The following is a 72,089-nucleotide window of genomic DNA, read 5'->3' on the forward strand; positions in this document are numbered from 1 at the left end:
CACTTTAAGAATAGACATGAGCATAACTAAACTCTCACTTCTCATGCAAATTCACATCTTAATCATGTACAAATTTTGGTTGCTCGAGGACAAGCAACAATTCAAGTTTGGTGTTATGATGCGTGAGCATCTTCTCTATCTTTTCCAAGTGAATTTGCACTTGAATTGATAAATTTAATCAAGATTTAAGTATTTTTGAGCCACTATGAATGCTACTTTGAATTTTGTGAAATTTGGTTTATTTCAAGTAGCATTTGGATAGATTTCACGGAGTTTTATAGAAGAAAAGGAAGGAAGCGAATGATGCCGTCAACCCCGACCTCCTTGCACTCAAACAAAAATAACTTGAGTTACAAAGATCCAATTGATGTGATTTTAGCGGCATTGGAAAGCTAACTTCTAGAGCTTTCCAACGATATATAATAGTATACCCTTTTTTTCTATTTCGTATGGCCTTCTCCACGCTGAACTTGAGCTTTCTCAAGTTCAGCGTCAACTCAACGCACCAAAGGAACATCACGCGCATCACTCCACGCTGAACTTGAGAATTCCCAAGTTCAACGTGGTCTCAAGAAAAGCACAAACAAAAAACATTGCCTCAGCCCTCATCCACGCTAAACTTGAGAATTTCCAAGTTCAGCGTGGACATTAATACACAAGTGGTCCCTAATACGTCCAGAGGCTGCACGAGAAGCATTTAATAAATTTTGATTAAACTTTATTTCTTTTATAAATAGGAAAAGATATTATTTAATTTTGAGAAAATATATTTTACATTAATTAGAATTAGATATAAAAGGAAAAAGAATCAGTCCTTAGGGTTCCTCTCTTCTTCTCTTCTACCTCATTCCGCACTTTACAGTTTTACAGAATCCTAGTTTTCTCTCTGAACTTTGAGCAACTAAACTTCCACTGTTAAGGTTAGGAGCTCTGTCTATTGTATGGATTGATATTATTATTTTTCTATGTTAATTTATGTACTGATTTATAATTCAAGAATTGTTTTCTTTCTTTATCTTATGAATTTTGGGTGGAATGAAAGTATGACCCTTGTTCTAATTGTGTTCTTATATAACTTAAAAAAGCTCTTTACTTGAACAACAGTTTGAAAACATATTCTTCTAAACTTCTAATTATCTGAACTTAACAGGATACGTGACATATAATCCTCTTATATTTGGGTAATTAGAGTTTTTGTGGCATATAAACTAGAATTGAACTTCACCCTCAAATTGGAATTAATTGACCAACGAATTGGCGGTTGATGAGAGTTAGAGGAGACTAAAAAGGTCTAAGGAATTAGGGTTTGGTTACATATATTTTTCTATGAATTTAATCTTGCATGATTAAAATAGTTAGTAAGAAAAGTCAATCCAGAAAATAGATAACTCTGAAGCCTTAACTGTTTTCTCCATATATTATTCACAACTTGTTTACTACTTGCTTTCTGATATTCTGAATTTACTGTTTAATACAATTGAACTCTCAAACACTATTTTCTGTTTGTCTAACTAAGCAAATCACTTGACCATTGTTGCTTAATCCATCAATCCTCATGGGCTCGACCCTCTCTCACTTGAGGTATTACTTGGTACGACCCGGTGCACTTGCCGGTTAGTTTGTGGGATATAAATTCCCCACCAAGTTTTTAGCGCCATTACCGGGGATTGACTGTGATTGACAACTATTCGTTGTTTGATTGCTTAGATTAGATAATTTTTCTTTTAATTAAATTTTTTTATTATTATTAATTTTTATTTTTTATTTCTTTTGTTTCCTTTATTTTTTTCCTTGCCTTTCGTTTCCATCCCCCTGTCCCCTGTTTTCTTTTTTTACTTCCTTTTATTTTTTTTATTTAACTCTCGTCCATTCTTTTTTTAATTTTTCTTTTTATTTTTATTTTTTTGTATTTTCGTTTTGTTTTTTATTTCATTTTTTTAACTTTTTATATTTTATTAGTTTTATTTTATTTTTGTTTTTAATTTTTTAAAAAAAATTTTCTTCTTATTTATTTTTATTCTCTTAATTTCTGAAAATAAGTTTCGTGTCCCCTTAGTTGTTTTATTCTTCCTAGCTATTTTACTTATTTTAGTTAAAATTTTATACTCCTTTTTGCTTATTAGTTATTTTATTTTCTTAATTATTTAGTTTATTTTCTTTATTTTATATTTCTTTTGTTTTCATTTTCTTTTATATTTTATTTTATTTTCCTTTATGTTCTTTCTTCTTTGTTTGTCTGTTTACCACATGGTGACTTTAATTCTGTTTAGTATTTTGTACTAAGAAAATATAATGGAGAGATATCACATGGGTTACTACTCACACCCAAGAAGTGATTCATATTATTGTGGATAGAGGAAGTACCCGAATTTTGGTAGGCAAAGTCAAAACCAAAGAAACTTCAGTACTCCATGTTCCAACTATCAAGAACTACCATATCCATATTCATACCAAGAACCACCACCTCTCTATCCATATCAAGAACCATCATCTTTCTACCCATATCAAGAGCTACCATCTCCCTATTCATACCAAGAACCATCATCTTTTTACTCTTACCAAGAATCATCATCTCTTTCTTATTCATATCAAGAGCCACCATCTCCTTATTCATATCAAGAACCATCAGCTCTTGTGCTTTTCATGAAAGAATTCATACATGATATAAGGACGAGTGTCAAAAATATAGAGAAATATGTGCAGTTGATTATCAAGTCCCAGGAAGAGGAACAAGCAAATTCCTTCCCAAGAGATATAATGAAAGATCCTATAGAAGAAAGTGAGGAAATCAATCAAAGGAGTTTATACTCCAGTGGATTAGAGAACTTCCCACGCTCACACATGGAAGAAGAGGAAGATGCAAAAACAAAGGAGGAAGATGCACTAACAAAGAAGGAAGATGCACAAACAAAGGAGGTTGTAAGGGATGAAAATAATTATGGAAATCTACACTCCAATGAAGCAGAGAGTGGCATAGAGGGTGAGTTTATTGAACCATCAATTCAAGAAGTTTTTGATGAAGGATACACTCTAACCATCACATAACACCCAAATTTTGAAATCAAAGAAGTGAAGGCAACCAAGGAAAGAACTGAAAAAGGGATTGTGACCAAGAAACAGAAGAAAATATCCATGAAAAAGAAAAGTCAGCAAAAAAATCCAACCTCTACCCCAACAAGCAAGGTGAATCAAGCTAATCACAATAAAAGAAAGCTTGTTAGGAGGAATTTATATCAGGGGGCACTAATTTTCACCTCTCCCCCCTTGGAAACATTTCTTTTAACCAATTGAAAGAAGAGGAAGAAACTTCAATAATCAAGTGTCAAGCTAGTGACATTAAAGAAGCGCTTGTTGGGAGACAACCCAACTACTAGTATCCTTGGTTTTGCAGTTACTTTAGTTTTAATTTTATAGTTATTTTGATTTTAGCATTATAGTTATTTTAGTTTTGGTTTTAAATTACTTTATCTCAATTTTTTTTAGAAATTTTCATGTTTTACATGTGTTTTGGTCATGCAGAGTGGTTAGAATAAGAACATGAGCAATTAAAAAGGAATTTTTGACACCCTGGAGTTTTTCTTTGCTTGAGGACAAGCAAACTTTTAAGTTTGGTGTTGTAGAGTGCGCTCTCTGTTTAGCTTATCATCAGTGGCACCATGGGAAGATGAATGTCCTTCATGGAGGAGCACAACCGGAGGAATGAGATGGCCACCAGCATAACTGAGGTGGTTGAGTTCCTTTCATTCTATTTTCTCTTCCGTTCTTATTTTGTTGTCTTCTATTTTCTGTTGCTTTGATTGCATGATCTTTAGTGCTTTCAGTTCTTAGATTTAGTTGCACATTCTATTATTTGCTTTTAGTAAAAAAAAAATTATCTCATGTACCACTCACTGAGTTTGAATCTAAAAAGAAAAAAAAAAGAAGTGATGTATTGCATGAGAAATTGAGGTTATATTTAAGAGTAGTCTTATTTACTTAAATGTGGTAGTATTATCCGTGATTTTGAATGCATGACATGAACAGTACATATTTGAATTTGAATAAAGGGATGTTGATGTATAAGGAACAAGATGAAAGAGAACTATTATGACTTCTCTGAAATTAGTGAAAGCTTAATCCTTGAAACAAAAGAAACAACAAAAGAAAAATAAAAGCAAGGTCCAAGGCTCTGAGCATCAATGACTAAGGAGATCAGACATGATTAAAAACTCAAAGAGTTGTTTCCTTAGTCATATGCTTGTGGTATTCTTGTGTCAAGTAATCTTTAAGACAGAATATTTAGAGTTGAGATCAGATACATTTAGTAGAGTATGCCAAAGGCTTTGAGCACTACTGTCTGGGAGTAGATGAAGGAAAAAAAATATTCAGAACTTAAAGAGAGTTCCCCAGTTAAGTGCTTGTGGTGTTCTCGTGTCAACTAACCATTGAGACAGAATATTTAAAGTCTCGCTAGGCTCAAGGTGCAAAGTACCATTTGCTTGAGAATTAAAGGATATCTGCTGTGTTTAAGGATTAAAATGAAGTATAAGGATCAGAGAATTCATAATATAATCCGGATTCTAATTCCGAATGACAGTGACACTCATCTAATTCAAAGGAGAGTGAGATGCCAAAACTGTTCAGAATTACAGGAGATAAGCCCCACTTTAAGAATAGACATGAGTATAACTGAACTCTCACTTCTCATGCAAATTCACATCCTAATCATGTACAAATTTTGGTTGCTTGAGGACAAGCAACAATTCAAGTTTGGTGTTGTGATGCGTGAGCATCTTCTCTATCTTTTCCTAGTGAATTTGTACTTGAATTGCTAAGTTTAATCAAGATTTAAGTATTTTTGAGTAACTATGAATGCTACTTTGAGTTGTGTGCAATTTGGTTTATTTCAGCTAGCATTCGGATGGATTTAATGGAGTTTTGTAGCAGAAAAGGAAGGAAGCGAATGATGCTGTCAACCCCGACCTCCTTGCACTCAAACAGAAATACCTTGAGCTACATAGATCCAATTGACATAATTTTAGCGGCATTGAAAAGCTAACGTTTAGAGCTTTCCAATGATATATAATAGTATACCATTTTTTTCTATTTCGTATGGTTTTCTCCACACTGAACTTGAGCTTTCTCAAGTTCAGCGTCAACTCAACGCACCAAAGGAACATCACGCGCATCACTCCACGCTGAACTTGAGAATTCTCAAGTTCAGCGTGGACTCAAGAAAAGCACAAAGGAAACACACTGCCTCATCCACACTGAACTTGAGAATTTCCAAGTTCAGCGTAGACATTAATACACAAGTGGTCGTCCCCAATACGTCCAGAGGCTGCACGAGAAGTATTTAATAAATTTTGATTAAACTTTATTTCTTTTATAAATAGGAAAAGATATTATTTAATTTTGAGAAAATATATTTTACATTAATTAGGATTAGATATAAAAGGGAAAAGAATCAGCCCTTAGGGTTCTTCTCTTCTTCTCTTCTATCTCATTCCGCACTTTACAGTTTTACAGAATCCTAGTTTTCTCTCTGAACCATGAGCAACTAAACCTCCACTGTTAAGGTTAGGAGCTCTGCTATTGTATGGATTGATACTATTATTTTTCTATTTTAATTCATGTACTAATTTATAATTCAAGAATTATTTTCATACTTTATCTTATGAATTTTGGGTGGAACGGAAGTTTGACCCTTGTTCTAATTGCGTTCTTATATAACTTAGAAAAGCTCGTTACTTGAACAATAGCTTGAAAACATATTTTCCTAAACTTCTAATTATCTGAACTTAATGGGATACGTGACATATAATCCTCTTATATTTGGGTAATTAGAGTTTTTGTGGCATATAAACTAGAATTGAACTTCACCCTTTAATTAGAATTAATTGACAAAGGAATTGGCGGTTGATGAGAGTTAGAGGAGACTAAAAAGCTCTAAGGAATTAGAGTTTAGTCACATATAGTTTGCCATCAATTGAATCTTGCATGATTAAAATAGTTAGTAAGAAAAGTCAATCCGAAAAATAGATAACTCTGAAGCCTTAACTGTTTTCTCCATATATTATTCACAACTTGTTTACTGCTTGCTTTCTGATATTCTGAATTTACTATTTAATACAATTGAACTTTCAAACACCATTTTCTGTTTGTCTAACTAAGCAAATCACTTGACCATTGTTGCTTAATCCATCAATCCTCGTGGGATCGACCCTCACCACCTGAGGTATTACTTGGTATGACCTGGTGCACTTGCCGGTTAGTTTGTGGGTTATAAATTCTGCACCAGTGACCACCACTGATCCTCGCCGCCGCCGCTGCTGCTCCTCTCCCCCTCTTTCATCCTCGTCCTTCTTTCTTTCTTCTTCTCTCTCTTTTCCCTCTCCCCTTTTTATGTGCCCTCGCCCAACCAGCCCGTCGTCGCCGTGCCGCCGGCGAACCCATCACATTCCTCTTCTCTCTCCTTTTCGCACTTCATCTCTGCCCTACTTCTGTTTGGCCACTCCCAGTTCTTCGTGGCTTTGACAAGTGAAACAGGGCCCAGCCTCTGTTTTTAATTCTCTAGCCACTCACAACCGCCTCTGGACCGGCCACCTCTTCTGCTTCGGCTAACACATTCTTTGGCCACCTCCAGCCCCTTCCCGTCATGCCCGGACCGCCGACGCTCCACCACTGCCTCCCCTGTCCCCTCTTTTTTGTTTTCTATTTTCATAATCCAGGTTACCATTTTGCTTTCAATTTCTATTTTTGGTTAGTGTTATTTCCTTTATTTGATTCTAGATTTGTTTAGCTGAATTTTGATTTTCTGTTAGTTGATTTTAGGTGGGTATTGAATTGCTGAAAGTTACTGCTGAATTGTTGTTGTTGACTTAGTTTAGATTTGATAGAATTAGCTGAGGTTATTGAATTTCTGTAGTTAAACTGTATACATAATCTATTGTTGTTGTTGTTCTTCTACGTCTGGTTGTTGTTGCTTCTGCTATTCTTCCGCTTCTGGTTTAGCTTCAGCTTCATCTTCTGTTTTTGGTGGATTTTCAAGAAGAAGGGGAAGGGTATTTTCGTCCGAAGGACGATTTTAAAACAAACTGGAACCTTTGTGACCATTTTGTAGCGAAAAAAAGGTTGGGGACGAAATAAATTTTCGACCTCTACATTAGGAACCAAAATCGTACTTAACCCTAAATAGTAAATAGGAACTCAAAGCACCTCTCTATTCTCTATTAGGAGGAACTAACTTTAGTCCTTATTGTAGTCCCACTTAATTAATTTATTAAAATACTTAAAATTAATGTAATTATTTTTTTCAATAATGTTATTTAAATTTATAAATTCAAAAATAATTCACTATTATAAGATATTAATATTAAAAAAAATTCATATATAACAATAATACACAATATATAATTCAAAATTACACTAATTTATAAAATTACTTAATACAAAGAAAAACATAATTAAACTCTATAATTGATAAAAATAAGCAACCCAACCAAAAATTATTTTATAAGGTGTAAAAATTAAATTATTTTTTATGTAAATAAATTTAATTAATTATAATTTAATATAATAATATAAATAATATTCAATATTTATTATGATATAAATAATTAATATAAATTATTAATTAAATAAAAATATAATTATTTAATATAACTAATTATTATAATTATTATTAAATTAATTATGATTTAATTATTTAATATAATTATTTAATTAATTAAGATTTTATACAATTATTTATTTTTATAATAACTTACCACTTCACAAGTTATTATTGGTTATCACAAATTCTCATTCATAGGAATTCTCTTGTCTCGAAAACCGAGACCCTTCTTCTCTTCCTTCCAATGGTTGATTTCTCTGTTTGCCAGAAAAAGTGTTATTAGAACTGGAGCGTTAGAGTTGCTCTTATGACTCATCCAAATGATCGTTCATATTATGCAGCAGTTTCAAATTTCATACTCAAGTGTCCAGAAAAGGCACAAGCACTATGGCCCCTTATCCCCAATTTCATAACACAGCTGACCATACATTGAGCCGCTAAGCCGTCGTCGTAAGGGTTGTACACTCAGGGCATCCACCCAGAATTTCCAATCTACATGCTTTGGTTACGGGAACATCCAGTAAGCCACTCACAATGCTCTGCATAATCACATCATCACGTCAAAAATACTCGACAAAATCTGACCCTTTAACATGTTTTATTGAAAAAATTCCACTCTATCCTGAGTCTCAGATACTAAAATGATAATCTCATCTCTATTTATAAAATATACACTTTCTTCGTTTATAACGTTTAAAAAACCTCAATAAATTTTTTGTGTTAATTAACATTAATTTTATCAATTTTAAAAAAAATAAATTATTTTTTACAAAAATATCTTTTAACAAAAATTTTATTTTTTTGTGATTGAATTTTGTTTTTCAAAATATCTTTTAATAAATTATTTTTCTATTGATTAAATTGTATTTAAACTAAAATATTTTTTAAAAAAATTAAGGAAATCTGAGAAGAAAGCAATATGGAGAAGTATGGATTTTTCAATGACAATCTTCAGAAATAAGGGTGACTGTTATTTGTGTTTTTGAAAAAAATAATTTGATCATTAAAAAAATAATTTTTTTCTTATAAAAATATAATTTAATCAATAAAAATAATTATGTTATATTAATTATAAATTTATTATTTTATTTTTAATCATACTTGCTAAATTAGAAAAAAAATCAAAGAAACATCAAATTAGAATTTATGAACAAATTCAAATTGAAATATGAATATCAACTTCTCAATAACAAGTTACTTCTTTATAAATAAATACATTATAAATAAATTTTTTATAAATAAATTTTTTTTATAAATTATTGTTAAAGCTTTAAAGATCCGATTTTCATCAAATTTAAAATCGGATTAGGATTTAAAAAATATATCCAGTATATATTTAGAGTCAAGTCTAAGTTAAGACAAACCCAATTTCACCCGGCTCTTGTACATCCTTAGTTTGGTTGACTCGATTCTTTGCAACATCCATGGTGATACTCATAAATTGACTTTAACTTAATATGGTCTTTTAAATTTTGATATTTGACCCATAATAAGTTAGAATCATATTGGATTGAATTTATACAGACAAGCAGCAATACTGAAGAAACGAGACTAGGAATACTTGGATGCAAATTAAACAAATGATACAACATTCTATACTAATAATTATTATAAATATTCAAAAAAGAATACAATTAAATACGACTTCCAAAAACTACAAATCGAATTTAACAGTTCTCACGACAGGTTTCTTTGAATTACAATGATTCTGAAGGGAATCGGTATCAACTGTGCCCATGGCAGATAGTTTGATGCCAAAGGAAGCGAGTCTATTGATGTCCCTTGGAAGAGGAGATTGCCAAAGGCCATCCCACCAGGCAGGAGGGAGAAGTGGCGTGAAGGCGCATTGATTGGGCTGACGGCGACAACTCAATGGCCCGGCATATCTGTTCCAAACATGGCCCCAACCAATCTGGTTTTTCAAACCATCATTCAACAAATTACTTTGGAAGCTGCTAAAGAATGCAAAATTTGAACCGGTTGAGTTGTTTCCTAAAGAAAAAAAAAAAAAAAACTATTGTCAGATCATGAAGTTGTGGCATGATATTTAGACATTATTCTGCATAGTTAATAATGAAAGAAAAATCAATAGAAGGGACGGAGGTTGTGTTGTGCAAGCACCTAGATTTTGTGCTGCAGCGAGGGCAGCAATTAACTGAGCATAGGTAGTACCAACTCGCCGGTGCGCTCCAGAAATAGAAGCATATCTAGCGCGAGATGCAAGGAAAAAATCAACAAAAGCAACCCATCTGGGAGCTGGGCCCCAATCCTTCACTCTAAAATCAGCCTTCTGCAATCCTTGAAACATACTTCCCTTGAAGTTTTCATAATCAAAATGAATAACCTGGTCAAGCATATAATCAAAGGCACATGAATTTTGCTGCGTCTATTGATGGCTACCTCATACATCATATTCAGAAAAGTATTAAACTAGATGGAGGAAACAATTACTTAACACATTACATTGACAATAAATTTCACACACTTAAGAACTGAAACTTACCTCAGCAAATTCACTTATATTGGCTATGATACTTTTAACGAGGGTAGGTGTATCTGACACAACAACCACCTTTGGTCTTGATGTTAGGTGTTGTCTCTCTATGGCTTTTTTTATACAACGCAATGCTGCCTGTACAGCTCTTATAGACCTGAAAAAATGGAAGAAATTGTATCTATCAATTAAGGCCATATTTCATTGTAGAGGTTGAAATTGCCTAGAAGTCAGGAAAACAGCTGAAAGCTCGATGGAAGATGCCAAATTTCAACAGATGGTACAAATGAAATAATAAGCTAACAAGAAAGCTAAGTTATTTTACATTGTTAAGGGGCACAGTAGGCGTTTCTCTTGACTTGTTTGCCTTGATTTATATAGAAGTTGAATGGGTACAGATCAGAATGGTGGCAAGACGGGATGAAAACCAGGATCATTCAAAATATAACCATTGCCCCAAAAATATTATTCACATTTTGATGTGTTCCGAGGTGTTAATTGCCAGTTTGAACAGTGGTTGAAAAACCAGTTTAAGATTTTATGAACATAAATCTCTTCAAATTGCCTTGCAATATTTAAGACTCGCATTGCCATAGTTGGATAGGAGGAGAGGGAAACAATCAAAACAGGATGAGGAGGCAGGAATACTGTCCATGGAGGTATGGAGCAGAAACAAGAATCATGATACTCCCAAACCAAGGCACGTTTGCTGCTATTCCTAATTACAGTATGAATTCACTGAGTTGATAAGGAATATCTAAGGCTGGCCTTAATTTCTAATCTGTCAAGGGAGGACTTACAAGCACCTGCTGATATATGCGGTGTATTTGCTTCATTATGCAATGAAATTATCACAGATAAATTAAGTTATTTAGTTCTTTTTGCAAACCTTCCCCACCTATTGGGATAACACTTTGTTGTTATCCCATTCATTCATTCTAATAGAGAGGCGCCTACTACTTGGGTCACATTGCACAAAGGGTCTCGGCTGATCCTAACAAAACCACAGCGATGCTAGAATGGTCGGTGCCTACGGACTAGCGGGCTTTACGGGGATTCTTGGGCCTTACCGGTTATTATTATAGGCGTTTTGTGCAAGGATACGGGGTGATCGCCAAGCCATTGACGGAGTTGACAAAGCGAAATGCATTTGAATGGAATGACAAGGCCCAGGAGGCTTTTTGAGAGATTGAAGAGGCTGATGCAGACCTACCGACTCTAGCAGTCCCGGATTTCAATCGAGACTCTCTGTTGGAAACTGATGCATCGAGTGAGGGGTTGGGTGCGGTGCTGTCCCAGCAAGGCAGACCAATAGCATTTCTAAGCCAAGCACTATCTCCAAGGGCCCGGCAAAAATCTGCATATGAGACGGAGTTGATGGCCATTGTCTTCGCTGTCCAAAAGTGGCGGCATTACTTGTTGGGCCGCCATTTTATTGTTCTCACAGATCAGCCAAGTCTGAAATTCCTCACGGACCAGCGACTCGTGGACCCAGCTTACTTGAAGTGGACCACTAAATTGTTAGGCTTGGATTTTGAGATCCAATACCGGCCAGGCCTTGAGAATAAGGCAGCAGATGCGTTGTCACGACAAATGATGTCAAGGGCAATCTCGGTAGTGCATATGAACCTCTAGGAAACGGTGGAAGAGGAGGTGGCTCACAACCAAGAGCTGCTAAAGATCCTGGTCGCCCTGCAGCAGGGGCTGGATGACTATCCGGGGTATTCCCTACACAAGGGTCGGCTGTTTTATCAAGGGAGAGCAGTGTGCCCGCAAATTCTTCTCAGATCCCACTTTTGCTGGCTGAGTCCCATGATAGTGGGGTGGGAGGACATTCAGGCTTCTTTCGAACCTATAAGCGGCTGGCAGCAGCGGTTCATTGGCGCGGCATGAGGCAACGGATCAGGGATTATGTTGCAGGCTGCCATACTTGCCAGCAAAACAAGCATGCCATGTTGAAACCGGCGGGGCTGTTGCAGCCCCTACCAGTTCCAGAGAGAGTTTGGGAGCACGTTACGATGGATTTTGTGGCGGCATTGCCAAAATCCAAAGGCATGGACACTATCCTGGTAGTGGTCGATCGGTTAACTAAATACGCTCACTTCATCCCCCTAGCTCATCCATTTTCAGCCAAGGAGGTGGCACTAGCCCTTATTAAGGAGGTGGTTAAACTACACGGGTTTCCTAAGCCAATCATATCGGATAAGGATAGGGTGTTCATTAGTAAGTTTTGGTCCGAACTATTCCAAGTCGCAGGGACAAAATTGAAATACAGCACGACATTTCATTCTCAAACTGATGGCTAAACCGAAGTGGTGAATCACTGTTTGGATACTTATTTGCGGTGCTTTGTGGGGAGGGCTACCCGAAGAAATGGTTGGAGTACCATGGGCGGAGTTTTGGTTAAATACCTTCTACAATGCCTCAGCCCAAACAACTCCATTTCAAGCACTTTATGGTGTGCCAGCACCTGTTCTTTTCCGTGGAGAGACGTTTCCATCGCATGTTGAGGAGGTGGCAGCATTGACCGCAGGGATGCGGTGTTAGCAGAGCTGAAGATGCACTTGGTGCAGGCTCAGCAGCGGATGAAACAAGGAGCAGATGGCATCGAAGGGATGTGGAGTTCAAGCCTAGTGAGTGGGTTTATTTGAAAGTGCAACCTTATCGGATGCGGACACTAGCGCAGAGGGTCAATGAAAAGCTAAGCCCTCGTTACTATGGACCGTTTGAAGTGGTTGAGAAGATAGGGGCAGGGGCATACAGGTTACCCATGCCTCAAGGGTGCAGACTCCACTCGGTCTTCCACATTAGCAAGTTGAAAAAGGCCGTTCCGCCGCAGCAGCAGGTACAGACACTTCCACTGGGAGTGGCTGAGGATGGTGAGCTGGTTATGCATCCGTCTCAGATCATGGCATCGCGAACCGCAGAGGACGAGGCTTTGGAGTATTTGGTGCGCTGGCTGGGCCTCTCCCCTTGTGAGGACAGCTGGGAGAGAGTGGCAGGCCACCTTTCCGGAGTTCCACCTTGAGGACAAGGTGGTTGTCCAAGGGGGGAGTATTGATGGAGAGGCGCCTACTACTAACAGGTTTGGGCTGTGTTACAAAAGGAGAGGTAAGTGGCGGTTAAGTAACGGTTTGTTTTAGGAGTTGTGGGCATGTCCAGCTGGATGATAGGTTGTTAGACTCTATTACTCACTGAATATAAATAGCTAGGTTATAGTTAGTTTAGGGGAGTGTATTTTCTGTTGTGAATTCTGTTAGAAGTTGGAGGGAATCTCTCTCCCTGAGTTGGTAGTTCCAACTGTGTAGAACCTTCTAGGGAGTGCTAATTGGCCATCCCTGTGTATCAATAAAGCTTAACCATTCTGCTATTGCTGGTCCTATCACATTCTATTGTTGAAAAAGAGTATAACTTCAAAAAGGAAAAGAAAAGAAAGGCTTCACCAATCACCAGCCTCATTCATCAAACAAACATGATAATTCCTCTTGAATGAAATTAGCATGTACTCACATTACCTATTCATAAGCATCCGCATATGCAATGAGATGTCAGGGTTTTCCCCACCACCAATAACCCAATCGACAGCCGCTTCAACATCTTTTGAAGGGGATATGAGGACTCTCATGAGCTCCCCAAATACATTCGGCCTAGATCCTAGAACTTGTGGATCACCAAATAAATCAGAAGCAGCAACCCTCATCTGAGTGTGTATATTTTTTAGGAAGAATTGTGCTGCCACAGCATCTGTTGTTCCTTGAAACCTAAAATGTAAGGTTAATACTTAATAGTCATTACATGATGCCTGGGAGAGTAATAAGTAGAAGAGGACCTCATTTTACCATATGATAGGTTGCTTCCATTGCTTCCAATTGCTACAGAGAACATTTGATTCAGTTGGCTTTTCAAAATCATCAGTCCTCATAACCAGTGCCCTTCCATATTTGCTTTCACAATTGTTTTGTCTCCATAAATGCTTTATTTCTTTCATCGTAAAGGTAAAGTTGGAATAAGAAATGTAGTCTCCAAAAGGATATTTACCTCTGAAATGCAAAAAGCAAGTGATAATTAGATAGTGTAAAGATAGAGATATGTCCACTAAGCAAAATCTGAAGAGGATCCTAGGAAGCTAGGCTGCAAAACCAGAGCAGTTTTGCAAATTCAACAATGGCAGGCAACTATTTGAACAATGAAAAATAAAAACAAACTTGATACCCGTCAAGGATTGGGTTTGTTTAACAAAACTACCCACATGGGAGATTCATTAGGTAGTTTTATCGAACTAATCCAATCATTGATGAGTATTGAATTAGTTTATATCTTTCATGGCTAGAATTGTCGGTATTTGAATCTTTCATGGTCAAAAAAGGTAATTTATTCCATCTCAAAGGTTTAATGAATGTAAACTATGGAAAGTGAACATAAGTTGCTATTTGACTGTTCAACAATGCTTTTAGTACAAGGCATATTTAAGCTAACACAGATAGTTAATATTGGAGCCAATGACATAGTGGATGCTCAAAGGGGAAGTTTGGTTATCACCTAAAGTTTAACAGAGAAGAATTATGGTGTTAGTTCCTGTATATAATTTTTCATGCAGAATGGGTCCTTGATTTTCACACCCACATTATTATAGGATACAAGATTAACCAAAAAGGACCTACTAGATGGAACTTGTGTTTTCCCAAAAAGCAAAGCAAAGTTAGTTCTTTAAAATGAAAAAGAAAGGCTTGGGAAAGAACCAATATGCCTGGTTTGGCCAATGATCAAGGACCGATTCAACATTATACTCAGTGCTGCAGCAGTTAAAACCTTGTACATTTCGTTCCCAAAACCTGCCTCAGCTGTCTTTCCAAGTACGAAGCCATGCCTACAGAACTGCTCCGGGGGCCAATCCCTGACTCTTGCAGCACCTGAAACATCAAACAATGTCAAGTCCTGATTTCATAACTGTTACCTGCAGAAGCACATATTTCCTATATGTAGGTTCCTATTACTATTTCCACCTTCCAAAAAAAGAAATAAAGGAGGATCATTGAAAAATGGCTATTATCCATTACCAAGTGCTCCCTTTACAACAGAATTAAAGTCTTGAGTGTGAAATCTAGAATACTTAAGTAAGGGAAGTCTGAAACGTAATCACAAGCGCAGAAACTACATAGCACCAAAGTTCCTGAAACAAAGTTAAACAATGACAGGATCTTATTTCATAATTGTTATCTGCAGATGCACATAGTTCCTGTCTGTAGGTTCCTATCACTATTTCTCTTCCCTTTTTTTTTTCAATAAAAGGAATAAAAGAGCATCATTAAAAAATAGCATAGATAATAGCTGGCCATTATCCATTAGCAAGTGCTCCCTTTAGGAACATAGTCTTGAGTGCAAAATCTAGTAACATTAAGTAAGAAAAGTCTGAAATACTAATCAGAAGTTCAGAAACTACACAACATCAAAGTTCTTGTCTTGTAGAGAGCGTCCTCCAAATTTCATTACACCAAACAACAGAAGAAGAAGTATTTAGCAAAGTCCTGAGCTGATGAAACATACAAGCCAAGTAAGAGCTACACAAGTTACGTTCCACTAAAGCCAATTTTATGGAAAACTCAGATATTTAACTCCTTCAGCCAAAACATCATTTTTCTTTCAAGAAAAAATAAAAGAAAGAAAGAAAAAAAAAAAAGAAAGAAATGCGAGAAACTTAGAGAGAGAGAGAGAGAGAGAGAAAGGGGAACGAGGCTAACCATTCACATAAAAATGATGTTCAACAATTCTCCTCGCTCTGAGGGTTTCAATCCCAACGCTTCTGCTGAAATCCTTCCCCATCTTCTCTACCGTCGCGCACGTTTTCTCTCCCACGCCCTCCTCAGCCGCGTTCCCCACTCCGATGGTCGCATCGGCATCGTCGCCACCATCCTCGTCGCCACCGATGCCGTCTAAACTGGAGCTATTGGACTCTTCGAACTCGAAATCCTGCGGGAAATCGACGGTAATCGGAGGATCCATCGGCCTCAACGCCAGCATCAACAGCCCCAAACCCGTCACCACCGCACACAACACCACAAACGGTTGCAACAACATTCGCCTCCTTCTTCCTCCTCCATATCTCATCTTCTCTCTCTCTCAATGTTTTTCTGTTGTTCTTGCAGCTTCTCAACAAGCTCAGCTTAGCATAGCTAGCTTCGTGTGCCTGCTAAGACGGATCTGAACTCTGAAGTGTGTTGTGTTTTCTTTTTCTTTTCCTTTTCCTTTTCCTTTTTCTCTTCGGTGTGTAAGTGTGTTGGCAATTACGCGTGCCTCTATCGGGTTTATATCCGACCCTAACCCGCACCATCATTATCTGAATCCGAACCCGCTCGTGTGAATGAGTGGCGCGCATTACGCACCGCATCCGTCAGAAAAAGGAAACATCTCTTTCAATGAATCTTAGTGGGGGAGCACAAACAAAACGACGTAGCAGAAGAAAAGAAACGTCAACGGTCAAACTTTCTCCATCGAAAAGGGGAAATTAATTAAATTTTTAAAAAAGAAAAAATAAATAAATAAAAATAAGAGAGATCCTCCTCAGTTCTCGCATTTGTCATTTGGAAACGCTTATTCATTTTTTCTTTTTGTGAGGAGGGGACACATAACGGTCGTAACTACCATAATGGAGAACAACAAAGACGCCGGCGACGAACCGCCACGTTCTCCCATGGCGGACCCCACAGAATCCGATCCCAAACTAGAAACCAAATCAGAAACCGACTCACAGCCACCGCCGAACGAGGGAGGGGAGGATGCAGAGAGCGCAGAGAAGAAGGAAGAGACCGCAGAGGATGTTATTGATGATCCTCCGCTTTCAACCCCGCTAAGCCTCGAGAAGGCGCACGAAGACATGGATCAATTCCTCGAAACACTGAAACAGAAGGAGGAAGCGTCGGTTGAGATGCCTGTTTTCCTTGACAAGTTCTTGGATCTGGTGGAGGACAAGATAGCAAGGTACGACGCTGGAGACGATAGAGCGGATGATTCGTCGTTGTTGGAAGCGGTGAGCCGGATTTCGAGCCTAATGAAAACCGTACAGACTCAGCACCAACCAGAACCGCTCATGAACCGCATCGGCTCGATCCAGCAGCGTGCAATGACGTACTTGGAGGAAGATTTCCGGTTGTTGATGGAACAATATAGAAACGCTACGGAATCAGATCCCGGCGGCCATGACCACAAGGGGAAGCACGTGGAGGAACAGCCGCAGGAGGATTCCGAGAACGCGCCGGAGGAATCCGAGTTGGATTTCCCGGGATATTCCGAGGAAACTATTTCCAGCCTGAAAGAGATTGCCGGCGAAATGGTCGCCGGCGGTTATACCGCTGAGTGCTGCCAGGTTTATATGACCTCAAGGAGGAACGCGTTCGACGATGCTCTGCAAAAATTAGGGTTCGAGAAGTTTAGCATCGACGAGGTCCAGAAGGCGCATTGGGAGACTCTTTCGAGGGAGATGATCCCGTCTTGGATCAACACGTTCAAGCAGTGCGCCGCCGTGTACTTCCCCGGCGAGAGGAGGTTGGTGGATGAGGTGTTCGCCGATCGGCCTGAATTGGCAGCGGGGATCTTTAGCAACCTCTGTCGCGGCGTGGTGATCCAGCTGCTGAACTTCTTGGAGGGAACAGCGATGACAAAGCGCGCGGCGGAGAAGCTCTTCAAGCTCCTCGACATGTACGAGACCGTTCGGGATGTGATCCCGAAAATGGACGAGCTCTTCTCCGAGGAGCACGTGGCGGAAGAGCTGAAGACGGAGCTGAATCTGGCCAAGTCGAGGCTTGGCGAGGCTACTATCTCCATCTTCGGCGACTTCGAGAACAATATAAAGTCTGATACCGGAAAGACGCCGGTGCCAGGTGGCGCCGTACACCCTGTGACGCGCTATGTGATGAACTACCTTACTACAAGTGGTGATTACAAGGAGACGTTGGAGCAGGTTTTCAAGGAGCATTCGAAGATCGAGCGCGCAGATTCCACCAGTAGGCCCCACGGCGAGAGTCAGGGGCAGAATGGGAAAGAGGATGAGAAGGCAGCTGCGTCGCCGTTTGCAGCGCAGGTGATGAGGGTGATGGACTTGCTGGACTCCTACCTCGACTCCAAGGCCAAGCTCTACAAGGATAATTGTCTAACTTCCTTTTTCATGATGAACAATGGAAGGTATCTTCTCTCTCTCCATTCCTATCTTTTCTGGTGGGAAACATCAAATAAATCTCAATCTCAATTTTTATTTTAGTTATATAACGTACATGATTCAATCAATAAATCTAAATTTTTATTTTTGCCTCATGAATTTTTTAAAAGATAATTGCAATTAATTTTTTATGTGTAGTTTCATGAAAATATAAAGTATTGTTCTATGTAGTCTGATACTCATTTAGGATGAAAAATATGTTTTTTTTTTCTTCTTCTTCTTAGCTTTATTGCTCTTTGCAGCAATTTTTTCCAAGGAATATTATGACATCATTATAACATCTTCTAAATTTTTAAATATTTAATTAAATATATTCAATTATCTAATAATTTATAATATTATTTTTATAAAAAGATGTCGGTACGAGAATATCCACCATTATAATTTGGTGGATACTACAATGAAGATTTTATTATTGTCTTCATGTGAAAATATTTTCTTTTGATCTTTGGATGATGGATTGGATAGTTAGATTTTGATATTTATAAAAGTGTTGTTTTTGTTTAAAATATGGCTAAATAAATAAATCACACTTTTAAACAAAGCATCTTTATAAAAAGATGTTTTTGCCATCTTCATTTGAGTAGTTACCTTACAATTTAACGCAAAAATAAATCAACATATGATGTTGCCCTCTACAGTTGACATAAATCTTTGTTGATTTCTTTTTTTCTGCTTATTTGATAGTTTATTCAGGTGTCATATCACAAAATAAATAAATTTATCGTGCTTCTCATCTCTAGCCAATAAAAAAATATTAAAAGTAAAGATAAGAAGATAATAATTTATAATTAATTTATTTAATTAATATTTATAATATTTTATATATAATATTTATAATTATATATTTATTTTAGTTATATTTAATGAATAAAAAAACAAATTATGATTATTTTTGGCCAGCAAACTTTTTCCCAAATAATTTTGATAAATAAATATGTCGATGTTTAATCATTCAAAAGAGGTGACTGGCACTACACCAAATTTAAGAGTTGAAAACAATTTATTTTTTAGTTATGTTAAAAAAAAATTATTAAGTAAACAATAATTTTTGTAAATAATATGAATAATAGATTTTAGAATTGACTCAATAAAGCAAAAAAATATTTCACTCTAAATTACCTCTTAAATCTTAATATTAGGATTATTTGCACATCTAGTAAATTGAACATCTAACTATTATTAATTGTATATAAATAAATCGAATAAAAAAATAATTATCCAATTAAAAATAATAGATATAATTATCTGTATACCTATTGAACTATCAATATATTTATTGTTTACATCGTTGCTATAATTTTTCTTTTTCATGTTAAAATTGTAATTGCATGTTCGTCGAGATCCAATTTTTGTGGTTTGTGCAAGTTACTGTCCATAGAGCGAGTGGCGCATGACAAGCATATTGAGGTAACTAACTAGATTGGTATGATGAGATCAGGTACATTCTGCAAAAGATAAAGGGGTCAATTGAGATGGCGCAAGTGATGGGAGACAACTGGTGTCGGAAGAGATCCTCAGAGCTTCGAGCATACCACAAAAAATATATGAGAGACACATGGCACAAAGTGTTAGAATCCCTGAAACATGAGGAGCTGACGGTGAACGGCAAGGTTGATAAACCTAAACTAAAGGAAAGGTTCAAGACCTTCAACGCCTTGTTTGACGAGATCCACAGGACACAGAGCTCGTGGGTTGTGAAGGACGGGCAGCTCCAATCAGAGCTTAGGGTCTCCATCTCCGCTGTAATCATCCCCGCTTACAGGGCTTTTCTTGGAAAATACGCTCAGGTATTGGATCCTGGCCGCCAAACAGAGAAGTATATCAAGTACCAACCTGAAGATATAGAGAACTATATTGATGAGTTATTTGATGGAAAGCCTCATCAGTCTATTGCCAAAAGGAAAACATGACCTTCAATTTATTTATATTATTCATCTTATCCTTCTCCACCATTACCACCACCACCACCCAAAACTTCCTATATGATCGTGAGGATGATGAGTAGTTATATATGACAATATTTATATACGCAAGTATATATATATACATATTTATATATTTTTTTTAACTTTTAAACAGAATAAAAAATTGAAAATACAAAAGGGAAAAAAAAAGAATATTGTAAGAAGCAGAAAAGAAAAGGTGCTTTGGCATGAAGATGGAGCAGAAAGAAGGGGTTCGGCATACTGCTTGCATGCATGTATACGTGCATGTGGATGGTTTTTTTTTTTTTTTTTTTTTTTGGAAAAAGGTGGGGGTACCACAAATGTTTTACTTTTATTTTGTACTGTATTGTATTGTATTATTGTATGGGGATGCATGTTTGATTAGAGTCTGAGACACAAGGCCTACATGTATTCCAAACTTCAAATCATGCCCTTTTTTTCATTCAATTTTCAGTTGAGCTCGTGTAATTTTTCTTTTCCTTTTTGAATCAAAACATTTGGTACATAATTAAGTATTGACAACATATTTAGTTGAAGTATTGTTTTTCTTTTAGTTAATCTCGCTTATATTTTATAATGCAATTTCATAATTTCACCAAGTTTTATTTTCATCATTTTCATTTGCCATGCCATGATAAAAGAATTATGGGAGCATGGAGTAACGCATTCCAACACCTAATTCCAAAGAAATTAAATAACAATAAAAATAAAAATAAGACACTATATTTGTTAAATCAATTTTGATTCTAAGCTTTTTGAAATAATATAATTATCTGTTTACATGTCAATTAACTATATTTACAAATAAACCTATTCTACTGTTTTTCCTTGTAAACTATCAGGGCCTAATTTTTTTAATTGGAATTTACAATAAAACCCTCATCACATGTTAGAATTCTTTTTTCTTATCTGAATTAAAATTCATGTATGTTCTTGATTTTTCCGTTGAACACTTGAACCTTAGTGTTGTGTGTATGTCATAGCATGTTAAGGATAATAATAATTTATATATCCTAATACTTATCTCTACAATGTATAATGAAATTATTATTATTATATAAAATGTCAAGTTGACCCCAAACAAAATTTTCGACATTTTTATTTAAGTTTCCAACATTTAAAATCAAAGTTCTCACCAATTCCAATAATCTTTAAAATAATAAAAACAAAAAATAAAACTATGAGAAAAAAATTAAAAAAATAAAAAAATATCTAATTGTTCTAGACAAAAATATATACTGACAATTTGGTTAACACTACAAGAAAAACGCTGAGTAACATTGAGATTTAGCGTCACATATTAGCGTCAGTTTTACCGACGAATTTAGAGACGGTTTTTATGTGGAATTCATCAGGTCAAATCATTATCGGCGAATTTTCGTTTCTGACGATAAATTCTCCGGTAATAATTTGAGGAAAAACGAGAAAAATATACGCGAAATTTAGTTTGGGATTTACTCGTAGAAAAATTCGTCGGTGAATCCATTTTAGTAGAACACTGCATTTTGGTGACCGCAATGCGTTACCGTCGGATTTATCCGCCGGTAAAGAACCTTAAAATTCAAAGCGCGAACCCTCTCCCCCTTCATTTCAAAATCTCCTCTCTCTCTCTCTCTACACTTTCTTTTCCCACTCTCTCTACCCGTCTCCTTTTCTCGCTACCTCGTCAGCACCGCTGCCGTCTCCCTCCTCTCGTTGCACTATCCCTTCTCCACGACTAGAGAATTGCTCAAACTGCGCCTCTGCCCTGTAAAAAATCTGCACCGCCTCGCTACTGCGACGAGGAGTCTGCTACGCCACCGACCACCGACTCCATTTCAAGTAAGTTGGTCGTTTCTACCATTAATATTTGGATTTTGCTGTGAAATAGATTTTAATATATGTTCTATGAACAAATTGAACAAATTTATGTAAATTTAGTGTTTAGAGTTTAAATTATGTTACCATGAAATTGGGTTTAGGGTTTGGAATTGATTACCGTGAAATTGGGTTTAGAGTTTAAATTTTGTTACTTTAGAATTTTGTAACAACTCAATTAATCATTCAATATTATTGATAATAATATGATAATAAGGTATGTTATTTCATTGTATTTATATTAATTATAAACTTAATATAAGAACAAAAAAAAGTTTGTTCTAGGAATACGACTTTAGTTATTTGAGAAAATTGATGGGTTTTTATGTAAGGGTATCAAATAAAAATAGTTATATTAAAAAAAATTAGTATAAGACTCGAGATATAAACATGCGAATTTGGTTATAATACTAGTATATTCATTATTTGTTGTGTGTATGTTTTTGATAAATTATTTTTGTTATTTGATCTATAAATTATGAAATTAAAATGAAACCTTTTTTAACTATAATTTCTAGTTAGCCATTAAAAATAAATAGTTGAACTTTCATTTTGCACAAATCTAATCTTATAACAATCCAATTGTGTTTTATAATAATGTGTTTCCATGTGATATAGGTCATTACAAGTTTAAATAATAACTTGTTAGGCACATCTCTGTAGATTGAATTGCTAAGTTGTAGTAGTCCTTGGCACAATCCCATTCACTCAACCAAATTCATATTTACAGTTTTGCATATTACTTTTGCATTGGATTTATATATGCACATTTTATTATACTTGATTATGTTAATATATTGACTAATTGTGAAAGTAAGCAAACTTAATTATCCTTGATTTAAAGGTTCTAGAATGTTTGAAATAGAACTTGTGTTTATAATTTCATTTGTGTATGATTTTAAACTTGCAAGACATATGTATATACTAGTACCATATTTGTTATGTTGTTAATCATGCATCAACATGGATGTTCTAGATTCTAAATTAGTCATGTTCAAGGCTTATTTATCATTCTAAGGTATAAAATTTTGGTCTTCTAGCTTACATGTTATATCTCCAACCTTCATGAGATTAAGGATTATTGCTTTGAATTTGAATCATGAAGGCTTCTTGTTTAATTGAGTTTAATTGTTATGAATTTAATTGATTGACTGATGCTGTGAATTGAGGTTGGTTAGATTTGTGAAATCCGTAAAGATGGATATATGTCCAAATTTAAGGGAGGTTATGTCAATTTTTTTTTGAAATAATATAAATATTGAAGGATTTGTGTAGTATATATGTTTATTAGTGTTAATAATACAGTCTCTTTACAGATATGACGATAGGTAACAGAGGTAGATCGAGTGGATCTAGTGATCGTGGTAGAGGAAAGATTTTCACCGAATCCTAAGAGACTGCTCAATCATCGCCTTCTACCCCGACTATCCTGTCAATCCATGTGACGTCATAGATGGGTCCAGCGGACCAGCAGTTCATCATAGTCCCGAATCCGAACTACGTGTCTCCTTCTACTACGCTCCCCTACAGATTCAGCGACAGAGCCCGTGGTGGGTGATTCGTCTAATGCGTCCTAACAGGATGCCCCTCTACCACCGCCCGTCATACGGATGAGGATTTGGCCTAATGGCATGCAAACGTGAGTTATTACTATTTTAATATCTTTTATACGGATAAGATTTGTGTGTGTGTGTGTGTGTGTGTGTGTGTGTGTGTGTGTGTGTGATTAAGTCAATGTATGACTACCCATGGCGGAGCTACACGAAGATCCCTGTTGAGACTAGAGAGTGATGGTTTTAGAAGTGGGCGATAAGAACTAGATGTTGTTGAATTAACTATATTTAAACTGTATTTTATTTTAACTAACTAATGTTGTTGAATTACTTTGTTCAGTTGAAATTTATATGGGATACGGAACATGATTTAATGATCAGGAATATCTACGACCACTGGGTAGCTAAACGACTTTAGCAGATGATGAGCGACGTTCGATGAGGGCGCAACCACGTAACAATCTAGATCCATCCATCTATCAAGAAGGAACTGGAGGCCCATTTTAGAACTGATGAGGGGGGTTCAAGCGTCGCCATCTAACAAACGTCGCTAACAGGGTTTCGTCGAGATCGTCAAAGTATACGGGTGGGTCGACTATCTTCATGAAGACAAAGAGCAGGCTGGTAAGTAGTTTGCTATTGTTTGTTAATTATTACTTGAATTAGATGTTTCTTGATTTATTTTATTGGTTGATTTCAATATGTGTAATTTAAGTTATTGGATCGTGAGGCGACACTGGTGGAGACCTTCAAGTATACCCATATGTTGAAGGCCAACAAGGAGAGATTTGCTGATGAGTGGTATGCGGCTCATTATGTGAGTTTCAATTAATTCTAAGTTTGAAATTTATTCGGTTTACAGTTGATTAACTGTTATCCTAATCACAACGTGTGTTACACAGGAGGACTACACACAGAGATTGGGGGCCATGACCCAGCAATCTCAGCCGCTAGTGAAAACGATGACCCCAGCTCTGATACCTCAATGGTAGATCCTGATAGGTTTTGGCGCGACAACACCTTTGAACCCCACAAGAATCGCATCTTCGGGTTGGGGTCATTCTTAGCCAGCGACCTCCGCACCTCCACATTGGCAGCTTCATCTGTCTCTGCCTCTACTACCAGCCATGTCGATCCCGAGAAAGTTGTCGACTTGAGGAAGGTGGTGCAGAAGCTCACACAAGAGCTTTACCAACAAGCTCAACAGTCTGAGCAGAGGTACAACGAGCTTCTTGCACACATGGGAGACACCACAGTCATCAACTCGTAGATGACAGAGAAGCTGGAGCGGCTATAGCGTTTGCGAGAGCATATGGAGGTGTACAACGTGCAGATGCACGCTGGAGGCAACAGCGCTACTGGTAGGGCATCGATATTAGCACTTACTCTGCCGCCTCAGCAGGGAGAAGACAACAGCGATAAAGATTATCGAGATCTATAAGTTTAGGGATATACTTTATTTTATGTCTATTTCATTGTATTCTACTTCTGTGACATTTTATTATATTGAGACAATTGATATTTAATAAAATTATTAGTTAATTTCTGGTAATTTGGAATTTTTGCCCTAATTATGTTAACAAGAATTTTAATTTGACTACTAATTGTGGCTTAATTGTGAAAAAAACTACCGTAGAATTTACTGGCAGAAAAATCCGACAGTAATTAGGCGACAAAACGCATAATATGGTGCCAAAGTTACCGTCGGAATAATTCGACGATAATCAGCAACTTAGTCTTGGCAAATTCATTAAAAAACTGACGAAATATCCGTTGGTAATTAGCATTGGACAAAATAATCTGCTAGTAAATAATTTTTGGCGCCGTTCATATTGTCAAATTCAATCCGACGGTACTCAACGCTTTTCTTGTAGTGTAAATAAAATTGATACATTATCAGCTTAACACAAGGATAATGAAACGTATACTCAAGGTTGTAAATGCCTAACGATTACTTCATGACAGTATAATATCGGGAGAAGGGAACCACGGGGTAAGCTACATTCTTCTCACTACAATCATCATAAAAGCACTACTAACTTAAGCATCGGAGTGCCTTTGTAGGTTGTCCTCCCGGCCTGGTGTTAACACGGCTCACGTCAGGGTCCCAGAATCTCTTAAGCTCGTGAACAATCAAAGATACTGATGCATGAGCATCTTTAGTTGTTTTCTTTAGTATTTCTTTTAGTAAAGTTAGTGAATTTCTTATTCTTAATTGAGATTTTAGTGATTTAATCAATATTTTTTGAAGTTGCTTTAAGCTATGGTATGTGTAGGAAAGTGTTGAAAATGAGTAAAAACAAGGATGAAAAGGAGTAAGCAACCACACTAAGTAAGCAACCATAGCCCTAAAGAGCAAGACATGGAATGAGCAAACAGAAGAGCAAACAGAGAACCTTCTAGACAACATAACAAGCAAACAGAGAAGCACCTTCAGGAGCCAAATTCCAATCATGCGTATATATGCCGAAGTCTGGGTGTATATATGCCAAATTGCCATGTGTTGTACTTGCCTCACCAGGCGTATATATGCACAACCAAAAGCCCCTCTAGTAGCCAACCAACCCATGCATATATACGCCAAAGCTTATGCGTATATACGCCAAATTGCCATGCGTTCTACGTGCTTCACCAGGCGTATATACGCACAAGTAAAATGCACCTCCAGTGGTCAACTCTTTTCATGCGTATATGCTTGGAAACCATGGGTATATACTTAAGGAACCATCCGTATAATGCACGGGCCAAAAACACCTCCAGGGACATCTCATTCTTTCACTAATCTTTCCAACTTCAAATGATTGCTTTGTTGGCCCAAGATTAAGTTTCAAGCCCATGATTTCAACTAAGAAAGGCACCAAGTTTTGAATTTCAATTGCAAGAAAGATCATTAGCTAATTAAGATTTATTAATAAAAGATTTTATTTGAATTAGATTTGATTCCGTTTTGATTTAGTTTGAATTCTAGGTTATTGTTTAGGTTTTAAATAAGTCATTGTCTACAAACATAGGGATTTATCATCATATACCACACACTACACTTTACAGTTTTGTATTCATTCCACCATGAGCAACTAATCTCTTTAGTTAAGGTTAGGAGCTCTGTTTATCTCTTTTATAGATTATTAATCTGAGTGTTTTACTTTATTTGAGGTTTATGCTTTGATCTATTTCATGATTGAGTTTTTGTTATTTATCCCTAAAGATTTGGAATTGTTGGGAAACATTCTAACCCCGTTTTAGATTCTAAATATTGTTTTAGAAAAAGTAATATTGGAATTGGCTTAATTAAAAACTCTTTCTCACAACTTTTTTATTTAACTAGGAATAGTGTTTCGAAGAGTGTGCGATACTTTATCATTTACAATTGCTCTAGTTTGAATAAGTAACATAAAATTTGGATTAGAAAACTTTTGGAAATCATTCTTTCTTGTAAGTTTTAATTGTTTAGGATTAGTTTGGATAAGTGACATATAGTTCAACCTAAGGACTATTCTTGAATCTTATTTGAAACTAAATCAGATTTGTGCTTCACCTCTTTTCTTAAATAATTGACTAAGGAATTAGCGATTAATTAGGTTAAAGAGAAATTGATTTGTCAAAGAATTGGAATTTGATTATTTATGATTTATCGTGATTGATCTCTGCATGCCTCAAATAAATTAATACAATGATTGTTTTCCTAGAGAGTGAACATCTCTGAAACCTTAACATTCTCATCATCATTGTTTTTATTTACTGTTTGCCTCTGTTTACACGTTTGAATGATTCACTCCTCTGTTTTTTATTTGTCTATTTAGAATAATCAATTAATCATTGTTGCTTAATTCATTAATTCTTGTGGGAACAATAATCCACTCACCGTGGTATTACTTGATACGATTTGGTGTACTTGTCAAGTTGTAGTTTTGAAAATTTTTGCATCAGGTATAGACATTTGACACCGTCTGTAGGGACCTTCATACGCTTAGTACCATGGCTTATCATAAAATACAATTAACTGTTAACCCAAACACTCCCCACAAAGAAAGGCTTCACAAAGATGGGCACGAATCTGACCTCAACACCACGGATAAGTATCAAGTTCCTCCGGGTTTTGAGCACCATCAGAACCATAATACCGAAGCTCAGCACTTCGTAGGCTTGGGCCTGGCAGATTATGTTCATGCGATACAGGAGATGCGTTATAAGATGCAGGAGTTAGAGTGTAAACTTGCTAAATATTTACAATCTCGACAATCCTGATATCGGAGTCATATGACAAGAGGTTGATGAAACAAGCGAGAAAGGAGAATGTCGGAGAGATTTCAATGTCGTAGACATAAGGACGAATGCCAATGATTCCATTTGCCACGAAGGAATAAGAGAGAGTCTCTTCGACATGAGAAAGTACATCGGGATATGAGAGACAAGGAAAGTTTAATTCCATGTCTGCCAGTCTAAAAGGAAGCGAACTTCGCAAAGGAGTCTGATTCCTAGAAGGCATAGGGATTCTTGGGAACACATAATCATGGGAAAAACTCCATTCACTTCGCATGTTCTTCAACTCAGGCTGCCCAAATACTTTGACAAGCCAATAGACTGGAGTATGAAGGCAAGTCAGGTCCTCAAGAGCAAATTGACGCCTTTGAGGCACGAATGAACTTAGAGGGAGTAGGAGATGCTATAAAGTGTAAGACATATATGGTTACACTATTTGGGCTTACGATGGCATGGTTTAATACTTTACCTTCTGGTTCTATTTTATCGTTTCACGATATCAAGATAAAGTTTCTTGCTTATTTCACTACAAGACAAACTCAAGCTAAGCATCCCATTTCACTACTTGGGGTAGAGCAAAGAGTTGGGAAAAGCATTTGAGATTATCTAGATCACTTCAATAAGACATTTTTGGAAGTTAACACACCAATTCCTGAAGTCATGTGTCTTTGTCTCATAGCTGGATTACTCGAAGAAGATTTCAAAAAACATCTCACTTCTAAAGATGTCAAATCTATAAAAGAAATCCATAAAATTGCTCTAGAATACATGAGGGACAAAGACATTTTGAGAGTAGTTTTAACGATACAAAAGAATCCAGCCCCCTCGCCTAATAAGGCCAAGAGTTCGGGGCAAAATACTCTGAAGTCATCAGTTCCACATGTGGAAAAGTTCTCAATATATACACCTTTGGTTGCATAATTGGCAGAAGTCTATCAACAAGTTTTTCATAAAGGTATGTTACCAAAAGTAAGGCAAATTTTAGGGTATATTGCCATGTTTTCCATAAAGGTATATTTCCATGTTTCCCAGGGGAGCGATAAAGTCCACAAGGTCGTTTCCCGTCATTCTAGGATTCGCATTACCTATTCTACCTCTGCCTCACCCGCAACTGCGTCTACGAGTCAACATCGGGTCCCTGTTCACACCAAACAAGTGATATCAAGTTGATCAATCTCAATATCGCAAGTTTAGTGTTTTCAAGCTCCAAATGCATGCTCATGAATATTCATGCCACATATATCAGTTAGATAACCTAATTTAGCATGTAAAGACTCCCAGAAGATGCCCAGAAGCACAGTCAGTTAGTCCCTCAAGCTCTACAAAAATGAACTGCTCTGATACCATAATGTAACACCCTACCACACAGGACTTTACGCTTAAGCTGTAAAACAGAGGTGGTGTGGTATTACGATCTATAAAATAAAACATACATACATAATATAATTGAAGAAATATAATATTCGAGGAGCCTTGAAGGTTGGTTAAAGCAAAGTCGTGAAAATAAAAGCGCAACGCTCAAGATAACGTTTACTTGCGTACGAAGAAAGCATATATATATAGATAATAAGAGTGGAGAATCAAGGATACAAAATATTCAAGCTCCAAGCTCAACCTGCGAAGCTAAGGCTGGCTAGAGAATATTTACATACATACATATAATCCCAAGTCTAAATAACTTAAATAAACCCTAGTTTTTCATCAAAAGCCTCTATGAAGTATAGCAGCAAAACATAACATGGGAGAAGTCTATACATATACATATATATACATATAAATAAACACCCCAAAAAGTAATATCCCACTCTGCTGCGACAGAAACTTCAGATGCCTAACGAGGTGTCTCTCGACTTGCATCTGAAATATAAAATAAACATATGCATATGATGTATATCTGTGCTATGGCTAATGAGCTTATTTGTCGGTTATACAGCCAACCTGACATGTCTGGTAGCTAATCTGGGCATTATTTCTCTATTGTGCATAAATATCTCAGCACATCGACTAACCGTTAGAGGGAGAATGCCCTATCACCATTAGAGAGAATATGTGCCCTGTCACCATTAGAGAGAATCGGTGCCCTATCACCCTTACAACCAAAGAGAAAACATAGCATACTCATCATCAAACATCCTCAATCATGACTTATTTACCATATTCATTCATATTCATTTTTATTATGGTCATATATATATGGAAAGTTCTATGGTAGCATAAAAAATGGTGGCTAAGAATGGCCAAGAGTTGACTAGTTACCATATTCATTCATAATTCATTTTCATTATGGCCATATATATATGGGAAGTTCTATGGTGGCATAGAAAGTGGTGGCTAAGAATGGCCAAGAGTTGACTAGCCTATAGGAAGAGGAAAGGTGGTGATACAATGGGTTGAAAGCGAATCTATGACGCTCCAGCTCTCTGCAAGTCTACCGTGCTCCATATGCTCCAGTGTTGCCAAGTGTCAAGCTTTTGACAACTATAACTCAGCACCAATACATACCAAACCACACCTCAACACTTCATTTTCATATCATGATATCCCATTCCTCAAAATCATCAAGTCCAACTCCAATAATTACATTCAATACACATTATTCATCAATATACCAACAATAATATTTCATGTTCATTAATCTCGCTACAACATCAATCATCAATGTATCGTTATAGTTCATTAAAGCCATCACCTCATCAACCATACACCACATTCATACCTTTCACCAACGTACCAAATATCCACATCAATCTAACCCATAATGCATTAACTAAAATCACTAAATAGGCATCAAACACACAATTCATTTTATCCTAGGTCGTCTAATCTAAGTTTTCACGACACATTACATATTATATACGAGAAACCAAAATAATACCTTGACCGATTTCTCTCCTAAACTAAAGAGACCACAAGTTGGCACAAAACTCAGCCCAAGATGCTCAACCTTCAAGATTCTAGCACCTAAAGCTCCACCAAGTTTCTAATATCTTCAAATGAGTTCCAAGTTCATATATACTCTACCTAACACATATTATCACATTCATATACCAAATTTCAATACTCAAACTCACATAATCCAAGAATTTACAAGGTCTTGAGAGTCCTTACCTTATATGTGCCTTAATCGAATGAAAACCCACAACTCTCTCAAGCTAATTGAACTCTAAAACATCAAAGAATTAAAAATCTCAACACCCACAACCTTGAAATTTTGAAATTGGGAGAAGAGAGCTTGAGGATGAAAACGTGATTTTTCTTACCCTGCGATGCACGGAACTGACACGGACACGGGACACGACATGGCACGGGATACGCTGACACGCGAATTTTAAAATCTTATAAGACATGGGGACACGCATACATATGAAATATAAAGTATTTTTTAGATAAATTCTAATGATATTTTAATATTTTATTGATATTAAAATATAAATTGATTTTTTAATTATTTTTAATGTCTTATTTTAATTATATCAAGTATTTAAAATATTTTTTGTTTTAAAAAATAATAATAGTTACTATATCTAAATATAGTTTAAGAATATATGTTAAGAATAAGATTGGACACGCTGACACGTGATGGTATTTAGGTATGTCCAAGCGTGTTCGGAGAAGAATTTTTTATTTTTATTGAGATACGGTTGGACACAGCAGATACGCGTGTCGGACAAGTGTCGGTAAGTGTCCTGTCCAAAATGTGTCCGACATGCAGACAGGGCAACTCAGCGAAGTATCTATGCTTCATAGTTCTTACTAAATTGAGTATTGGAATTTGTAGAGCTCAACGCAGTGGACGCGTAGTCGCAAATGGCACCGTGATCGGAGCTCGGAGTTATGAGATATGTGAAATTTAGTGAAGGTTGGAGTTAAAGTTCTTCCTTCTCCTTCCATGGATGCTCATCGTGTTTCATTATGTTGGAGGGAGAGAAGACTTTATGCTCATGTGTTTAAGTAAGTTGGGTTGGGCCTTGGGCCCAGTTTGGCCCAATTTCGGGACAAAACTTTTAAAATTAGTGTCAAAATTAATGTTTTAATTAATTATAGAGTAAAGTATCGATTTTGTCCCTAACATTTGGGGTAACTCATAAAATTGTCTCTAACGTTTTAATCGTCCTATTTAAGTTTCTAACGTTTCAAAATTGACTCAATGTTGTCCTATCGTTAGGGATCCGTTAACAGAATTGACGGCGGGACAAAATTGAGACGATTTTGAAACGTTTGGGACTTAAATAGGACGAAAACATTAGGGACAAAAACGATACATAAAAATAAATTTTAATTTAATTTTATCTTTCAATAATAGTAATTTTTTACTGTACATAGTATTCAATTATTTTTTAATTACATCTAAATAAATTACACTTAATCACATTACTTTCATTTTAAATAAATTTATTTTTTATAATTTTAAAGAATTTTGATACATTAGAGACAAAAGGTATAATTTATATTTTATTTTATATATATTATTTTTTTTCTTTTCTACAAGTTTATATACTAGTCATTTTACAAACATTTCATGATAACTAAAAATTTTTAAGAGTAAAATTATAAAAAAAATTAATTTATTTAAAATGAAAGTAATATGATTAAGTGTAATTTACTTAGATGTGATTAAAAAATAATTGAATACTATGTATAGTAAAAAAATGATATTATTGAAGGATAAAATTAAAATTTATTTCTATGTATCATTTTTGTCCCCAACATTTTCATCCTATTTAAGTCCCTAACATTTCAAAATCGTCTCAATTTTGTCCTGCCGTCAATTCTATTAACGGATCCCTAACAGCAGGACAACATTGAGTCAGTTTTGAAACGTTAGGGACTTAAATAGGACGGTTGAAACGTTAGGGACAACTTTGGGACTTACTCCAAACGTTGGGGACAAAGACGATACTTTACTCTTAATTCTAACTCATTAAACTATAAAATTCTATTTTTTAATTTTTTATTAATAATTTATTTATTCGCTAATTATTCACTAATTACGCGGGGTTTACAACCTCCTCCTCCTCCTCCTCCTCCTCCTCCTCCTCCGCCTCTTTTTTTCATTGGAATTTTTTCTCCTCCTTCTCCTCCATCATCATGATCATCATCGTTATAGTTATCGTTGTCATCATTAATGTTATCGTTATCGTAAAATTTTACCATATTGATGACGTTATTTGATCCAAAATTAATTTGGATGTGTTTTTGTTGATAATTCAGTTATTTTTTTGTATTGTTTTCGAACTGAATTTGTGTATCACAATCATTAAGTACCTTTGATGCATTTCTGAGTTAATTTAGGTGTGTTTGGTCTCGTTCACTTGGATTTTGTGCAATTATGTGCAACTGTAAACGCAAAATTTCGATGTAAAAACTAGGACATTTATGTATTATTATTAAGAAATTTTGGTGTATTTATATTCTGATAAATTTTGCATAATTCAAAACTCTTTCTCTTTCTCCTCCTCCTCATCTTTTGCTGCTTCTTCTTCTTTTTCATCATCATCATCATCATCATCATCATCATCATCTTCTTCTTCTTCTTCTTCTTCTTCTTTTTTTCTTATTCATCTTTTTCTTTTTATTTTACCTTCTCAAGTTTCTTCTTGATTTACTCTTTTAATAAGAATAAGAACAAAAAAAATCAAATAAAGAAGAAAAAATACATAATGCTACAAAATTACTTAGAAGGTGATGAACCTACATTCGTTCAACTAAAAAAAGAAAGAAATAAGGAAAAAAAAAGACGAAAAAATGCAGCATTAAAAAAAATATATTTTTGTGCATTTATAACAAAATTTTGATGTAAAAAGTAAAAAATGTTTATGTTATTGTTAAAAAATTTTGGTGTATTTTTATTCTAATTTTAGAATTAATTGAGGTGCATTACAAAAATAAATTCAGACCAAAAGTGCACCTTATTTAGGTCCATATTGCACCAAAATTAAATATAGAATGCACCAAAATTACTTAATGATAACCCTCAATGCACTAAAATTACTTAATGATAACCCTCTTAAAACCTTGTGTCACAATTAAAAAATTTCAATGTCAAAATTGAAAAGTTTATGTGCAATGGTTACAAAACTCCTCTTCCTCCTCTTTTTTCATCATTATCATCTTCTTCTTTTTTTGTTCATCTTCTTCTTATTATTTTACTTCTTAATAAGAATAAAAAATAAAAAATCAAACAAAAAAAAAAAAATACATAATACTGCAAAATTTTTAGAAAGATGATAAACCTACATTTATTCAACTAAAAGAAAGAAAAAATAAGAAAAAAAAAAGAAGAAGAAAAAAATGCAGCAATAAAGAAAATATTTTTGTGTATTTGTAGCAAAATTTTTGTATAAAAACTAAGAAACTTATGTGTTATTGTTAAAAAATTTTGGTGTATTTTTATTCTGATAAGTTCTACATAATTCAAAACTCTTCCTTTTCCTCCTCCTCATCTTCTGCTGCTTTTTCTTCGTCATCTTCTTGTTTCATTTTCTCATAATTATTCTTCAGAGGAAAAATCAAACAAAGAAGAAAAAATACATAATGTTGCAAAATCAATAGAAAGAAGAAGAAAAAAATGAAGCAACAACAACAGTAATAAAAAGAGCGATGATAAGGATGAAACATGCAAAGAAGAAGAAGAAACGCGAAAAAAAGAGGAGAAATGCAATGAAAAAGGAGAAGAAGAAGGAGGAAGATGAGGAACGCGGGGTACAAACATTGGAGGAGGAATGCAAAGAAGAAGAAGAAAAAACACGAAAAAGAACGACGTGATTTCACGCGCACTTTATGTAAGTGGGTTTTGTTGGGTTAGGGTTAATTTGGTTGGACTTGTTTGACAAAAAGGCTTGTATGTATAGGGGGACTGAAAAACATATTATAGTTTGTATCTATATTTTACCAAAATTTACAAATATGAATCAATACAATTTGTACTCACATTTTTCAGAGTCTACACACATGAATTAATAAAATTTTTTTGTTAAAAATAATTTAGTGTTTGTGCTAGTCAAATAATAACTAAAAATATTAAAAATGACTGCCCCAAAAAGTTTCTCATATATATAATTTTTTTATTTTTTATTTATTATATTTGAATCTACAAATTGAATCTGCAGATACTTATCAAAGATATTAATCATAAAACTAAATTAAAAATCAAAAATCAATAAATAGTTTTTAAAACTTATCTAATCATGAACCATTAAAAGAAACAATAACTTCATATCTATAAATTAGTAAAACTCATAACATTATGTTCACCAATATTTTTCATATCTAAACCTACAAATTAAAAAAAAATTAAAATTTGATGAATTCATAACTACAATTAAATTTACTACTTGAATAAAGGATTTTTTATTTTAATAAATAAAATAAATATTTTTTGAAAAATTACCGATTTAAATTCCCTTTTCATATCTCGTTTACAGTGTAAATGAGATGACAATACGCATATTTCGTTTACAGGGTAAACGAGATATGGCCCGTATCCGCCTATATATAGAAGTCGTTTACAGCCGATTTCCAGGCCTCAGTTTCACTTTGTCAACATCTTTCTCTCCTCTTTTAACCCTTTCTGACTATACCTTTGACTCAAGCGGTGATGGCACGCCAAGTGGGGAATGACGGGGACATAAACAAGCTGAATGAGATGACACATTACACCAGGGCGGCCGACTTTGAGGTTAGTTTCGTTATCGTTGTTAAATTTAATGATGTTGGCATTATTAGGGTAGTCATGAAGATCTGAAACTTTGGTATATGAGTTATTAGTTAGGTCTGTAGGCTTAATTTAGAACTCTATCTGCTTGTGCTAGGTTCGTATGAACTGAGGTATGATTAGTTTGGAACCCCGTTATTCCTGTGCTATTTTGTTAGTATTTATAAATTTAATGCTGTTATAGTTAACACTGGTTACATTAATAAATTTTGATATTTTTATTTTATTAGAAATTTAAGACTTTATTTTTTTGCATTATATTATTTAATTTGTAATAAAAATAACAAAAAAATAATTAATCTTGAGACTTTTGAGAGATAAATATTATGAGAAGTAAAATTAATTTTATAAAATGTTAACAAATAATTTATAAGTTATAATTAATTTTATATAATTTAACTATATTTTCGTTTGTCGTTACTTAGAGGCCTTGCCTCCTACTGTTCTGGCGAGTGACCATACTTTACCTCCACCGGATGCCATCGTCCCAAATTTGGTTGAGGCTGGATTCGGCGACACCGTACCCCTCAGGGATTTTATCTTTGACAATTCTCTGATTTCGGCACTGGTGGAGCGATGGCGTCTAGAGACACACACGTATCATCTCCCATGAGGTGAGGTCACTATCACCCTACAGTATGTGGCATACCACCTAGGCCTACGCACACACGGTAACCCCGTTGGGGGTGGCTCCGTGACTTTGGTAGGTGGTACCATACGGAGTCGTGGGCATTGGTGGAGCAGCTCCTCGGTGCTCGACCTCCTGTGGCAGCACAGCAGGAGGCACAGAGGAAGGAGTCGTTCACGCTGAAACTTGTGTGGCTACAGGATCGTGTCCGCCAGATGCCACAGACAGACGATCCCGAGACCCTCCGACAGTACGCCAGGTGTTATATCATGTTACTGATCAGAGGGTATCTGATGACCGACAAGTCCAACAATCTGGTGCACCTTCGTTGGCTACCGTTGCTCAGGGACTTTACGGAGTGTAGAGTGTTTTCCTGGAGCTCCGCTGTGCTGGCCTGGACGTATCAATCCCTTTCTTTGGTGGCTCAGCAGGGCATCACGGATATCGCTGACTACACTCCATTGTTGATGTCCTGGATTTATCAGAGATTCTCCCAGTGGTGTCCACCAGATAGAGGCGTCTACCAGTATCCACTGACTGCGAGGTCAGAAATATCATTTTATGTATTTGAGTTAAATAATTTTGTCAAATCTTTTGGTATGTTACTTAACGAATCCTTTTTTGCTCTCGTTCGATGTGTTAGGTTGGTTGGATTTCCGCAGCAGATTAGGGATCAGCATGAGGCCAGGGTCCTGCGTTGGAGGGTTTCCCTTGACCGGCTACGGTTCGACGAGGTCAGTAGTTATTATGCGTATGTTTTTATTTTCTATAATTAGTTAGATATCGTATCCTTTAATATGCTTGTTATAAGGATAATTCGAGAGATTTCGTATAAGAATTGTGTTTGTGTTATGGTGAAAACTTTCTTTCTTCAGTTTGCATGGAGAGTCTACGATGACCCCGCCTTGCAGGCATTGTGTCCGCCCTGATTTCGTGAGGAGGAGGAGTGGGGGACATGGTTGTTAGCCGTCCCCCTATTGTGCTTCAATATCGTCCGATTTCACCATGTTGATTGGGTGAAACGGCAGTTCAATGGAGAGCAGTAGGTACCAAGCACTCCGATAAATCTTGATAGGTGAGATTGATGTTGTATTTCTACTTACTTATCCGTTAAAATATTTCATTTATTATGACTTAATGAAGTATTTAACACAACATGTTTATTGACAGGTACCTGAATACTACTGGTCGAGGTGAGGATGTATGGTGGCCGCTCAAGCTGAAGGAGTGGTATGATAGATGGCATCAAAAGTTTGAGCCCGATCGCCGGATTACTGTGCACCACACATTCGATACGAGGCCGATCTTGGAGTACTATGACTGATGGCGTGGGTTTCTCGTGTTAGGCATCTATCGGGGAAGGAGGTATTGGAGGACCCGAGGCCGGCGAAGTTGCCCCCTAACGTACAGCCCACTGCCAGCCAGCCCAGGGACGATCTCGCCCTTCCTCGGGGCGTGCCGGATTGACGTCGATGTGCAAGGGAGGGTAGGGATGATACTCGAAGACCTTCTCGGAGGGACAGGGGCCACAGAGAGCGTTAGCCTGGCGAGCCGGTGAGGAGGGAGAGGGACCGCCCACGATGGGTGGGGGTCGGAGTTGATTCTGATGAGGTAGAGTACGCCCACCAGGAGGAGCATGGAGACATACCACAGGACAGAGAGGCCTCACCTCTACCACCACCTCCTCCCCCGTCACATGGAGCTTGGCATGCATCTGGGAGCGGCGGTGCGCAGCCTATGGGAGACTGGGATATATCACCTTCTGGTTGGCATGAGGGTGGTCCTTCCGGTGCCATCAGGAGGAGGAGGATATGCTTGATGAGATCCTCCTTGATGATGCCTTCCAGCTTCACACGGCCGCGCTGGTGACTATGGATCATTTAGCCGAGCATTTCCGCACATATAGGAAGGTTGGGATAGGGGATAACCAGCATGCATCAGGTCCCGCACAGACGTCCTCCTAGATTCCTCAGATATCACCGGCTTCTGCGTCGTCGTTCGGGGCGGGTATCCAGCCGGGTAGCCAGTATGTGACGCCGCCCTCCCATGACTACGGTAAGTATCTGACCTCCTCCCAGCCGCGAATCACCCCTCCATCAAGGCCACCGTCTCATCCACACCTACAACTACATCAGTACGCCACCGGTCTACCATCAGCGAGGGCCCACCCATACCATGCCCCACAGCCCCAGCAGCCAGTTGGCCCGGCGTCGCCCCGCGGAGACCCTAGGCCATCTTGACCTCATCGCCAGGCTCAGCCTCCACCATGTGGCACCGGTCACAGACTCCACTATCAGGATCCCCACCACAGATGATGTTTACTAGTTGCCATTTTATGTATTTTTTCTGTACTTTAGTTGGATTGTATATGTATATGTTATTATGAGTTATGTTTATGTATTCGTTGGATTTATGTTATGTTTATTTTGGTTGGGTTGATGTCATGTTATCTTTATTTTCATAGTAACGGATAATTCAGAGATATGACAAAGAAATTATTTAACATTAAAGAACTAAACTTTAAACAATGACAATAAGAACTAAAACATGGAGTTCAACACTTTCAAAATGAAACTCAAAAGGCAGTAAAGTACATCCAAACTAAAATGGCCTAGGCATCTCCGGTGGGTTGGTTAGGGCAACCTCGTCTAGTGTGGCCGACTTGCCTACACAAGGCACACCGCTTCTCTTGACGCTCGACATCATCCATGTCGTTCCGGAATCTGGTGGACACTGGTCTTCTGGTCACCTTTCGCCGCATGGTTGGGTTAGGACGTATCATCGTCCCATGCCACTCCGACCATAGCGACTCGTCTGGAATGGGTGGGAACTCCATCTCGTACACCTCTAACACAGCTTCCTACCGGTAGACTGGATTCACATACGGGGCCCACTCAATGCTAGCGGCGGCGCACCCGGCAAGTGCGTGCCGGCACGGATAGTGGAGAGACTGGAATAACCCGCAATCACATGTGTCTTTCGATAGCCGAACCCAAAAGGAACCATGACCCCAGCTTTCGAACGGCTCTAGCTCCTCCACAACAAACACGGAGGCCCGCCTATCGCAATGTGTCACACAGATCTTCGGAATGCATTCCCTATTCTTCTCAATGGCCACTAAGAGTCTCTGTGAGAAGCAGTTCCCAGCCACTGATGAGCGGATAATTTATACACTTTTTGGCATTGTTTTTAGGTATTTTTAATATGTTTTAGTCACATTTTATTATATTTTTATTAGTTTTTAAATAAAAATCACATTTCTAGACTTTACTATGAGTTTGTGTATTTTTCTGTGATTTCAGGTAATTTCTGGCTGAAATTGAGGGACCTGAGCAAAAATCTTATTCAGAGGCTGAAAAATGACTGCAGATGTTGTTGGATTCTGACCTCCCTGCACTCAAAGTGTATTTTCTGGAGCTACAGGAGTCCAAATGGCGCACTCTCAATTGCGTTGGAAAGTAGATATCCAGGGCTTTCCAGCAATATATAATAGTCCATACTTTGCTCAAGGATAGATGATGTAAACTGGTGTTCAATGCCAGTTCCATGTTGCATTCTGACGTTAAATGCCAGAAACAGGTTACAACCTGGCGTTTAACTCTAGAAACAGCCTAGGCACATGTAAAGCTCAAGTCTCAGCCCCAGCACACACCAAGTGGGCCCCAGAAGTGGAATTCTGCACTATCTATCGTAGTTTACTCATTTTCTGTAAACCTAGGTTACTAGTTTAGTATTTAAACAACTTTTAGAGATTTATTTTGTACCTCATGACATTTTTAGATCTGAACTTTGTACTCTTTGACGGCATGAGTCTCTCAACTCCATTGTTGGGGGTGAGGAGCTCTGCTGTGTCTCGATGAATTAATGTAATTATTTCTGTTTTCTATTCAAACACGCTTGTTTCTATCTAAGATGTTCATTTGCACTTCAATATGATGGATGTGATGATCCGTGACATTCATCACCATTCTCAACCTATGAACGCGTGAATGACAACCACCTCCGTTCTACCTTCGATTGAATGAGTATCTCTTGGATTTCTTAATCAGAATCTTCGTGGTATAAGCTAGAATCCATTGGCAGCATTCTTGATAATTCGGAAAGTCTAAACCTTGTCTGTGGTATTTCGAGTAGGATTCAGGGATTGAATGACTGTGACGAGCTTCAAACTCACAAGGGTTGGGTGTAGTAACAGACGCAAAATGATCAATGGATCCTATTCCAGCATGAGTGAGAACCAACAGATGATTAGCCGTGCGGTGACAGCAAACCTGGACCATTTTCACTGAGAGGACGGATGGTAGCCATTGACAACGGTGATGCACCAGCACACAGCTTACCATAGGAGGAACCTTGCGTGCATGAAGAAGAAGACATGGAGACAGAAGAGATTCAGAAGACAAAGCATCTCCAAAACTCCAACATATTCTCCATTACTGCATAACAAGTATTTAATTCATACTCTTTTATTTTTCGCAATCCAAACTGATAATTATAATTGATATCCTGACTAAGAATTACAAGATAACCATAGATTGCTTCAAGCCAACAATCTCTGTGGGATTCGACCCTTACTCACGTAAGGTATTACTTGGACGACCCAGTGCACTTGCTGGTTAGTGGTACGACTTATGAAAAGTGTGATTTACAATTCGTGCACCAGCCACCAACTGGCTCTGCGCTTCCCTACCCTTCGTAACAAACAACTTCTGCAGTCTTTCATACGTGATACGTATAACGGCCGAAATGGACAAGTAGCGGGTCCCCTTCAACACAGCATTGATGCACTTGGATAAATTGGTGGTCATGTGACCAAACCTCTGACCACTGTCACAATGCTGAAGCCAAATCTCCTTTCTAAAATGACCAGCCCAGTCTGCCATTGCCGGGGAGACGCCCCTCAATACATACATGTACCACTCAAACCCAGCCTGACTTAGACTGTAAGCAGCGTTTATGAGGTATCGCTTGCCCTCGGCTGACTTGAACCGGCTCATGAAATTCACCGCCATGTGTCTGATATAGTAAGCATGGAACGCCTTAGGGGGATGCCACCCACTATCATCGGATGCTAGGGCGGCCTTGATGGCCTGAGATCTGTCCGATATAACCAGTAAGCCGTCTTGTGGGGTGACGTGGCGCCTCAAATTAGTAAGAAAGAATGACCATGACTCGGTGCTTTCAGACTCAACAATGGCGAAAGCAATTGGCAGTATATTGATGTTCCCGTCTTCCGCCACCGATATAAGCAACACTCTACTATACTTGCCACAGAAATACGTGCCATCTACAGAGACAAATGGCTTGCAATGCTTGAAGGCCTCGACACATGACGGGAAAGCCCAAAATACTTTGTCGAATATGCAGCAGTCTCGCACCATGAGGTGTCCTTCGTAGTACAGTTTGACGCGTATGTCACATATGGTGTCGGGGAAACATCTCTACAGTGCTTGGAGAAGTTTCGACACCTTGTTGTACGACTCTTCCCAATCACCGTAGATCCGTGTAATCGCCTTCTGCTTTGCCATGCATACCTTTCTGTATGACGGTTTGAAATGATAGCTTGCCTAGACCGCACCTTGCAAGACTGGGATACTCACAGATGGGTTGGACTGAATCAATGGCAATATGACTTTGCAGATGAGCCTGCTATCTAACTGACGATGGTCTTGAGACATGGTGGGTGCCAGACAACTGTGTGATCCACCAAACTTCCGAACCTCCCTAATCACAACAAAAAATTTATTCTTACATAATATCTCTAACCAAAATAACATATCATACAAAACTTCTCAAATTCACAATTAAACTTGAACTTACCAATATCCGAGATTCTGACGAAGGGCCACACAGAGGCTCCATTGACACCCACTGTCAGCTTGACGGCACTGCACATGGTACTTTAATCGGTTGGACTCGATCACACAGTACTCAGCACTCCTGCGAATACTGTAGTTCTTCACACCTTGAAGCACCGCCTCTCGACTTCTGAACCTGTGTCCGACCCGAAACTCCACACCGCCGTCTAGGTTGTAATCCACTCCACAGGTGTCAGAAACCAGGATCCTCTCATGCATGGCGTCCAGATCTAGACTGTGATAGTGACTAGGCACAACCGATAGCACCAGAATCGTGTGAGGTGGAGGCAGCACAAGGCGCGGCATAGCCCCTGTAGGTGTCTCCGGCACAAACTCATCATCATCCTCACCATCGACAGACTCACTATCTTCACTGTCCACCACGTAATCCTCGTCTGACTCCTCCTCACCCTCTTCTGCCTCATGCTCCGTAATTGCGACATGAATGGGAGGTGGTGCGATAGGTAGGTCGTCCTGCACATAGGTTTCTTGTGCGGAACCCCCACTACCACCATGACCCACCTCGGCGGACAGCTCCATTACCTGTTCACACATGATCCTTCCATGAATACTGAACATCGTCAGTCGCACATGCTCGTCCCCATGAAGTCGAAATAGTCAAAACCGGAAGACTTCATTTCCCATGGGTGCCAGCAACCTATACGCCACCTTCCGATTTCCCTCCTTTCTGTCCCACCAAACTTGCTCAATATCAAACTCTTCAAATCCGACAACTTCTCCACACGATGAGTGCAAAACAATATCGGATTCTGACACTCGAATGTCACCCCATTATCACCATTTCTCATACTACAATTCGGATAAAGAAGCACGAGTATGAATGAATTGTTACTGGTCATTCAGCTATGTTTTCAAGAGAAAAAGGAGACAGAGACAGGATATGATATGCATGTGAGGAATACCAAGGGTTACACATCCTTTTATAGAAGCTGGATATTTGTCTTATATATATATATATATTACAGTGTAAACGAGATGACGTTTTCACGTATTTCATTTATAGTGTAAACAAGATACGTGAAAAAACATCTCGTTTACACTATAAACGATATATGTCAACGAAAATTAATTCAGTAAATTCTCTGAAAAATATTTATTTCGGTAAATCTTACACTTAATTTATTTATTATAATAAAAAATCCCTTGATTAAGTTTGTTAAGTCAAATTTTACTACACAATATTCCAAAAAATGCAACCGATACTTCACGACTAGAAGTAGCAACCATTAAACAAGACTTTTGAAACAAATTAAAAAAGGACTATGTCATAAAAAATTAAAAAATACTTCCACAAGAATCCGAAAAGGTGGAAACTCAAGTACAGTCGACTTCACATGAAGTTGATATTTGAGAGCCGTTAAATAATTTGACTGATTTGACTAAATTTTTATCTAACGGCTCTCAGATATCAACTTCACGTGAAGTCGACTTCACCTGAGTTTTTACCATCCGAAAAATGGTACTTCCAAATGAACTATAAAAAAACTAAGAAGGAAAAAAGGAGTATTTAGAAAGAAGAAGAGGAGGTTAGGAAGGGGAAAGCAAAACTCTCTAGGCGCGCCCAAAAATTAATGTAGTAGTGGGGAAAAACAATTTAGATTAACCCCTCACCACAAGTCAAAAATCGAAAAATTAGGGATAATTTGGTAACTACCATTATATTAATGAAAGAAAAGGGTAAAATTGCATCAAAATTCGAACGACTAACGGAAGAAAAAAAAAAAAGAAAAATTCCACTCCAATCTTATAAACTGCGAAACCACCCCGCATTTTTTGTATCCATCAATCATTTTTTAAAAAGTTGCAAGAAGCATTAAATGCCAGGATCCGAGCATATGATTCCAACAATGAGAGAATCTGACTCCAAATAAAAAGAGGATTTGACTCCTATAAAGAGAAATTGAATGCGTTGTTCCGTTAGCTCAAAATGTGGATAGGCAGCCTAGATTATCCTTGCTTGAGAGACATTATCTTTAAATAATTACGATATAGATAATGTGACAAGAGACTTTTTCGATGACTCAATCAGGGTCCGAAATCCTTAGGCTTTGTTTGGATATAAAAAGGAAAATGAAAGGAAAGAAAATAAGAGAAAAGAAAATGAGAGGAAAGAAAATAGAAAGAAAAGTAGAGTTATTTGTATGTTGTTTGGATTTAGAGAAAATGGATGGAAAGAAAATAGAGAGAAAATTTTCTTTTGTTTGGATTGAAAGAAAAGTGAGAAGAAAAAAAATTATAATAGTATAAAATTACATTAATACCTTTATTTATATTATATGTAAATTATAATTTATTAATATATTCAAGTTATTTTTTTAATAAAAAAAAATCATTCAAATTAAATTTTAAGATTTTAACATATTATTTTTGTTAATAACAATATTTTTTTAGATTATTCTCTTCTATTATCTTTTAAATATGGTAAATAAAAAATTATCATTATTTTTTAAATATATACAAATAAATAATTTTATAAAAGACTAATGAAAATTATTCATAAGTTACACCATTAATCTCTTTAATTATAAGAAAAAGATGAAGTTTGATGGAACTGTAAAACTAGAAAAAATACAAGAGATGATTTTTAAATTTGAAAGGAAGTGAAATGAAAAATTTTGATTTTTTTATTAAAAAGAGAGTAAATCCGTAATTACATTATTATTTCCTCTTTCTTTATTGGTTTTCATCCCACAGTTGAGGAGAAAAATTTTTTGTAGACCCCACTCTACTTTTTTCTTTTCCTCTTCATTTTTTTCGGTAAACCAAACAATAGAAAATTTGATTTTTCACCCTTTTTCTTTCCCTATATTTTCTTTTTCCCATATTCATTTGAAACAAACACAGTGTTAATCATAGTGAGAAAAGATTTGATCAATTAAAAAGGAAGATTCCGACTTATTTTTTCGAATCATAGGAATTAATAGCCTGGTCATAGCTATTGGACAGATATAAAAAGAGGAGACTCCGAGCTCCTCAAGTACGTTTTAATCCACCCCTATGAATTTCAATTTTGCCTGCAATACCTTTTGCCTACAAATGCCGGATAACTTTTTTAGTCGCAACCTCCCAACGAGTTTTATATTCAAGTACTTGATCTCATTAACTCGTATTAATAGTACTTATTTTTGAATATGATATTTTATGTTTTAATCTCAAAATCTTATTTTAGTAACTCGTGGTTAACTATTCAAAATGTCTAAAATATATATATATATATATATATATATATATATATATATATGAAATTTAAAAATTAAAATCTCAAAAGTCTAAGATAGTCTTTCTAAACGAAAAAAATTGATAAATTAAGAAATGAAAATGAAATCTTAAGAAAGTGAATGTCCTACATTTTTAAATTGATAAATCTAAGAAGGATATCCTTAAAGAAAACGAAATTAAAAAAATATATATTTATGAAATTTGATAGAAAATATGGTTAATAATTCTAAAAATATTGAAATAATATTTGATGGTCAAAGATCATATTTTATGAAATCTAGTTTAGAATATGTTAAAAAAAATTTGAAAAAAAAAAAAACTAAAAATTAAACCTTTTGCCGTGTATGTTATAAGCTTAGTTATGATATCAAGAATTGTTATCAGAAGAAAAAATAAATAAATTAAGAGTTTAAAAATTTTAAAAATTCAAAAAAATTATAAAATATCTCAAAAAAGGTCATGCTACTAATAACTAGTGTTAAATCCGTGCGATACATGAATTTATATTTTAATTTGACATGATAAATTAAAAATAGTATTTTATAACCATAAAATTTTTAACTTTAGTATAATACTATCATCGTTATTATATAATAAGTGTATTGAATTTGTTATTTTATATTTATTTAAAATAAAATACAAATAAAATAGTTTAAAATTTATAATATTCTTAAACGATAAGAAAAGAGACCTAAAAAGATAAGAATATATATAACTGTATTGGTAGCATATTAATTTTGCACTAAACTTTATACCAAAAAACCTAACAAAAGTTTATCAACAATATAATATTTTACTAACATCATTAGATAAACAATTGCCATATGATGTTGTGTTCTATGTTACACATTTCATTTTAAGTCTAAAAGTATAGTTATAGATAAATTAGTTAAATTTACGGCAAATATTCGTACAAAATTAAAAATCATAACATGTTACTAAAATGAAAATACTATTTTTCTTATCTAAATATTATTAAAAACTTTTTTGAACATGACAACATCAAGTATCCAACATCAAGTATCCAATTAGCAAATCTCTTTATTTCACCTTCATCTTGATCCGAAGAAGGCATTAGAAGCCTCATGCTCGTATGCAGTTTCAGAACCTTACAAAACGACCACGGATGGGATGAGTTAATAGTTAATGTCAATATATCGTGTCTACTCCCTTTCGGAATCATCGGAAGTATCTGTCTAAAATCACCTCCTAGAACAACAACCTTATCACCAAATGGTTGATGTGTCTTATGTTGATCGGTAACTGACATAAGATCCCTGAGCGTCTGATCAAGTGCTTCAAAGCACATTTTATTGAGCATTGGAGCTTCATCCCAAATTATTAAGTTACTTTGGATGAGCAGCTCAGCCTTCAAACTGCCATGCTTGATGTTGCAAGTAGATTCATCAGTAATTGTAATGGGTATTGAAAATCTAGAATGAGCCATTCTGCCACCAGGTAGGAGTAAAGACGCAATTCCACTAGATGCGACATTTAAAACAATCTTTCTTCTAGACCGAATAGCAGAAGAAAGTCCATTTCAAATAAATGTCTTACCACACCCACCATGCCCATAAACGAAGTAAAAACCACCAGAGTCTGTAATAACAGCATTGAGTATCTCATCGAATACTAACATTTGCTCATGAGTCATCTTTTGTTCTGTATATAAGTTTGTATGAGTCAACTCATTTGTGTCATATGCTAACTCCTCCTCTATTAGCTTATTCTGAAAAAGGCGAACACCAGACATCTCAAGATATGGCATTGATTGATAGTCTCTTAAAGATCTCGCATTGCTGTTGAGTATCTAACAAAAGCACATGGTGGTTTTATGAAATATTTAATAAGTAATTCCAAAATAAAACTATTAATATTATTAATAAAAATAATAAGAGAACACAATCTTGATATAAAAAAAAGACATAGTAAAATACCTTGATTTTTCAAAACTTTTCTCCTCTCATATAGTATTCCATCAGCTAATAATGTCCAAGTTGCATTCCAAACACGCTCTGAGTTGCTAATGCTATTAGACATCAGTAGCATCGTAAATAATTTTCTTAATTGATGACCAGATGTAAGTTCAGCTACCTCATTAATAGCTGTAATGAATTCCCTATCATTGCACAGTAGTCCCATGAAATAGCAAGCATCTTGAAAGCTAGAATATGTAATTCCATTAACTGTCTTAATAGACTCATATGTTGTACAACCTCTCTGAACAGTTAACAAAATTCTCATATAATAAATATCACATGTACCCGATGAAATATAGTTTAACCTCCCGATAGAATACCCTCTTTTGCATGGATTCCATTCCCTTACTTTTCTATTATAAACAAATTGATTTGGAAACTCAACATATATCAAAATTTGACCTGATTCAAATTTTTTATTGGCCTCCATCCATGCTAAGAACATCGTATATTTTTCTTCCTCTTCTTTCACAATTTCTTCAAGATTGTCATCGTCTTTAAAGATGATATTTTATTCTCCAGACAAATGAAAGGTTAATCTCATCACTGAAGGCCACCTCTAATAAATATCATAAGCTAAAGTTCTCCACATAGCCTCACATGCAGACAAATATCTGCAATCATAAAATTGTTTAATCTCATCAATAACCTGAGCATCCTCTCCACTGGAAGCTTCTTTTGTAACTCCAACTGCTTCTCTGTCTGGACCTTTATTCACATACTTGAACAAATATTTGATAGCATTTGACTTGTTGCAGTACTCTACATTAACATGCGCTTGATAAGACATCAGCAGATATGCATTGTATGGAACCACATTCCTATTATCCATATGGACTCCCTTCTTCTCAGTAATCACTCATGTGCCTCGTCTTCTATATGATGGGTATCTACTATTATCGATAACTGTGGTTCTACTGAATGTTTTGGGATAATATTTAGTGCAGTACCCATCTTTCATGCAGGGAGATTTTGAGAAAGCTCTACCACATAGTCCATGAATCATATATGTAGATACAGCTCTAAACAATTTTAGGTACCGAACAGGATCTAGCAACTCTGAAAATATTAACCGATCAATTTGAATTGTCGTTGTTATCTTATTGTCTCCACTTAACCATAAAAGAATGTGAGTATGTGGTAGACCTCTTTTTTGAAATTCCACCTACATCCCTTATACCAAAAAGACAAAAAAAATATGTTATAAATAAACTATCTATTTTATATATGTACTTTGATAAATTAAAGATGATAATAGAAAATCAACAATATGTTAAGTAAGAAAATATTTTGCCATTTATTTTATAACAATTTAAAGAAATATTTCTCTAAAAATAAGGTTGGATAATGAGCAATACCTGCATCTAGCACTCTAAATGGAATTCCTTGCTTAAGATCCGAGATTATCATGTCAAGCTTAATTTTGAACACTCTACACGATATATCCGGCCGGTCTTCAACCTTTAAGTTTCTTGGATTGTTAACCCTGCCAATCTCTTGCCAACTCGAGTTACGTGTCATTGTGATGAAAAGGTCTGGATATCTATATTTCTTACAAACTGTCATAACATCTTGACAATTATTAAACATGTATCTCATGCCACCAGTGAAGGACGCGGGTAGGATGACACGTTTACCTGCTTTGGAAGCACGAGTCCCACCCCTAACAACTACATCTTGAATCCCTTTGTATATATCACTCCTCGCCCTGGTTTGGTTGTTTCGATAGTAGGTCAGCCTTTGTGCTTCAATCATAGAAAAGCAATCAACCAAGAACTGCTGAAATAGTCGTCCACCATTGACAATGGTTACATACTCGACCCTTTTCTCTTGTATTCTAAATGCTATGAACTCCCTTAAACTCACATGCTGTTTCTTTCTATTTTCATCAGCCCTATGAGATTCTCGCAAATGAATGTCTTCTTGGTAGCCATCTTCAACATAAGGAAACATCATAGGATACTGAAAAGGAATAAATGCGGTGTGTGTCTCATGAATTCTTTGTAGATGTCCGAACTTTAATTGAACTATAATATCACGCCCTGTATCTTCAGAATCAAAATATCCTACTATTAGAGCTGCGACCTCATTAGAAGATGGTAAATTATAGACTCTTACGTCCTTTGATCTTTTTCGGTACAACCATAGCCTTATATTTGTGATATCTCCTTGATTCAGGTAGTTTCTCACTATCCTAAATTTGTGAGCAAGAACATTATATTGATCGATCATGTCCTTGAGGTCTAGAACTAAGGACTGGTCAATGTTGTTGTTGGTTGTTCTTGAACTGTATAAAACATTAATTGAAAAATGTTAGTATTCATAATTAACCAAAATCAAAGTACGAACTACCTTAATATGTTTTTAATCAGTTTGGAATGCATGATACAAACCTGAAAATCTCTATTCTGTTTGAGACCTCATTTTCTGTATCATAAATATATAACTGCGCGAATTTTGGTCTTTGTCCCTCAATTAGTACCAAGCTTCAAATTCTGTGGTAGTTTTGTCCACTCACAATAAACTGGAGAGGACCTGTCCCATCATTGATGGAGGTCTCTATTTTACGTCCGAGGGACATGAAGCAAAACATGCTATTATAAGTTCTTATATTATCCTTAAAGTGTTTGCTTCTTTGGTCTACTCCAGATATTAAATCTTGCAAAAGCTGAGGTGGACGTTGCAAAAATGGCACTTGTACCTTCCCTTGCATACAACATATTGAGAACTCAATATTGGATCCTGTTTTGGACTTCTCTGATCTCTCCTCATACCACATCATAGCGTCGCAATACCGACAAAAAAACTATAGGTCACCAATATCTATCACATCTAATAATCACCAAGATAATAAATTATGTTTCAGTTATTTCTGCAACAAATACTTTATACAAAAAATATATCTTTCTTTCACCATGTGAGGTATAAAAATAATATTTACAAAAAATTACTGATAATTACAATTTATGGATTAAAAAGATGAGATCATATAATACGGTTTCATTGTGCCAACCTCAAGACTTATATTTTACATGCACGCTAATCAAACCATAAGAATTACAATAAATCAATATTCAAATACAAAAAAGTATAATGTATAACCATATCTTTGTCAGAATTTTAAAAACTTGTACGCTAAACGATAATTTTTTGTTTATAGAAAGCATAACAATAGTAAATAATAAAGTGCTGATATTGCTACTTCTTAGATTACATGTTTCTCAGCAACATTGAATATGGCTGGGTATTTAATTCTATTATTTGTCGATAAAAATAAATAAAATTAAATACAATCTAAAAATTAATAACCTTATAAATTACGTAAATTTAGAAAAAAATATTTAAAAAGAGAGAAAAAATGAAAGTACTTCTACTGTGCAGAAACAATTTAAAAGATAATAATGTAAATTGAGTAAAGAGAAAATTTATAAATGTGACAAGTAAAAAAATTTAAATTTAAACATCGAAACAGTTAAGAAGTCACTTAATTAGGAATTAGTATTAGAATTTCAAATTTCAAATTTTTAAATAAAAATTTCTAATTAACTAGTACAAAGTTTAAATTTTTAAATAAAATTTTCTAAAGTAATTCAATTTTGTCAGAACAATATTAGAAATAGAATTAAGTATAGAAAAATGTCAAATTAAAATTTTCTTTTAAATAGTATAAATAACCTCACATTTTAATAAGACTGATAATTCTATTTACTTTAATATAATCTTTTATAATTAGTATAATAGCTTATAAATTATATAAAATTTTAAAAAATATTCTCAAACCCAATCGCTTACTTAAAAATTCAAAAAAAAAAGTTTATTTAAATTTAAATTTTAAATTTTAAATATAATATTTTAATTAAAAATTATAATTAGATTTTTTTTTTAAAATAAGTACACATTAAAAATCAATAACTAACTTAATTATATCAACAATAATTTATATGAGAAATTTATAACTTTATGACATTAAATAATAAATTAGAAATTAACAGAATATCAACTGTGTGAATCAAATTAAAAACAAAATCATAAGTAATAACCAAATAAATTTAATTTATATTTAAAAAAAATCTAAATTCCAAACATAAAAATCCAAAAGAACCAAAGAAAAAATAACAACTCAAGAAAAGACAATGTTTCCACCAAAACAAACATATACTTGGCATTATTCTATTAGATATACTCTAAAAGAGATTCTAAAATATGTGCATCCAAATTCTCAAGTTTCATTTTCAATCTTGATCTTCTTGCAAGTTGAGGTATCTCCTTGCACCTTCGAATCTTCCGACCTCGAGGATAGTCGCTTGGTTGGTGTAATAACATTTTCCAACACTTCGGATTCATCATTGTCCGCAACTTTATTGGAAAATTCAAGTAACAAATTCTGTACAAAATACTACGTTAAATTAAAGACTTCTTCTCACCTTTGATTTTATCTCAATAATAATTTTTTAATAAAATAAAGATCTAACTTTGAAAAAATAAACAAAAAAAATTCATTTTTTGAACAAATACCTTAGCACCTTCTACTTTCTACTCTTCAATGATTGAGGATGCCTTTGAAATTGGAAGCAAACCACCGGTGTAATCAACATCCTAAAATTATAATTAATTATTAATTATTCTTTATAAATTAGATACTACTAATGACCAAAGAAGAGAAAAATAAACTGATTTTTAATAGAACGTACACTTATATCTGTACTCACAATTTGAATAAGGAGAGCCTTTTTGAATTTATTTATGAGGTCCACATTATCAGTCATCTTCTTATCATTATAAGAAGGTGAAAAATGTGGATTATCGGATATTTGAACTTCAACGATGAAGATGAAGGTCTTATCAATTAGGTTGAGTAAAAGTATAGGTGTATCCGATAGATCTCCTTTATGCAAGGTATTACATAATATATTAATAATAAATAATATAAAAATTAACATTAAAAATATCTTCACTAATGTTTTTAGAAATAAATATTGGTTAGAACTTACCAATAAAAGTGGATCAAGTATCTCTACACAACTCTTTCCCAAAACTTGTTTTGCCTCTTTGTCAAAGACTACGAAACATACACAATCAGAGTCATCAATGACACCAAACTTTATTCGGTACCTGCTTAATAAAAAAAAAAACAGCATAACAAAAGGTTAAACATAGACTTATTCAATATCTAATCCATTGTGATTAGACTTTAAATTAAAAAATAAATAAATAACCTTGGAGTTATGGATAAAAGGAGATAGCTACAACTTGAACATTTGAAAATTTTTGTAAAAGCATACGTGAACTTGTTGCATTCACATTGGTCGTACCACCAGTCTAGAGTATCTATAATATGACTTATAGTGGCCGTTAGCCAAGACAACACAAATAGCATTCTGAAAAAAAAAAAACTTAATGATTTAAATCCTCTGAATTTGGTGAGTTTTTAAATCTAAAATATATATCTAAATAAATAAGATGAATAAACAAAAATAATCAATGTACAATAGATTTAAATTAATTTTTTTCTCAATTTTTTTACAGAAAAAAATTACCGTATCTAATTCTTTTAACTGCTCAATATTTTGTCTTGATAAATTTTTAAGAATGCAGCCTCATTTGGAATTCTGCCGATATTCCCCCTAAATTCTTCAAATATTACCAAGCTAGATAAATAAAGCGAAAAAAAACTACGTTAGATAATACATATAATATTAAAATAAAAAATTAAAAAATATATATATACCCACCTATTTTTAAATTGAATGACATTTGCTTCTTCAAGATTGAAGAACATCTTTGTGGCATACATAAAATTCTGCAAAACAATTTTTTTGAAAAATTTAATTTAATATAAAATTAGTAAAAACTCACATAAAAAATAGTAAAAGCTCACATATAAAAATTCACATAATTATGAATAAATATTACCGTTATATAACTTCACTCTAACAAATTGTAAGACGACAACAGTTCTATCTTTATTGTCGGATCCCAAAAAAGCATTTAATTCATGTGCATAGTTGCCAAAAAATGCACTTTTCATTATTTTTCTATGTCAAATAGAATGTTTAATATTAAATATATTTTTTATAACAAAATAAACAAAAAAATAATTACAACTAAAAAAATAACTACCAATAAAATAATATCAAATTATATATATATTTTATATTTTAAAATTTAAAAATTAACAATAAAATTAAAACGTCAAACACAATTTAAAAAAATTAATAATTAGTTTATTAATTATTTTAAATTCATAAAAAACTAACTATGAAAAAAAATGCTTTTTATTAAAATTCTTTTTAAAAAAAATTTAAATATTTATTTTCAAAATCAATCCGAACTGATCTTTTAAAAAAATTTAAATACTATTAATAAAAAACGTCGTCTTTATTTCAAAAACGTTTGTCCTTGAATAAAAACGTTTGTTATCTATTAATAATATTAATAAAAATATTCATAATAAAATAAGTTAAAATAACAATTTTAAAAGATGAGAATATCAAAATTTTTAGATTTATAAAAATAAATATATGATTATCCATCATTAATTTCTAATTCAATAACAGTGTATTTGGTAGATTTGCCATTCTTTTCAAGAGTTCTCTCACTTCTAATTTCAGCAAGATATCCAACAACATCTGAAATAATTTAAAATAAAAAAAATTATTATCAATAAGTTTGTTAAAAATAAAATACAGCTGAAATTATCAATTAAATAAATAAATTTATAAATAAATGATACTTTTTCTAAAACAATAAATTTACCAACTAAGTAGGTAGAGTATTGAAAATGTCAAAACCCACAAAATTAAATCCATAACGTGGAATACTTGACGATTCTGGAAGTCTGTACACATTCAGTACATTGGTTTAAATTAAGGGTTTGATGTATGTAAAGAAAGGGTTTGATGTACTTTGAATTGTAGTGCTACACATATTTCATAACTTATACTTTTATAGTTGACTCATAGCTAAAATTTTTTAAATTTGATTGACTTTAATTTAAATTTAAATTTAAATTAAATTTGCAGATAAAGTAAATAAATATATTAATAATTTTTAAAATTTTAAATTAACGTAAATTTAAATTTACATATGTAGCTACAATTTTTGAAAAAAAAATTATAAAAATTTAAAAAATAGTGTTAAAAAGAATCAACAAATTTTTAAAAAATAGTGTTAAAATTTAAAAAATAACAATTTATGTAAAATAATTTAAAATTTAAAAAATAACAACTTAAGTACAACAATCTAAGATTTAAAAAATAACAACCTAAATAAAATAATTTAAAATTTAAAAAATAACAACCTAAGTATAACAACCCAAACAAATAATTTAAAATTTGAAAATAATAACCTAAGCAAATAATAATTTATAATTTATAAATATAAATCTAAAAATTTCTAGTGACGACACCTAAACAAATAAACTCTCAGAATTAACGTATAAACGCAACGTCAATATATGAGCTCCTCATTTGTATTACTACTAGTGTTAAACCCGTGCGATGCACAGACTTATATTTTAATTTGACATGATAAATTAAAAATAGTATTTCATAATTATAAATTTTTTAACTTTAGTATAATACATTGTCATTATATAATAAGTATTGAATATGTTATTTTATATTTATTTAAAATAAAATACAAATAGAACCGTTTGAAATCTATAATATTCTTGAACGATAAAAAAAAATACCTGAAAAGATAAGAATATATATAACTGTATTGGTATCATATCAATTATGCACTAAACTTTATATAAAAAAACTAACAAAAATTTATCGACAATATAACATTTTACTAACATCATTAGATAAACAATTGCCATATGATGTGCTCTATGTTAAACATTTCATTTCAAGTCTAAAAGTATAGTTATAGATAAATTAGTTAAATTTACGACAAATATTCGTACAAAAGTGTAAATCATAGCATGTTATTAAAATGAAAATACCATTTTTCTTACCTAAATGTTATTAAAAATTTCTTTGAACGTGATATTTGTTGTTGATGACTTTGGATTGCTATCTTAGCCTAGAATTAAAATGTTCAAGTCATTGCGACTCTTAACTCTTGACAAAGCAACCTAAAAAGTTGTCCATAGGTGAATACTAATTTTGGCAAGTCCTACATGTGATAATGATTTACCATATAATAAAATAATTTGGTTTTTTAATATTTTTCTCCTTTTATATAGTATCTCGTCAGCTAATAATGCCCAAATTGCATTGTAAATAGAATTTGGTTTGCCAACGCTATTAGATATTAATAATATCACAAATAGTTTTCTCAATTGATGACCAAATAGCTGTAATGAATTTTCTATCGTCATACAGTAGTCCCAATGAATAAAAAACATCTTGAAAGTTAGGATATGTAATCCTATTAACTGTCCTAATAAACTCATATATTGTGCAACTTTTCTTTACAGTTAACAAAATTCTTATATATTAGATATCACCTATACCCGGTGAAACTAGGGGTGGCAACACTACCCGAACCCGCGGGTACCCACCCCGCCCCTACCCGCTCGGGGCGGGTAATTACCCGCCCCGCACGGGGGCGGGTTTTTGGGCGGGGCGGGGCGGGTAAAATGATTAATAATATATGTAACATATATAAAATAATTAGTAAAATGATTAATAATATTTTATCATATATAAATTTTTACTTTAATTTATGTTATGTATGTAAATGGTGGTTATATAATTTTTAAAATTTTATTTTATTTGTTGGATTTAATAATTATAGGGGCGGGGGCGGGTTAGGGTTTAACATTTTACTACCCGCGGGTAGGGTGGGGCAGGTTTGATGTGAGTTTTTTGTAGGGCGGGGCGGGTCGGGTAGAGCAAAAACCCGCCCCGTTGCCACCCCTAGGTGAAACATAGTTTAACCTCACAATAGAATACGCTCTCTCGCGTGAATATCATTCACTTTTTTCTCTATCATAAACAAATTGATTTGGAAACTCAGTATACGTTAAAATTTGACTTGCTTTAAATTATTTGTTGGCCTCCATCCATGCTAAGAACATCGTACCTCTTCCTTTCTCTTATTCCATAATTTTCTCAAGATTGTCATTATTTTTAAAGATGATATTTTGCTTTCCAGACAAATGAAGGTTAATCTCATCACTGAATGCCATCTCCGATGAATATCATAAGTCAAAGTTCTCTACACAACCTCACGTGCAAACAAATACCCCCAATCATAAAATTGTTTGATCTCATAATAATCTTAGCATCCTCTCCACTGAAAGCTTCCTTTGAAACCTCAACTGCCACCTTGTCTGAACATTTATTCATGTACTTGAACAAATATTTGATAGTATTTGACTTGTTGTAGTACTCTAACATGCGCTTGATAAGACATTAGCAGATATGCGTTATAAGAAATTACATTCTTATTATCCATATGGAATCCCTTCCTTTCAATAACTACTCTTATGTCTTATCTTCCATATGATGGGTATCCACCATAGTTAATAACTATGGTGTTATTGAATGTTTTAGGATAACATTTGGTGTAGTACCCATCTTTCATGCAGGGAGATTTTGAGCAAATGGTACATGAATCATATATGTAAACACAGCTCTAAATAATTTTGGGTACCGAACAGGATCAGACAATCCTAACAATATTGACCGGTCAATTTAAGTTGTGTTTGTTATCTTGTGGTCTCCACTCCACAAAAGAATATGAATATGGGGTGGACCTCTCTTTTAGAATTCTACCATGTACATCAATATAATAAAAAATAAAAAAATAAAATGTTATAAATAAACTATCTATTTTATATATATGCTTTGATAAATATATAACTGTGTAAATAATTTAACAAAAATTTTTTCTAAAAATAAGGTTAAATAATGAGCAATACCTGCATCTAACACTTCGAATGGAATCCCTTGCTTAAGATCGGAGGTTATCATGTCAAACTTAATTTTGAACACTCTACATAATATATCCGGTCGGTCTTCAACCTTTAAGTTCTTTGGATTATTAACTCTACCAATCTCTTGCCAACTCGAGCTACATGTCATTGTGATCAAGGAATTTGGATATCCATATATTTCTTACAAATTGCTAGAGTATCTTGATAATTATTAAACATGTATTTCATGCTACCTGTGAAAGACGTGGATAGCTAGAATGACACATTTATCTGCTTTGGAAGCACGAATTTCATTCCTAACAACTATATCTTGAATCCTAACCCCTTATATATATCACTCTTGATCTTATCATTAAATTAATATTTTTATTTTACGCTCTTTTCAAAATAATGGCATGAGAAAAATTGAAGTTCAATATTGTTTTAAAATACAAAACTCTTTTAATTTAATCAGAAAATAAAAATTAGAAATAATTGCTTTAGTTTCATCATAAATTATATTTATCCTATTATTTGTCAATAAAAACAAAAAATTAATTATAATTTAAAAATTAATAATCTTATAAATTATGTAAATATCTAAAACTAACAACTTAAGAAAGTTTATTTAAAAATTAACAACCTAAGCAAAACAACTTAAGCAAATAACTTAAAATTTAAAAGATAACCACTTAAGCAAATAACTCATAATTTATAAATAAAGTTTTAAAAATTTCTAATAACGACACCTAAGTAAATAATTTCCAAACTCAATGTATTAACGTCACATCACCAAAAAATTTTCTATTTTTTTCGAACTACTAAATTAGTTCAATTTTTTAGGAACAATAGAAAAAAAATAAATATAGAAAAATATATATTAGTTTTTTTAAATAGTATAAATAATCTCACATTTTAAGAAAATAAGTAATTTCATTCAATTTAATCTAATATTTTGTAGTGAGCAAATTTGCTTATAAATTATGTAAATAAAAAAGATCTTTTTAAAGACATTTACTTATTTAAGAATTAAAAAATATATATTTTTTAAATTAAAAAGTTTAAACAAAGTGTTTTAATTAGCAATTAGAAATTAGAATTAGAATTTTTTAAATAATTACACATTAAAAATTAATAACCAACTTAATTATATCAACAATATTTCGTATTAGAAATATAAAGCTTTATGATATTAAATACTAAATTAGAAATTAACAAAATATCAACGGTATAAATTGAAAAAAAATCACAAGTAATAACCAAATAACATTAATTTATTTTTAAAAAAAAAATTCTAAATTCCAAACATAAAATTCAAAAAAAAAAAACAACTTAAAAACAAATAATATTTTCACCAAAACAAAAATATGTTTGGCATTATTCTATTAGATAGACTTAAAAAAGGGATTCTAAAATATGCCCATTCAAATTCTCAATTTTTATTCTCAATCTTGATCATCTTGCAAGTTGAAGTATCTCCTTTTGCCCCGAATCTTCGAACTCCAAAAATAGTCGTTTGGTTGGTGCAATAGCATTTTTTAACACTTCAGATCCATCATCGTCCGCAGTGAGAGAATTCAAATAATAAATTATGTACAAAACACTACGTTAAATAGAAGACATCATTTTTACATAAATTAAACTTCAACTTTAAGAAAATAAACAAAAAAATCTTTTGAAGGAGATAACTACAACTTGAACACTTGAAGATTTTTGTAAAAATATAGGTAGATCTCTTTAAATTTTATAAAAATATAGGTAGGATTTAGGGCAAAAAACATAAATAAGTCAAGTCGTGTAATATTTTACACAAATCAGCCAAAGCAAAATCTGGTTCATCAATCAACCAAACCATGTTTACATGTAGTTCAAAGCAGGTAAGTTCGAACTCAATTATCATATAATTCAAATCATGTAGATTCGAATTATACACTGACACACAAACCGACATAATTCGAATTTACCTGATTCAAATTACACACTAACAGTAATTCAAATCAGGTTGATTCGAACTACTCCCAATGACGCAATTCCATGTAATTCAAAATGGGTTAATTCGAATTACACAAAGTATAGTTCAAATTAGGCTGGTTTGAATTATAAAGGACCAAAGGTGTATATATATGATGTGAACGTGAGTTGATCTCATTAGAAGGGGAAAATGGCTACTGAGAAGAGTTTTATAGTGTTGGTTCACCACAGATGATCGATTAAGAGGAAAACACGTTCCGGTGTGAAGTTCACTGATAAGGATCCTTTAAGTATTTTCATGAGGCCTACGACGAGGTATGATGACCTTGTTAACTCTGTACTGCTGAAACTTGGTCTGGAAGATGTGAAACGGGTTAAGAAGTTTTTCTATCGCATTCCAATCACGGTGCTCCAAGAAACCGTAAAGTATGATTGTTTCACGATCGGGAGTGATGAGGACTTGCAGGTCATGTTTCATTGTCGCCGGCAGTTTCTCGAAGTGAGGACACCAGAGCTGTTGGCAAAGTTGGTTGATGTGGTATCCAGCTCGGGGGGTTCGAACCGGAATACCCCCACTTTCGGCACGGTAGCCAGTTCTAGCTCCAGACCTGCCGGTGTATCTTCGTCCGTCCCTGTGTACGAGCCACCCGTCCAGCCAGTCGCCTCCCCTTCATTCGCTGTTGATCTCAACGGCAGTGTAGGCGGCAAAGTTGGAATAGGAGATTTTGTGCCGACCTCTTTACAGTGTGCTGCACCGGCTGGGGTTGGAGATGGATTGTTGGATGATCCAGAGGACGATGATGTGGAGCCGGATATGATTGCTGATGACAATGGCGATGATATTGGAGCGAGTGAGCCTGCTGGGGCGGGAGGTGGTTCTAGCTCTGGCACACAGCAGTACCCTCCACATTTTTCATCTTTGGACTTGGATGCCATGAGGCAGGAGAGGGTTCCTGGGGAGCCTGCTGGATTTGGCGCTAGAGATGCGGAAGGGTCTGCATGTATGATAGAGTTTCAGATTGGTCAGCAATTTCAGGATAAAGATGAGGCCATGTTAAGTGTCAAGACTTACAGCATCCGACGAGGGGTACAGTACAAGGTAGTGGAGTCTGACTATCGCCGGTATGTTGGCAAGTGTTTTGAGTTTGGGAATGGGTGCACATGGTTGATTCGGCTTAGTCTCCGGCAGCGCAAGGGCATTTGGGAGGTCAAACGGTACAATGGACCGCATACGTGTCTCGCGACCTCCATCTCCAGCGACCACAAGAGTTTGGATTATCATGTGATCTCGGCATTCATTATGCCAATGGTTAGGGCTGATGCATCCGTCAGCATCAAGGTGCTCCTAAATGCCACGGCCGCACACTATGGGTTTAGGCCGACGTACAGGAGGGTCTGGTTGGCGAAGCAGAAGGCTGTTGCCCTCATCTATGGTGATTGGGATGAGTCGTACAACGAGCTCCCTAGGTGGGTGTTAGGAGTTCAGTTGACGATGCTTGGTACTGTCGCAGTCCTTAGGACGAGCCCTGTTTGAGTTGGGGGACAGCTGTATCGAGGCATTCCGTCATTGCAAGCCGTTGGTTAGTACTGACGGCACCCATCTGTATGGCAAGTATGGGGGAACGTTGCTTGTCGCGAATGCGCAGGATGGGAACTCCAACATTCTGCCTGTTGCTTTCGCACTAGTTCGAATGAGGTGGGTTCGAACTCCTTATATAGCCGAATCCAGTGTAATTCGAATCAACCCCATTCGAATTACTATTAGAGGCAAATTGTGTGTAATTTGAATCAACTAGATTCGAACTACTTGAGGAGTAGTGCACAAGTGTAATTCGAAGCAACCTAGTTCGAATTATGCTTTTTATAATTCGAATTGAGTAGATTCGAATTAGTGAGTGCGTGTGTTTGAGTATAATTCGAAGTGACTTATGTACAAATATAGTTCGAATTTACCTGTTTCGAATTACATAGAAATCTTGTTTGGTTGATTCATGAAGCTATTTTCAGATTGACTGATTTGTGTAATACTTTGCTCCCGTTGACTTAATTGGATTTTTTGCCCTCGAATTTAAAATTTAAATTTTATTATATCAAATAAAATTAAAAAATTAGCTCTATGTTAATAATTAACAATCTTTTGAAATGTCATAGTTACTTAATTGTTTCACAATAATGTGTTGATATCAAATTTTATTTTATTTTATTTTAAAATTTAAAACTTTAAAACATTAATTAATTAATTATTTTGTTAGAAAAAATAGATATTAAAATTATAATTTGTTATGATTGTAAAAGATATTTTATATTTAAATTTCATTAATTTATCAACATTTAATTTAAGTATAATTTAAATTTAAAAAAAATTAAGTTTGATTTGAATATAAAAAACAAACAAACCTCTTAATTCAGTGAATTTTTAAATCTAAAAAAATTAAATAAATAAGATGAATAAATAAAAATAATTTATGTACAACGAATTGAAATTACCTGTTTCTTAAATTTTTTTCAGTTAAAGATACTAATTGAAAGTAATTGATTGTACTAAACAATAGAGATATTGTATTATGTATTTTTAACTCGTATTTTTATAGTTGACTTATAGCTAGAATTTTCTGTAACATAATTGAGTTTGATTTGAATTTGACTTAAATTTATAGATAAAATAAATAAATTTAAATTATAAACTCTAATAACTAACTAATTAACACTATAGTTTTTTTGAAAATCAAAGAGAGTAAAAAAGAATATAAGGTAACTACAATAATTACGTGAACTTATTTATTGCGATTAGTTATTAAGTGAACTTAATTTTTTAAAAAATAATAATTTATTAGCTTTTTCTTTAAATAAAAGAGTAATATTATATATTATAATTAAAGTAAAATGTAACTATAATTTAAACATTTAAAAGTAACTTTTTAAGTAAATAATTTATAAATAATTTTTTAAATTAGCTCAACAATATTAGAAACTAAATATCTAACAACTTAAGGAAGTGTATTTAAAAATTAAAAAACTAACAACCTAAGCAAATAACTTAAAATTTAAAAAATAACAACCTAAACAAAAAACTTAAGCAAATAAATTAACATTTAAAAAATAACCACATAAGCAAATAACTTATAATTTATAAATAAAATTTTAAAAATTTCTAATGACGATACATAAGAAAATAATTTTCAAATTCAATGTGTGAGCGACATGTGAGAAAAAAAAAACTAAATTTAAAAAATAACAATCTAAATAAAACAATTTAAGCAAATAACTTAAAATTTAAAAAATAACTACCTAAACAAAACAACGTAAACAAATGACTTAAAAAATAAATTTAATTTTATTTGAATATAAAAAATAAATTTCTTGATTCGGTGAGTTTTTAAATATAAAAAATGCATAAATAAATAAAATAAACAAATAAAAATAATCTATGAGCACATAAAAACATAGATAACTTTACTAAGATTAAGTACAGAGAAATTTATGATTATAAAATATTGTAATTTATTATAAACTAAAATTTAAAAATTCAGTTAAAAAGTTAATATTACAATATTAAAATTATTTTTTCTTAAAAAATGTTCCAAACAAACTAATTTGTACGCATTTAACTTACATGTATTTTATTTGCACGTTATCCGGATTAATTCAAGATGAACTACTTATGAATGAATTATCTTTTTAAGAACTCGATTTGCAATTTTTTGCGAAGGAATTGAATTGATTCGTCAAAAATTATGTTTATAGAAAATAAAAAGTTTAAATATATAGCTAAAGAATTCAAAAAGAATTGGTCACCCATCATCGACTTCCAATTCAATAACATTGTACTTGATAGAATTGTGATCTGATACTTTTCAAGAGTCTTCTCACTTCTAATTCCAGCAAGATATTTAATAATATCTAAAATAGATTAAGATAAAAAAGGGTTTGTTGTTAATAACTATGGTAAGAAAAAAAAAGATAAAATAAATAATTTTATCAATGAATTTAATTTTTTGCAAAACAATAAACTTACCAACCTAATATATGAAATCGAATCCAGAGGTATTGAGAGTGTCAAAACTCACAATACTAAATCCATATTGTGGGATACTTGATGATTCTGCAATTCTGTGCACATCGGTACGTTTGTTTAAATTCACTACATACTCATGATGTATAATCTTGAAGTTATCTACATTGCGTCCAACACCAAAATATGTGGTTTGATATGTCATTCCTTCTTTTAGCAAATTCACGAATCGAGACACTCTTGCCTTTTTAACTGAAGCATGTATTTGTTTCTCCCTATAATTAACAAACAAAAACAAAAAATAATTAAAATGAGATAAATAAACACATTTAAAATATCAATAATATAAATTTAATATTATTTAAAAGAGTGATAGGAAACTTACATCTTCATCGAGCCAAATCATCTCAATTGAGTATGGTAATGGAGAAATTTCATAACTCGGTAGTGTCTATAAGACTATAACCTCATCACTTGTATACGTACACACAAAATTTTAAAAGGAATAATTACTTGTACTAAGTAAGGGAGGTGTGGTGCTATGCATCTCTAATTCGTACTTTTATAGTTGACTCATAACTAAGATTTTTTGAAACCTAATTGACTTTGATTTGAATTTAAAATAAAAATTCTAGCAACTAACTAAAAGATGATATAATGTAAATAAAATTATTATTTTTACATGAAAACTAATTGAATAATTATTAATTATTATCGTTATTAGCTTAGGAATAAATTTGAATTAATTCGAGTTGACTCATACAATAATTACGTGAATTTATTATCTTAATAATAAATTGGAATTACAATAAATTTAAATTATTTTTTTCAAAAATTTTAATTTCTGAACAAATAACTTAAAATTAAAAAGTACAACTTAAGCAAATAATAATAATTTATAATTTAAAAGAGTAGTCTGCAAATAACTTAAAATTTAAAAACTAACTACCTAAGCAAAACAACTTAAAATTTAAAAAATAACCACTTAAACAAAACAACTTAAATTTAAAAAGTAGCAACTTAAAAAAATAATAATTTATAACTTATAAATAAAATCTTAAAATTCAAAAGAGTAATATACAAATTACTTAAAATTAAAAAGTAATAACTTAAAAAAATAATTTGAAATTTGAAAAATAATAACTTAAATAAATAACTTAAAATTTAAAAAATAACTACCCAAGTAAAAAATCTAAAATTTAAAAAATAACAACTTAAGTAAAACAACCTAATTTAAAACTTGAAAATAACAACCTAAGTAAATAATAATTTATAATTTATAAATATAAATCTAAAAATTTCTAATAACGACATCTAAGCAAATAAATTTCTAGACTCAACGTATGAGCGTCATGTTAGCATATGAACTCCCCATTTGTATTACTATAAATATAAATATAAATATAAATATAAAAATAAAGATAAAAATAAAAATTTTAAATGACCTAAGGATTAGGTAATTAAGATAAAGAGAGCCGTGATTATAAATTTAAAATTTAAAATAAATATGTCGAAAAGGGTCTTTCCACTAATAACTTTAAATGACCCAAGAATTAAGCAATTAAGATAAAGAGATCGGTAATTATAAATTTAGAATTTAAAATAAGTATAAATGACCCATGGATTAGGTTTTAAATGGAGCCAACTCAATTTGAAATCATGTTTTAGGGTTAAAATATATATTTTATAATAAAATTAATTGTAAAATGTTTTTATATTTTAATTAATATACTTTATATTATATAATATCATTTTAATTCAAGATAATTTTTTTAGTATAATATTATATAATATTTGTTAACTTTAATGAGAAAAGCATAAAATATAAATATTATTAATTAACGGGTCTTGCTAAACCGGATCCGACCTGCCATGTACACCCCTTAGTCCCTAAGCAGAGCGAGAATGAGACCCGATTTCAGCCTCACACAAACGTCAGTAACCCACAAACTCTCTTCCTTCTCCGTTGTTCTCTCGAAGAACCGCCGACAGCATCGCCGCCGCGCTCGCCGCGCTCGCCGCCGGTTGGCCCTCCTCATCCTCCTCCACTACTCTTGGTTGGTTTCCTTTTCGAACTCTTAACTCCCCTCTTTTCGAGACTCTGTTTCTGTTTCTGGTCCTCTTGTTCTTTCTCTCTTTTCATGCGAGACCTTGCTACCAAGGTTTTGAGCTTGATGAGAGCTAGTCAATCTAGATAGTTCATTTGTTAGTTTAAAAACGTGACAAAGACAATGTCTTTGGGGTTTCTTTTGAGTTTTTAGTATTTGACTATGACATAGTTAGCATTTAAGGTCTTATGTTTTTTGGTGTTTTATTACTTAATGTTGGGTTTATTTGTTGAATTTACTACTGAATTTGATTAATTAATTGCATACTTTATGGGTAGAAAGTTGTTTATGTTGATTAGATTTTATAATCTATTACATGTATATTTTTTCTGCATGTTTTCTTGTGCATATACTTGTACTTTTAGTCTATCTACTGTTTCCTGCAATACACATAATCCTGTGGCGGATTTTGGGCTCTCCGCCATCTGCAACCGAACACTATGATGCAGTTGCTCATCTCACCACACCATATTTGGCTATTCTGTTGCTTTGTTTTCATTCTTTGGAAATTGGGGCACCTCAGAGTTAATCACTCTATATGGGCCCTATTTGGATATTCTATGCTCAAGTTTCGTGTTTAGTTGCTTTATGTGGCTCCTATGGCTGAAAAGGGGGAGTTTTATGTTTACCTGAGAGAATTATACTCTTCTTGGCTGTTGATTGCATGTTAAATGGAATTATTATCCATAAAGAGTGCAGTTGGAGTATTAACTTTTAGGATGTAGTGTCAATGCATCATTTAGCAAGAACATGTCAAGAAATGTGACTTACAATGGCTTTTCGTGACTTTGTGGTTTAAGGATTATCTGTCACTTGAGTACTTTCTGCATGTACTAATTTCTTTTTGGTGTGTTTTACTGTTATTATGGAAATTATCAACTAAGAAATTGTATAAATGATTTGTGATTCCATTCATCCTTTACAACATTATTTTTCAGGGCTTGAGCAATTGGTTTTACTTATTTGTATAATCTTGGTATCTATTATTAGCCTTCAAGTCTGAAAGGTTATTGCGATGTTCTATTTGTTGGCAATGATCACAATTTACAATTTACAGTACAACTCATTGAAAACTGGGAATCTCTGGCCTTGGATTTCTGTTCTTTGTTACTGTTTTCGCTTTCCATATGTACTTCAAATGCAGACGGTAGGGTAGTCTGAACTGCTGATATTTTGTTTTGAGGGATAAACCTCTGTTTTTCTTTCGTAACAGTGGATGAATATTTTTACATATAAACTATAAATTGATCTTCAATTTTAATTGGGTAATTGATCTTTGTCCTGATGTATTCCTTTGCCCCTTCTTTCTACCTTCTCTGAAGGTTTTTGTGGAAGCTGGTGTTCCAGTGGATCTGTGCCAAAAGATGGGTAGTACATTCAATCCACAGATTTTAGTGGAAAAACTATCCAAGCTGAATGCTTCACAAACAAGCATAGAGAGTATCCTTCAAGAAGTTCTTGTGGAAACAAACACAATATTTTTCTTTTTGATAACAAAAGAAAGAATTTCATTTAGGTATTAAGGGAACAATATAAAGGGGTGGAGGAAAAGAGACAAACACAATATTTAGTTTACTGTTTGTGTTTGATATCCTATTGTTGAAGTAGACTTTATTGAGTACGGTTTTACTGTTTAATATAACTTATTTTTCTAAATTTGTTTTATAGTTTATGTGCAATTTTCCTTTAACTGGTTTTCACAGAATCTTCCTCCCGCTTTTTCTTTATTGCAATTACATTTATGAAGCTCAATACCATTTGATGGCCAGTAATAAATGTGCATATGATTTTTTTTTTTTCAGTATTTCTTTTCTTGTTTGGTGGAGATAAATATTTGCTGCAGCTAGATTGTGATCCTTAATGAGATTAAGCTTTGTCACATTGGTGCATTTTTCATATGAATAAAGCCAAACAAGTTGTTGAAACATGGGATAGACAATTTCACTGTTCTCCACGTGACAAGAGATTGGCATTTTTGTATCTTGCAAATGATATTTTACAAAATAGCAGGCGAAAAGGGTCTGAATTTGTAGGTGAATTCTGGAAAGTTCTCCCCGATGCTCTTCGAGATGTGATTGAACATGGTGATGAGTTTGCAAGGAATGCAGCACTTCGGCTGGTAATTTAACCATGCATTCATTCTGAATTAGCAAATGAGATTCGTGCTTTCTGATTTTTATCGCTTTTACTAATCTTTTTAAATTATTTTTTTATTGAAAAAGAATTTCATGAAGATGAGGGAAAGAATAATAAGATTAGGGGATAGGAATTCCTAATACAAAAGCAAAGCGAAAGAAGGATATATCTATAAAGTATAGCTTTCTTAGCTCATAACATGTCAAGAGAGGGAAAAGTCCTCTATAATGACGATGAACTTTACACCAAATTGATGTTGGACGTCTAATCATATCCCATAAAACTTGTTTGGAAAATATGTCATTCAAGGTGCATGCATTTTGCTCCAACCAAATAGCCTTACTATGTGCATATCAACATAAGCATTCAGAATTATCTTGGTAGTTCTTGCTAACAAAATGTCCTTGGTTCTTTTGATTCAAATATCAAAAGAAAGATCTGTAATTTTGGTTGTGTTGTGTATCTCAGCATTTGCATTTTCTTATTAATTCTATGCAAGATTGAATGTGTCTTTTTTTGAATTGGTTAATATGTTTTATACTTTTATCTTGCCCATGAAAAGGAGAAAAATGAGCTGAAAAAGTGAGAGAAGAGGGGGAAGGGGGAGAGGTTTCCAACTGTTTAATCTGTTGTGAATATTCATATCTGTAGGCTGTGTAAAGGAAAGGGAAATGCTTTTTTGCAGTAATGCTATAAATTGATTTGTCATGTTGATTTCGCATATAGAATGGTACTGAATCAGTCATTAAGTTTTCTGTTGGGTTTTGTATTTTTCTTCTTAGTTTTAGATTGAATATGCATTGATAATGGTATTAATTCGGATCATTGGGGGATGCAAGGTTTTCATGGAGGGAGATGAGGGGCAAAACGGGACTGTGGCCCTTCGTGTTATGTTTTCATGCTGATAGGCTAAGTCTACAACCACAAGGGAGATTTATAAAATAAGGGCTAAAGTCATGTGGGCTTCTAGAAAAAAAAAGTGTTTTAGGGGGAAAGGGAAGTAAACCCAGCCAACTAAAAAAATAGAGACTATAAGACTACAAGAAGAGGGTGAGTATCACAAGATTGTGTGTATCACTAGTAGTGTGAATACAAAGTGGAGTCACAAGGTTTTCTTAAACTATAGGACTACAAGAAGAGGGTGAGTATCACAAGATTTTGTGTGTGTATCACTAGTAGTGTGAGTAGGTGGAGTCACGAGATCTTCTTGAACTATAGGACTACAAGAAGAGGGTGTGTCTTAGTGCTGCCATGGCTGCAATTTTAAAACAGAGGTGCACCAATTCTGGCCTAGCGGTGAAAATTGGAGATAATACCAGTGTACCATACTACAAATCAAGTTTCTTGTGTGTCTCATACAAAATGATGGGAAAATAGCAGGATTATGTGAATAGTAGGGTTGAAGAGGAATTGAATATTGTCATTCCCATGTTGATAATGCCTGCCGCTCCTGTTTGCAACATATTCATGTAAAAATTCAATCCAATGGAAATGAAAGATACATAGGAGTAGCATTATCAAAGTAGAAGTGTCAATATTCACTCCCTGTTGGCTACTATAAAGAAAGAAATACGTGATTTTCCTCCGTCTCATCAGGTTTTATGTAATGTAAATAGTAATAACCGTACTCTCCAGAGTACTACTACCTTCTCTGGGTTTATTTTTTGTATGATGCGTTAGATTTTATCATTAGTCCTTGGCTTACTGGTAGTTGGGTGGTTGCCTTATGCAGCACAGGTTTCCCAATCAACTGGCCCTTTGTCCCCTTATTACAAAATCAGTATCTGAATAGTTTTAATAAATAAAGTGTATATTATGTGGCATTTGTAAAGAATTTTTTTCTAGAAAATAATTTTGCAAAATGGAGAAACTTTTGATTCTTCCAAATGAATGTCAGTTAGGTTAATTTTATCAATTTTAACTTTGTGCTCTTTTCTTCAAGTTCATAGGTGTGTTCCTCTTAATGAATTGCTCTTTGAATGAGGGAGGTCTAATATCCTTTCCATATCTTATAAATGAGTATTTATAAAATATGTAAATGTTGCTTTGCTTCATACTTCTTTTGTATTTTAAAGGATGTGTTTGGGAAAGCTGAAAATTAAATGTATTTCAATAATTACTTGTTTTTATAATTCATTTGTGAAAATGAATTTTTGCTTTGGATAGTTTAGTTGAAAAGGAAATTTAAGATAATTTGTTTTCTTTGGATCATAATATCATTTGTAAAGAGTTGCTATTATATAATGAAATAACTAAAATGGTATATGAAATGATTATTATTTTATTGTCGTTCAATATTTGATGTTTGGGGTTAATTTGATAAAATCATTATAATTCAGAAATAAAAGCTTTTGGTTATAATTATAAGCTTCAGATGTGTTTTTCAGCGTAAAAGGATAGTCTTTTGATTATAATCTGTTTTTGATTTTTTTAACTAAACAAGGTTAATTTTCCCAATGGACAAAAAAACTGTTCTTGGTTATTCTCAAACATGCTTCAGATGTTCATAGTAAAGTAAATTATGTGGAACATTGGGATTAGTAAATTTTCTTCAGTTGTATAATTTACTTTCTTCATCATGCAGATTAGCATATGGGAAGATAGAAAAGTTTTTGGTTCTCGTGGTCAACTTCTCAAGGAAGAGTTTGGTGGGAAGCATGCGGAGAACAATGACCGTGATGCTAAACCTTTGAACATGAAACTGGTATTAGTTTCTGTGTTCATATGATGATTTTCTGCACCTGCTGTCTTCCTATGTGTTTCACATGCTGATTCCATATCCTATACTTTACCTTGCAGCGGTCATCTGCTGGGAATGCATTGGACAAAATAGTTGCAGGTTATCGTGTTATTTATGGAGGGCAGACAGATGAGGAGGCTGTATTGAGCAAATGCAGAAATGCCATTAGCTGCGTTGAGAAAACAGACAAGGAAATCGGTCATGATAGTAATTCAGGTTAGTCAAATTGTCAGTTACTTCTATTAATTTTTGCTTATTTGTGCCAATAATTTATCCACTGGAGTCAGCTTGAGCATATATAACTTTCTTTGCCGATTTTCTTTTATTATTATATCTGTATACATGAATGCCAAAAGGTTAACTGTTTTTTTATTTGATTTTGTAGCCAATCGATACTCAAATCAGAAACTAATTATAATAAGCAAAAATAAAATTTCTTCACTTAAGTTGAGACATCTAGAAGAGAAATGGATTGAATGGGTTGGGTTGGGTTGAAAAAGTTCAAACCAGCAACTTTTTTTTTAACCCAACCCTACTAGTTTTATTTCTTTAGTTGGGCCAAAGCCCATGAGCACGTAGGATGCTCTACCCAATTGACATCCCTAATTGAATCATTACCTCCACTAAACATTTGATTTAACTCTGTCAAATCACCAATTCATCCAATCAACTTGTGTATTAGTTGTAATGTAAGTAGACTATTAGATAATGTGTTTAATCTTTGTTGATTTCATCTTATTTGGATATCCCTTACTTATTTAATCTTCAATGAGTAGGGCAATTCCATGGATCTGCAGTAGTGGATGAACTCCAGGGACATAATGCCATACTTCGGGATTGCATTGAGCAACTAACAGCTATAGAATCATCTAGAGCTAGCCTTGTATCTCATCTGAGAGAGGCTTTACAGGAACAGGTAATTTTTATTGTTGCTTTTCTTTTTGGAAGTGCTGAAACCTGTAGTATGTCATTCTAATTTGGTTTGGTTACCAGGAATTCAAGCTGGGTCAACTCCGAAGCCAGATTCAGGTTTGAAACTTATCCAGTCATCGAGTAGTTATATAGTTTCTATTGTCTATATTTTGATATAGTGGCTCGCCTAAATTTTGTACAATCATTAATCTGAAAATTAGTAAGTCTACTAAGTGGCCATTAATGTATTGATCAGCAAGGGAAAATAACAAAAAGAGAGATCTATAATTCTATATTATGTAACTTTTCAGGGTGATCAAAACCAAATAAAGTTTTTTGTTTGTTTTTGTGTGTGTGTGTGTATCTTGCTTCTGTCTTTATTTTCTTCTTTTACCCATTTTTATTAATGTTGATTCTTGTGGATGAGGGGTTTTTATAATCATAACTAGTAAATTTATAAATGTCAATACTTTAAGATTTTATTAAAGTATCTAGAAAAGGCTCACTATCACCGATGGGTAAAATTGGAAGGAATTTGCAAAATTCTAAGGATAATAAAACATTATACAGATTGTGCTGTTCCCTATCAACACAGCAGGAATTTAGCATTGATCAGTATGAAACTTCAAACCTATGTACATGGCAGCCTAGATAAAGTAGTATGCTGGGAAATGAGCCCTGGTGGTTACTAGTTAGAGATTGGAATTGGTCAGTAGCAAAAGCGTATGAAAGAAGATATTGGGAAAGCAAGTGGATCACTTGAGAAGTTGGGAATTTTGGTTCAGTTTTGGGAGCACTAAGGGAACCTGAGTTATTCCTCACCCTTGTATAGATTTACATCTCGTGGTATATTGTTACGTTGACCAATAATTACTATAAATACAGCGCTGTTTCCTTTGTTAGTCACACCTTGAATTTTCCAATCCAGTCTGACCAGGTAATATCAAAGCTCCTGATCTAGGTGCCTTGAATAGATTTGGGAAGGATGGAGCACTATCCATTCA

General features: G+C 34.1%; 5 protein-coding genes across 6 annotated transcripts in view; 2 read left to right on the plus strand and 3 right to left on the minus strand.

Moving 5' to 3' along the window:
- Positions 1-9,132: 9,132 nt before the first annotated feature.
- LOC107647381 (uncharacterized) lies at positions 9,133-16,355 on the minus strand. The gene is made up of 7 exons (XM_088491561.1): positions 15,827-16,355; positions 14,836-14,998; positions 13,928-14,128; positions 13,604-13,849; positions 10,098-10,245; positions 9,716-9,938; positions 9,133-9,586 (listed from the first exon to the last, which is right to left on the minus strand). Exons 1-7 carry the CDS (start codon positions 16,191-16,193, stop codon positions 9,249-9,251), a joined length of 1,686 nt encoding a protein of 561 aa, XP_088347687.1. The 5' UTR covers positions 16,194-16,355; the 3' UTR covers positions 9,133-9,248.
- A 306-nt stretch (positions 16,356-16,661) lies between these two features.
- LOC107647382 (exocyst complex component EXO70C2) lies at positions 16,662-20,309 on the plus strand. The gene is made up of 2 exons (XM_016351460.3): positions 16,662-18,263; positions 19,739-20,309. The coding sequence occupies exons 1-2, from the start codon at positions 16,732-16,734 to the stop codon at positions 20,208-20,210; spliced, it is 2,004 nt and encodes a 667-aa protein (XP_016206946.1). The 5' UTR covers positions 16,662-16,731; the 3' UTR covers positions 20,211-20,309.
- Positions 20,310-39,118: 18,809 nt separating this feature from the next.
- Positions 39,119-41,639, minus strand: LOC148562807 (uncharacterized). The gene is made up of 2 exons (XM_088491000.1): positions 40,908-41,639; positions 39,119-39,385 (listed from the first exon to the last, which is right to left on the minus strand). The coding sequence occupies exons 1-2, from the start codon at positions 41,637-41,639 to the stop codon at positions 39,119-39,121; spliced, it is 999 nt and encodes a 332-aa protein (XP_088347126.1).
- Positions 41,640-46,896: 5,257 nt separating this feature from the next.
- On the minus strand, positions 46,897-57,375 carry LOC148562808 (uncharacterized). The gene is made up of 8 exons (XM_088491001.1): positions 57,213-57,375; positions 56,516-56,621; positions 52,327-52,447; positions 51,873-51,931; positions 48,694-49,622; positions 47,985-48,097; positions 47,310-47,576; positions 46,897-47,166 (listed from the first exon to the last, which is right to left on the minus strand). Exons 1-8 carry the CDS (start codon positions 57,373-57,375, stop codon positions 46,897-46,899), a joined length of 2,028 nt encoding a protein of 675 aa, XP_088347127.1.
- A 7,688-nt stretch (positions 57,376-65,063) lies between these two features.
- LOC107604993 (ENTH/VHS family protein) overlaps positions 65,064-72,089 on the plus strand; it is a 10,828-nt gene continuing 3,802 nt past the window's right edge. The window contains exons 1-7 of one of the 2 annotated variants that reach the window (XM_016306724.3): positions 65,064-65,246; positions 66,620-66,737; positions 67,169-67,416; positions 70,018-70,137; positions 70,233-70,389; positions 70,950-71,089; positions 71,167-71,202. In XM_016306724.3, coding sequence (XP_016162210.1) covers positions 66,662-66,737; positions 67,169-67,416; positions 70,018-70,137; positions 70,233-70,389; positions 70,950-71,089; positions 71,167-71,202 — 777 coding nt within the window. In that variant the 5' untranslated portion in view covers positions 65,064-65,246; positions 66,620-66,661. Of the gene's footprint in view, positions 65,247-66,619; positions 66,738-67,099; positions 67,417-70,017; positions 70,138-70,232; positions 70,390-70,949; positions 71,090-71,166; positions 71,203-72,089 lie in introns of both variants that reach the window. The other variant, XM_021104877.2, reaches the window with a different exon arrangement.

This window comes from Arachis ipaensis, chromosome B6 (assembly GCF_059453495.1).
Source record: "Arachis ipaensis isolate K30076 ecotype BB chromosome B6, ASM5945349v1, whole genome shotgun sequence".
NCBI lineage: Eukaryota > Viridiplantae > Streptophyta > Magnoliopsida > Fabales > Fabaceae > Arachis > Arachis ipaensis.

Bases quoted from the DNA above. Each gene is read 5' to 3' on its own strand.
- LOC107647381 (XM_088491561.1), bottom strand. From the start codon at position 16,193: ATGAGATATGGAGGAGGAAGAAGGAGGCGAATGTTGTTGCAACCGTTT. The intron at 13,850-13,927 runs GTAAAATGAGGT...CTTACATTTTAG, and splicing joins TGGAAGCAACCTATCATATG to GTTTCAAGGAACAACAGATG. The intron at 10,246-13,603 runs GTAATGTGAGTA...CCATTTTTTCAG, and splicing joins ATGCGGATGCTTATGAATAG to GTCTATAAGAGCTGTACAGG.
- LOC107647382 (XM_016351460.3), top strand. From the start codon at position 16,732: ATGGAGAACAACAAAGACGCCGGCGACGAACCGCCACGTTCTCCCATG. The intron at 18,264-19,738 runs GTATCTTCTCTC...TGATGAGATCAG, and splicing joins TTCATGATGAACAATGGAAG to GTACATTCTGCAAAAGATAA.
- LOC148562807 (XM_088491000.1), bottom strand. From the start codon at position 41,639: ATGGTGCGAGACTGCTGCATATTCGACAAAGTATTTTGGGCTTTCCCG. The intron at 39,386-40,907 runs GTAAATCACACT...TGCTTCTCACAG, and splicing joins TGGTGGCTGGTGCACGAATT to AGACTCTTAGTGGCCATTGA.
- LOC148562808 (XM_088491001.1), bottom strand. From the start codon at position 57,375: ATGACATGTAGCTCGAGTTGGCAAGAGATTGGTAGAGTTAATAATCCA. The intron at 56,622-57,212 runs GTATTGCTCATT...ATAAATGTTCAG, and splicing joins ATTCGAAGTGTTAGATGCAG to ACAAGGTGGCAGTTGAGGTT. The intron at 51,932-52,326 runs GTAAGTTCTAAC...TTATAATTTTAG, and splicing joins TACTTGATCCACTTTTATTG to GATGTTGATTACACCGGTGG.